This window comes from Chiloscyllium plagiosum, unplaced genomic scaffold (genome assembly GCF_037043375.1).
Source record: "Chiloscyllium plagiosum isolate Xiang-an unplaced genomic scaffold, Cpla_swu_hap1 HiC_scaffold_35, whole genome shotgun sequence".
NCBI lineage: Eukaryota > Metazoa > Chordata > Chondrichthyes > Orectolobiformes > Hemiscylliidae > Chiloscyllium > Chiloscyllium plagiosum.
This window is the reverse complement of record NW_028270173.1, coordinates 70,319,629-70,391,717: the sequence shown is the minus strand read 5'-3', so window position 1 is coordinate 70,391,717 and position 72,089 is coordinate 70,319,629.

The window sequence follows — 72,089 nt, the reverse complement described above, 5'->3', positions numbered from 1 at the left end:
CCTCATTCCCTTCCAAGCAGACTTCCCTGTCAACGGTATTAAGCACACTCTTTTCAAGCTGTTTTCAGTTCAGGAAAGTTCCCCAGCACTTTCTGTTCGTTTCTTTTCATTTCCTTATGTAATTTCCGATTTTCAGCATCTTCCTTTATTTGATTTTCCATTCAATGTTGTTATTTCGTGGGATGTTGGCATCTCTGCCAAGGGCAGCATTTGGTGACCATCACTAATTGCCCTGACTCTGAGGCCATTCAACAAACCAATATAAAGTAAAGCACATTGTCATGGGTCTGAAGTCTCACTTAACCCAGACTGGGTAATATTATTAGTTTTCTTTACCGAAGGTGATCAGTGAAACAAGAATGTTTTCAGACAAAATGTTGCCTTTTTGGTTGTTTTTGTGAAATTCACTTTTATTTCAATTCTTATCAGTTTTATTGAAGTTCTGTCATCAGTTGTGGTGGAATTGAAACAAATGACTTGAAACAATATCTTTCGTTTAATAAGCTTTGCTCCTGAACTACATCCAGCGACATTCCTACATTTATATATTGTCCTAATCAGGAAGTAACGTCTGGGACAAGAACAATTTTATGATTGAAATATTTGTAATCGGAAAAGTGGTCAGAAGAGAGCTTGAAACATTGTCTGAATTTTACCAACGTGGAGGCAATGGATTGTTTATCAACAGCACTGACGCAGAGATGAAGATTGGGTATATTAGGAGCTGGTAGTGGACAGGTTTGGGACAGAGAGAACAGAGGAGTCAAAATTGATGTGTTTGTTGATGGAGTCCAGGTTGGAATGCCATGTTTCTAGGAAATCTTGTGCTTGTCTCTGTTTGGCCTGTCCTAGGATGAATATGCAGGTCCAGTCAAAGTGGCATACCTCCTCATCAGTACGCAAGAAATTAGTGTTGGCGTCATGTATTTTGTGGCGAGTTGATGTTTATATATCCTGGTGACTAGTTTTCTGCTGGGTTTTCCGTTGTAGTGTTTGTTACAGTTCTTGCTAGGCTTATTGTTCCTGAAGCAGAACAGGCAAGGATATGAATTTATTGCGGTGCTCAAAAGAATGAATAAACTGTCAGAGTGAAAAATAATACTCCATTAGCTGGCATTATAGCATCAAAGAATTCTAATTTCAAGGTTCTCAGCAAAGGACAGAGAAGTGAAATAAGGAAAAGTGTCTTTATTTAGAGAGTTGTTACGAATTGGAATTGACTGGCTGAGAAATTTGTGAATGAAGATTCATAGGAGAGCTGGATATATATTTGGAAATTATGAAATTTACGGGCAACAAAGAGAGGGCTGGCAAATGGGAGGTGCTTGGGAGACATTTTTAGAACTGATTCATACATAATGCCAATGGCTTCCTCCTGTATTTTAAAGATTTGTACTCTATCATGTGTCAGCTGTGAATAAAAGTCAGTATCCAATTACTTCACAGTGTAAATGCTCGCAAATGTCTGATTATTTGGTGCAGCATAAGCATTTAAAATGCAAGTATTGCAAGGTCAGCTTCATTATGAAGTCTAATTATTACTCAGAACACGAATACTTTACATGTTGTATTCCAATTACTAAAACAAATATATCATTGCTTTGGCACAAAATCCTTTGGAAAGCTCTGACTTTTCACTGACACGATATTATGTTCGTTGTTTTTGTTTTCACTCTCCACATTTCATATTAAATGTCATTCATTCTAAAAATTGGAAGTTTTCAAATTATTGTTCATTGAAATTTGATAACACAAATAATTTATTTAGTTTAATATTCACCGTGCATGTTGAATTTAAGCCATTTTAAAATTTCTGGCAAATAGCTGAAGATCGTACATTTCAGTGAGAAATTAAACTGATTATAGCAAAGTATAAGAACGCTAATTCTATTTGTATGTTCAATCTTCTGCTTACTCTGAATATATAATCATTCAGAAGCTAAGCACTTTAAAAATATTGGAGTGCCAAAACCTTGCTTTGAATCCTGACATTGAATATCTAATTCTAATCACCACAAGAGTTATGTTCTTTCTTCGATAATATAAAATGTACATGCTTTATTTCTGTGTTAGAAAATCTTGACAGGTGTTTATGTTTCAGTTCGATAAATATACAATAAACATAATTGATTAAAGAGATTATAGTTCAGTTGAATGATTATCATTCACATCTTATTGTTGCCCAATTCATGAAAATTAGCAAACATCCGATTATTGTTCGGGTCAGTAAACTCAACACCTTGCAATGAGCTACACTGAAAATTGCTTCCAATTTATCTGAAATCATTTGCAGTGTTATTAGACCTCACAGCTGCCTGTCATACAGAGAGATTCAGTGGCCTGTTCCCAAATCTCTTCATAGAGCTTCTAACCTGGTCCAGGGCAGTCAGTCAAACATTACTTCAAAACAAATAATTTGGAATCCTCCTTGGGTAGGGGGAGAACCGGCCAACAGACTATCACTGGTCTCAGTGTAGGTACAAATATTGTCCATGTTAAATACTAATGGCTGACTAGCAACCAGGTTTTGAAATTCATCTTCAGTCAGAGCCTCGCCCAGAGAGAAGAGTGTTGACATGGAGAGCCAGAATCTCACCATACAAGTTACCTATGGTGATGAAACCTGACCTGCCTCCCAGACTCCATACATCTGCACCCCAGACCAGACACGGGTGAAGACGTAAATAAGTTGACAATCTATTGCAGTGCCTTGTGTCTCACAAAGAAACCTCTAAAGCCATATCCAATAAATGTCACCTTCACATTCTCCAGTATCAAAATAAAATTGTATGGACTCTATGAATGGTCAGAGACTACGATATGAATCACATAATAGAATTTATGTGAAGTAACCAGCAGCAAACGGCAATCCAAAATTCACATTAATAACTGAACTTCGCGGATGCTGTATGGTCTAAGTCATCACACATATTATACTGGATTTCAGGTGACTGTAACAATGCACACCATAACTGGAGGTTTTGGCCTTACATCCCTCCAAAGCTTCCTGATCTCACAAACATCACTCCCTCACACATTCAACAATTGATGAGAATCCACAAGCTGGGTGAAACTTGAAACATAGAACAGTGCAGCACTGTACAGGCCCTTCAGCTCTTGACGTTCTGTCGATCTTTTATCCTACTCCTAGATCAGACTAACCTACATATCTTTCATTATGCTATCATTCACGCTGACTATTTCTAATCAAACTATGATTTTTCAGAATCCTCTCCAATACTTTGGCCAATATTGATGTAAGACTGACTGGTCTGTCATTCTCAGAACAATCCCTGTTTCCTTGCCTGAACAAGGGAGTAACATTTGCCACTCTCCAATCAACCGACGCTACTCAAATATAGAGTGAAGACGCAAAGGCCATCGCCAAGAGCACAGAAATCTCTTTCATCTCTTCCTGTAGTAACCTAGGGTGTTTCCCGTTTGGCCGAGGGATTTATCTATCCTTATGATCGTACTTCAATCAGTCTGTTTTTCACCTCAACTTGTTTACTTCTTCTCCAACCAACTAATTGACTGCTTTCCATTTCAGCGCTCTGTATAGTGCTGCCTTCTTGAGCAAGTATGGTTCCCAATATCCTTTGTATTATGGAACGAAAAACATGAGAAGGCACGAATGCCTTTCTCATGAAGAGCAGATGCCAAAACTTTGACTCTGTTGTTCCTCAGATGCTGCCTGAATGGCTGTGCTTTGCCAGCGCCACACTTTTTGACACTGATCACCAGGATCTGCAGTCCTCACTTTCTCCATTACTGATGGCTGTCCCCTCTGCACACTGAGCAGGCAACTAATCAGCAGAAACCCGTTGTATTTAGAGCTGACTGTTCAGTTCTGGAAAGCTGCATTTGATGAACATTTTTACTAAAAACGTCATTACAATTCAACAAATATTCATTCAGTCCCAGAATTACAGTTTTGGTCATGAATTGGACAGCTTGATAACGAGAAGTAAATGACTGAAGAACTCCGAGGTACAGAGTATTCCAGGTGATATATTCCAGGCTGGATCTGCTTTACCTTAATGCTGCTAATATTATCAGACAGACAGATATGACAAGGAAACGAGGTGACATGTGGAAGTATGACATTTTTGCCATTACAGAGATGTGTTGAGGGAGGTCATGGCTGACAACTCAATATTCTGTGATACCAGAACTATAGTCAGGACAGGAGAGAGGGTAAAAGAGGAGGTAGTGTTCCCTTATTAATTATGGAGTCAGTTACTGGCATAACAAGGGACGATATCTTGAAAAGATCTTCTAATGAGGCTTGGTGGTTAAAGCTCAGTCTCAAAACCATGACAGAAACACTGCTTGGGATATATTGTAGACCCCCAGATAAATGAAAGTATGGGAGCAGGCATGCAACCAAGTTATTGAGATGTGAAAACAATAATAGGATCATTATATTCAGGCATTTCAATTCCAAACGTTCATGAGGACAGTGATAACTTCTTAAGAGGGGGCAGGTGCTTTGAAATTTATTCCAGAGAGCTTCTTATATCAAGATTGAGCAGATACAACAATGGGCAGTGCAGTGCTGGGCCTCACGTGGGGAACGAAGCCAATTAGGTGTTCCAGGCAGAAGTGGGAGAGCATAATAGGACCAGTGACCGTGATATCACACATTTTGACTTTGCTAACCACAAGACCCCAAAAATGTTTGAAACATAAAAGTTTTTGGATTGGGTAGACAGATTTTATGAAAAAAAAATGACAGGATCTGGGTAAAGTGAAGTTGCTTCTATGTGAAACTGTAGCAGAACAAGGTGGGGCGGGGGTTGAGGAATCATTTGATTAAAATTGAATTGATGACAGTGTCGGCCCAGCATGTTACACCGAAGATAAAATTTAGGAAAACAAGCCCAGAGAACCTCAGATGTCGACACAAATTCCGAACAGGATGAAAAAGAAAAGAGAAGCTTAAAGCAGGTACCAAGTAAGCAGGTCGATGAAGATCCTAAAAGAATATAGAAAGTGGAGGGCTAAACTTAAAAAGTCAGTGGAAGAGCAGAAGTGGGGGTGATAAAACATTAACGGGTAAGATTAGCAAGAATCCAAAGTCATTTTCTTTGGTTTATTAAGGGGAAGACAATAACGCGGGAAAGAATGGGAGTGTTAGATATTAAGGGGACAGCCTGTTCACAGAGCCAGAGAATATGTTAAATACATTCTACGAATCGGTCTACAGTTTGGAGAAGCAATTTCTCCACTCAGGGAGAGTGACCGTTTGACCTTGAGCAAATTGACACAGGAGCTGAGGAAGAATTGGAAGTTTATGCAAGATAGAGTGGGCAAGTCACGAGATTAAAGACCACCAAGTCTCACACCAGTGAGAGGGAAACAATTGTAGATAATTCGGAGGGCTGTTGAGGCTGGATCATTAAATATCTTCAAGGCTAAAACAGACAGATTTTTATGCAAATGTTTCAGGATATCGCAGGAAACTGGAATGGGAGATTAACAAACTAAGTATAACCTAATCGAAGGAAAAGCAGACTCAGTGAGAAGACAGACATATTGTTGCCCCTATGTCTAATGGTGTTCTTTTCCAATAGCCCTGTATTCACAAGAACATCACCTCTCTCGCTATGGAGTGAGGCACAGTTTGGAAAGCAATCGAGGGATTCAAGGAATTCATAAACGCGATACTAATAGACAGAAAGTACGAGAGGACTGCACCAACACGGATTGTCTGTCGGGGTGATGATTTGCATTGACACAGTCACTTTTACCAGAAGGAAGACCTCAGCAAGACACCCTCCAAGGCCAAGCAGAGACCTGCACTGGGGACGTGGTAGTCAGTGACCAGGTGTCAAGTTGTGCTGAAGGCCTAAATACTCATCACTGTCGTGCCTCCTTCCTTCCCTGACCAAAACTATATGTGGAGGGGTAGAGAGACATGCCGTTGTAGCAGAGTAAGCAGTTAGGCTTTGACACGAGAGGCTTCGGACAGCTCCAGCTCAGCAAAATGTACAGGGAAACTGAAATAAAGTCCATTTAACTTTATTGTTACAGCAGTCGAGATGGCAGTTAGAGCAGTCGCACGCTCCTCTTGTTGGATGTGGGAGCTCACGGAGATTTCCACCGTCCCTGATGACTACACTTGTGGACTGTGCACCCAGCTTCAGCTCCTGGGAGACCGTGTTAGGGAGCTGGAACTGGCTCAGTGGTTAGCACTGCTGCCTCACAGCACCAGGGACCAGATTTCATAATCCTGGCTCGGGCAACTGTCTGTGTGGATTTTGCACATCTGCCCGTGTCTGCATGCGTTTCCTCTGGGTGATGCGGTTACCTCCCACAGTTCAAAGATATGCAGGTTAGGTGAATTGATTATGCTAAATTGCCAGTAGTGTTGGGTGTAGAGGTGTGGGTCTGGGTGGGCTACACTTCGGTGGGTCGGTGCGGACTTGTTGGGCCGAAGGGCCTGTTTACACACAGTAGGTAATCGAATTGAGGATGTACTCAGGGTCATCCGAAATACTGAGAACTTCATAGATAAGTGCTTTAGTGTGGTGGCCACACCCAAGACACGCCCCTAGTTATGTTTCTTTCATGACTGTAATATTTCAGTCCAACGTTCATCGCCCTCAGTTCATTAGCCTTACCTGTCAGTCCTGTTGTATTTAAATAAACTCAATTTAATCCAACAGGCGTTCTTGCCTCCTGTCATGTTCCAGGCAGAGAGTAGCTGTGCGACCACCAGGAATGGCAAAGGGAGTAGGCATAGAGTGCAGAAATCCCCTGTGGCCATTCCTCGCGATAACAAGTAGACCATTTCGGATTGTTGGGGGCGATGTCCGTTCAAGGGAAAGCAGCAGTAGCCAGGCTGGTTGTACTACCACTGGCTATGGGGAACAGTGGGAAAGGGTAAAGGTTACAGGACTTTAAAGATAGGAGGGTCGATTGTTAGAGGGACAGATCAGAGATTCTGTTGTCGCAAATGGGAATCCAGGATGGTGCGTTACCTCACCGCTGCTAATGTCCAGGATGTCTCCAAGTGGCTGCAGAACATTCTCAAGGGGTTGGGTGAGCAGCCAGAAATCATTATGCACGTTGGCACAAATGATACCAGTACAAAGAGGGACGAGGTCCTGCAGCGTGATTACAGAGAGCTCGGAGAAACATTAAAAAAAATCCTTGACAGTGATAATCTCCTGAGATGGAGATTACCATCCGAGACATGCACTGGAGGGGACACCAATATCTTGGCGGCCAGTTTTGCTAGTGATACAAGGGCGGGTTTAAACTAGTTTGGCAGGGGGTGGTATCCTCAAGAGCAGGAAGGCAGGTGCGAGGCTGAAAGGAGATACAGTAATCAGAAATAGTGAGATTAGGCTGGAAAACGACAGAGAGAAATGCCTTTTGGATTAAATTACATCTATTTCATTGCAAGAAGGCCTACAGGTAAGGCCAATGAACTCAGGGCGTGCACGGGTAGGTGGGACTGGTATATTATAACCATTACACAAACATGGCTAAGTGATGGATAGGACTGACAGCTTATTGTGCAAGGGTGCAGGTGATTTAGGTGAGACAGAGATGGTGGAAGGAGGGGAGGGGAGTTGCATTTCTGATTAAGGGGATACCACAGCAGTAATCAGAGATAAAATAACTGATGGATCACCCAGTGAGGCGTTGTGGGTGGAGTTAAGAAATAGGAAGTGGTTGGTGAGGTACTATAGGCCCCCAAAGAGTCAACAAGAATGAGAATAACAAATATCCAGGGAGAGAGGGGAGACCTGCAGGAGCAATATGGCTATCATAATAGGGGATTTTAATTTTTCTAATACAGACTAGAACGGCCAGAGCGTTAAGGGATTTGATGAGATAGAATCTGATAAAAGCTTCAGGAAATTTTCCTTAAGCAGTATATAGAGTGTCCTACTCGGGAAGAGGCAAACCCCGAAATCTTCTTAGGAAATAGGGCAGCAAAGGTGACTGAGTTAACAGTGGGGGGCACTTTGGGACGAGTAACCATAGTTCTATTAATTTTCAAATAGTTATGGAGAGGGACAAAACTGGTCCACAGGTTCATGTCGAATTTGGGGCGTGGCTCAGGTACAGGCAGCTCGGATCAAGGGAATCCCTGGAGGTATATAAGAGATACAGGAGTTTACTGAAGAAGGAAATCAGAAGGGTGAATAGGGGGCAAGAAAGAGGAAGATTAGGATGAATCCAAAAAGGTACTTTAAATATATTAAAAGAAAAAGCAAAAACTTGACAGAAAATAGGTCCCCTCGTAGACCAATGTGGACAAGTATGTGTGGAACTATAAGAGATGGTTGAAGTCCTCAACGAATATTTCTACTGTATGTTTACCGTGGAGAAAGACATGTTGACTTGAGAACTTGAGGAAGTTAGTGGCGATATCTTAGGGACAATCCATATCATAGTAGAGGAGATTTGGACGTACCAGAATGTTTGAAAGTGGATAAATCTCATGGTCCTTACCCGATATATGCAAGAACACCTCAACGGGCTCCAGAAGAATTTGTGGGGACCCTGGCTTATAATGTTGATCATCATTAACGACAGGTAATGTCTCGGAAGACTGGAGGATAGCAAATGTTGTGCCTTATTCAAGAAGAATTGAACAAAAAAAAAAGCATTGGAACTGTAGACCAGTAGGTTTAACAACTGTGGTAGGTAGGAGAAAGTGAGGTCTGCAGATGCTGGAGATCAGAGATGGAAATGTGTTGCTGGAAAAGCGCAGCAGGTCAGGCAGCAACTGTGGTAGGTAAGTTACCTGAGAAGATTCTGTGGGATAAGATTTACATGTATTTAGAAAGACAGGCTTTGATTAGGAATAGTAAGTGTGGCTTTGTGCGAGGAAGTTTGTGTTTGACAATTATCTTCAAGTAATTGGATGATGTGACCAGGAAGATTGACTTGGGTGGGGCAGTAGACTTCAAAACATGTGGTGTTGGAAAAGCACAGCAGTTCAGGCAGTATTCGAGGGGCAGGAGAATCTATGTTTCGGACATACGCCCTTCATCAGGAACGTCCAAAACATCGATTCTCCTGTTCCTCTGATAATGCCTGACCTGCCGTGTTTTTCCATTGCCACACTTTTCGATCTCCAGCAAATGCCGTGCTCACTTTCTCCATGGGTGGTAGATTTAGTCGATATGGATTTCAGTTACAGCAGAACAGAATGAGGCTTTTCAGCCCCTGGAGCCTAATATACAATTACAGGAGGAGGCCAATAAGCCCCTAGGGCCTATAAAACTGTGACCAGATCATGCAGCACCAGTATCCAATTGCACAGCAACAGGAGCAATCTATTCAGCTACTTGAAATCATTAACACAGGAAATGGAGGAGGCCACAAAGTGACTGGACTATGGGGTATACTGGAATAAAACCAGGCTAAATAGCCCCTCAGACCCACCCTTCCATTCAGTAATTCAGGGCTGATTTGCACTCGGCCGCAATTTCTCTTTCATGCCCAATTGTTTGTAGCCCTCGACTCTCTGACGGGTCAAAAACCATTGAAACTCACTCGCACCCTCCCAAACATTTCAGTGATGTAGCTTCCCCTAACTGTCTGGTCCCAACCATCACTACTCCCCGAGAGAAGGAAACACTCCCCACGCATATACCTTGGCCTATTGACATGGATAGAAAATATGAACACAGCGTAAAGTGACTGGCCTTGACATCACGGCAGTATTTGATTGCGCAAGATGTCAAGGAGACTGAACAAAATTGAACTTGATGGGAATCAGTTCTAAACTCCCCACTGGTTGAATCATTCAGAACACAATGGGGCTGGTGGACATCAGTCCTCCCAGTCCCTGGATATCTCTGTGGCAATCCTCAGGGTAGCTTCTTCGGCACAAACATCTTCAGTTGTTTCATCAATGTCTTTCCCTCTGTCATACCATCAGAGGTGGGGATGTTCTGTGAAGATTATACAATGTTCAGAACAATGAGTCACCTCCGAAGGTACTAACGTATCAAATCTGGACAACATTCAAGCTTGTGATGGTAATGTATAGGTAACATTAATCAAAAGCACTGCTGGACACTAAACATTTCCACAGTAAAAAGAAAGAGGAACCCATTCAGCAACTCTAGCTGGGTTCACAGTAATATAAGAAAGCAATTCCGCCCACCAGATCTATTGGATAACAAGAGAAGCAATGCATTCGCTTACTCCTGCCTATTACACAAGAAGACAATTTAAAATAAAAGCAGGTGTTGGAATCCAGAATACACACGCAGGAAGCTGGAAGAACAGAATAAGCAAGATAGCATAAAGACGTTGCGAAGCGAACGCCTTGGACATAACCCTTCGTCAGGACTGTGGATGGGAGTAAGGGGGTCTATAGATAAAGTGGCGGGTGAGGTCGGAGGAGGAAGAGTGGCGAGGTGGGGATAAGTGAGCACAGATAAAGGGTATCAGAAAGTTGTTGATGGGAGGCCTGAATCCAGTTGGTAGCTGGACAAAAGGTTGCTCAGAGGAATGGAAGGGAGGGGAGAGCTTGCGAAGGGAGTCGGGAATTGGAAGGGAGGTTATTTGAAATTGGAGAATTCAATGTTGAGTCCCCTGGGTGTAGGCTTCACAGGTGACAGAAGAGATCTTGTTCCTCCAAATTATGGTTTGGTTGATTGTGGCACTGGAGGAGGCCAAGGATGGCTATGTCGGAAAGGGATTGGGAAAGAGAATTGAAATACGAAGTGATTGGGAAGTCTTCCATTCCACCTAACGACCCTACCTTTGAGCTCTCAACTGGATTCACCCCTCCCATCGCCCAACCAGGTTGCACCCACCACTTGTGTCTACATAGCCATAACTCACCATTCCCCTGTTCTACCCACCCCAACCACTCGCTTCCCTCTTTATCTGCAGCTCCCCTACCTCCCAACCCTATTCTGAAGAACGGTTATACCTGAAATGTTGACTTTCGCAGCTCATGATGCTGCCTGGATTGCTGTGTTCTTCCAGCCTCCTGTTTGTCTCCTATAACTCAGGAAGATAGAGTCTAGTCGGCACAAAGTGCTGGTAGGCAGAAACCACGGGTTGCCCACTGAAGTTCTTGAACTTCTGCCCTCGGGCCAGGAGGAAGACATTCAGTTCCTCTAGACACTGACACATGAACAGAAGAGGCCATTCAGTCCCTCCTAACTTGCACTGAAATAGGAGGATGTCATTGACGCTGCAACATGACAAACCAATGAAGCAGAGACTGAACAGACAGACTGCTCCATGTTGTTCCTCCTGGCCCTATTGCTAATGGTACACACGTATTATGTTAACGCGGTTTGCTGACCTTGAGGAGAGAAAGTGATTGGTTTGTACCAAGCCCCAAGGAGGCATCTTCCATCGCCAAGATGTTATGGACTAGGCTAGCCTACTCAAAACAGCCCAGAGCATACCTTTGCAATTTGTTTCGGTAAGTGTACAATGAAAATTACCCGGAGTAATTTAGCTAGGTTGACTACTAGATTTTAAAACAGACAAAAAGTTTATTCATAACATTACACAATGAAACACAAAGAACAGAATTAAAACATCACGACAGAATTCAACCTATTCATCTAGACTTAATTATGCTATTTCGAATATACACAACTCTCCCAATAAGCAAACTCTCAATAAAAACCAGTACATACGGAACACAGACTTGCACGTTGAAGTTGAAGGTCAGAAAGGAGAGAGAGTTTCCACACAGCTCCCAGTTGAACTTCCCAGTTCAAAACTCAACTGAAAACTGCTCGGCTCAGCTCAGCTCAGCCAGTTCAGCTAAAACAGCTCACCAGTCTCCGTTCATTATACTGGTCACTTATAAAGCATGACCACTTTGGCCTGAAGTCTCATTTATTGCCATCAAAACAAAAGGCCTCTGTAAATCCTTTTCATCTCTGTACCAAACCAGACTGATCGGAGCTTGGCCCCGTTTTATTGTCCTTCTGAAAAAAAGCAAAAGGCAGAGTCTCCTTGAGCCAAGGAACAGCTTTTAGACATAAAAAGGGACTTGATTTGTGACATGTCTACCCCCTTAAAAAAGAACCATCAATGCTAAAAGATGGCTGCATTTTAACCCTTCAAACCCAGTTAGTAGTCTCAAAACAGACAGATACACTATACTAACTGTAAACATTCAAACATGCACAAACCCATGCAAATTCAGGCCGTGGTACACCCAGCACCGAACATATAAGTATCTCATTCGAGTCTCAATAACTCATCAGCTTTCATGCTTTCACGACCTGCCACATGCACAATTGTCAGATTGAATGGCTGCAACAATAAGCTCCATCTGAAAAGTCTGGCATTTTTGTCCTTAATATTTTCCACAAATGTCAATGTGTTGTGATCAGTGTACACGATTGTCTCAGATGCATTGCTGGAAATATAAACACAGTTATAGTGTAATGTCAACACCAACTTTAAAGTCTCTTTCTCCACCGTTGAACATTTCTGTTGATGAACGTTCGACTTCCCAGAAAAAAACCCGATAGGTATTTCTATTCCCTCATCATCCTCCTGCAAGAACACCGGACCAATACCCACATCACTGGCATCGATAGCCACCTTGAAAAGCTTCGTGTAACCTAGCGTAGCTAATAATGGGGGCAGTGGTTAACACAGTCTTCAAGCTGTAAAATGCCTTTTGACAGTCTTCTGTCCACTGAGAGTTCTTGCCCTCGACAATTTGGTGAGTGGAGCAGCTGCACTGCTTAAAGTTTGGCACAAACTTTAGGTAAAATCCATTCGATCCCAGGAACCGTAGTACTGCATATTTGTTTTTGTCGACGGTGTGAAACATTCCCCAACTACTTTCATTTTCGTATCTCATGGGATCATTTGTCGATGTCCAATAACGTGACCCAGGAACGTGACTTGGGCTTTCTCAAATTCACTTTTAGCTAGATTTACTACCAAGCTTGCCTTCTGAAGTTGATCGCACAAGTCCGATAAATGCTGTACATGTTCCTTCCATGAGTGACTAAAAACCACCAGATCCTCAACGTACACCACATAGTTGGGTAATCCGGCAATGACCTTATTATCACCCTCTGAAATGTGGCTGGAACGTTTTTCATACCAAATGCCACGACTTTGAACTTGGCGTTATGAAAGCCCCGAAATTGCCTTTGCTTTCTCTGACAGAAGTGCTTGCCAGTAGCCTCTGAGCAAGTCCAACTTAGAAATGAAAGTAGCTTCTCCCATGTTTTCGACACAGTTTTCCAAACATGGAATTGGATATACATCAGTCTTTGTAATGGCGTTGACTTTGTGATAGTCCACACATAGCCGTTGAGACCCATCTGGCTTTGGCACCATGACTATATGTGAGCTCCAGTCTCTGTAACTCACTTCGATTATGCCATCTTGGAATATGCGCTCGATCTCCTTCTGCACCTGTGCCAATTTTGGAGGGTCATGCCTATAAAGATGTTGCTTAATCAGAACAGCATCTCCTGTGTCGATATCATGCACAATTATGTTCGTACTTCCCAGTTTATTTCCGCATATCTCTCCACGAGATAGTCATAACTCTTTCAAGTAAGTATGCTTTTCTTGTGGAAAGTAACTCAATAATGTATGCCAATTTTTGACAACTTTCTCATTTCCACTTTAATTTGAGGAATGTCGAATTCAGAATCCTCTGAACTTGGTTCCTCCTTCTGTGCTGTAATCATTAACACCTTGTCCTCTTGCTTTCCTTCCCTGTCAAAATATCTTTTGAGCATATTCACATGACACACTCTGTGAGATCTCTTCCTGTCTGGGGTCCGTGTCAAATTGAATGAGTTCATCTCATTCAATTTCTTCCAAATTTAATAAGGTACACTAAAACTTTCTTTTAAAGGCTCAACTGTTACTGGACGTAACACCAATACCTTATTCTCAATTGCAAAATTGCGAATTTGCGATTTCTTATACACTTCCTGTTTCATTGTATGCTGCGATATTTTTAAATGCTGTCTAACCAACTCTCCAGCCCTTTTTAATCGTTCCCTAAAATTGGACAAGTCGTCCAAATGCGTGGTCGCTGAATTTTGACTTGTAAATTTCTCCTTAATCAATTGTAATACTCCTTTTACTTCATGCCCACAAATTAATTCAAGTAGTCTGAATTCACTCGATTCATTCTGTGCGTCTCTGATCACAAATAGTTCGAAAGGAATTTCCTTATCGCAATCATCTGGATAATCCCGACCATAAACCCTCAACATGGTCTTCAGTGTTTGATGCCATCTCTCTCATGCTCCCTGCGATTCCGAATAGTTCGCAGTAGAGTTGAATTGCTTTATTCCCAAGTTATCCATCACCGCCTTGAATAGTTCCGATGTGAGGTTTGTTCCTTCATCTGTCTGGATCTTTATTGGTAATCCGTATCTAGTTTAAAAGAAGTATTCTTTCTGCAACACTTTTAGCTGTGATGCTGTATAATGGGATTGCCTCTGGACATCGAGTCGACGCATCCATTATCGTTAATAAATACTCCTTCCCACTTTTTGTTTGAGGGAGGAGTCCTACGCAATCCATCAAGACTCTTGTGAAAGGTTCCTGAAATGCTGGAATAGGTATTAAATTTGCAGGTTTCATTCCTGCCTGTGTGACATGTTTGAGACGTCTGGCAAAATTCAACTACATCTTTGTATAGTCCAGGCCAGTGAAAATATCTTTGTATTTCAGCCTGTATTGTCCTCAACCCGAAATGGTGTTAAAGTTGTAGCTCACACGCAGCACCTCCTTTCTATACCCAACAGGCAAAACAAGTTGATGAATTTCTGTCCACGTCTGATCTGCTTCAATGTGTGTTGATCCCCACATCCGCATTAAGACATCATTTGTTAAATAATAACACACAGGAATGCATTCATTCCCTTTCTTGCGAAATGCTTTTTGGGATAAATGTTCTAACTTCTCATCCTGCTGCTGCAAATCAATGAGCTTAGCAGAGCTAAAAATACTTGCATGTTTTCCTACTTGCTCCTTCTCTGTTCCACTTACCTGATCAAAAACAACTTTCGGATAACTGTATGTCAGCTTTCCTATCTGTGTATTTATCCTGCTTCAAGCTGTGCATCTGTGATCTTATGATCACGCAATCAACGAACATTTCTGGATAAACATTTTCCACGTCTTCAATTGCCCGTGTCTCCACTGGCTTTTCAACGAGAGTAGACAGCACGTCTACCAGTAAATCAGCTATATTACTTGCAAGGACAAATTGTATTCCTGGAGCTGAGAGTTTATCCAATACTCCGACCACACATTCTCGACTCTTCTCTGGACTCTCTAGAGCCTCACTTTACATAACCGAGCACTTTTTGTCTCACCATGAATTCCTCTTGCCATATATTTTCTGGCAATAGTCTCTCAAGAGTGCATATATCCTCACCCCTCAGGATTACAGACTGAAAAGATCCTACGTCCATTAATATTGGAACCTCCTTACCAATTACTCCTGGCCTATGTGAATGAACATTATCCTTTCATGTAGATTTTATAAGCAGATCTGACATCTTGTACACTCTGAGGCAGTTGTTTATCTTCCCTTGAACTTTTTGTTAATAGTCCAAAAAAACTTCTAAGCTTGGCTGATTATCCTGCATCTAGTCTTCTCCCAGCCCACCAACACTGTGATTTTGTGTGGCCCACTTTTTTACAATGAAAACACCAGAGTGTTTTAACTACTTTGTCCCCTTCATACTTTTCTTTTTTACCGTGGTAAATTATCCTTGAATTCTTCCAAATACTAACCACTCTAGGGGCATCAGCTTGATTTTCAAAGCTCTTATCCATCTATTGCCCTTTACTGTGAGGTCATTCTTTCAGGCAGCACAGAACCAAGCACATTGCTGTGGGTCTGAAATCAGTCTTAAGCCAGACCAGGTAATAACGCTAGATTTCTTTACCAAAGGACATCAGTAAAATAGATAAACTCCTGTCCATTGTTGCAGCATTCCAGTCTAATGTTCTCAGATTCTGATCAATTAATGGATCATTCCAGACTATTCTCAGATGGTTATCGCTTCTTTTCCTGTCTCTGCAGCTGCTGATCCCTGTGAGCGTTGGAGGTGGTGCATCTGCTTCTACAATGGCATAAGGTATTGCAAGAGATCCCTTACGAATAGGAGAGGGAAACCATCCAGTGACATCATTAGGATCCATGGAGACTGACATCAATCACAGTCACTGAACAAACAGATCAAGTTAACACCTTTCAGTATGTTTCCTTCAGTTCACAAAAAGAAATGGACTGGATTGAATGTTGGCATCTCTGGCTATTAGACACATCTCCAATCACAAATTGCTCTCATGAAGTTAGTTGTGAGAGAAAATAGTGGAAGTTTTCTTATCGCAGGCTAGATGATTCTGTTCCGTGTCCGTTTGCAGTACTGTAACCGCCTGAACCTCCCACAACCACGACCCTCAAAACCCACAATCTAGATTTGTTACCGTGTCGATCTCTCATCGACTGGAACAGGGACCAGCCAATATAATTACAGTGGATATATTTGCACTCCAATACACAGGAAATGTGGATTTACCTAGGCATTCCTTTAATTGATCTAATGAGGAAATTTTGTATTTTCAACACTCAATGTGCTTCAGCAGTTTTTTTTTAATGTATAAACTCACAAAGACCTTAAAACACTTTATTAGATTCAAAGCAGTAAGACTTATATTGTTTGAATTCGGTCCGAAAACAAATGTGGCATATTGTCACAAAGCTGGTCCTTTTACAAGGTTATGTCATCCTTGAATTTTCTTCTTTAGGGAGGATCTAAATGACCCAAGAATCCAATATGTCTGAATTTTGAAAGGTTCATTTGGGGTCATTTTGTTTCTACCTAACTGGTAATGCTTCAGGCAGAACGCTTTCCTGTCTTTAAACAAAAACTTGTATAATCAAGAGGACGTGGCCAGCTATCTAGCTGGGTAGATCGGTTCAGTTTGGGCGTTAGTTGAGTCAGGGTCACTGTTGAAATTGGACGTTCTCCCCCTCCTTCTGCCCTTCCAATCACATAACCTGTAAGGTTTTTTTTTAATCAGATATACTGTTTGTGATAAAGCGTTTGTCTATTGGGATTCTTGCAAGTATTTTGGAACAACATCCTAAATTCGGGGTTGCTTCTCGGTTGGATATAATAAGTTAGTTGGGTATTCTAGTTTCAGTTCATGTGCTTCATTCGATAATTTGGTGAATAAACTCTGTTTGTTTAAAACTCGGCAGTCTGACCAGCGAATTCACTCCAGGAATATCGACTATACAATAACCTTCAACAAATACCAAAGTTACGTCTGGGCTACCTGCTTAAAATGTTTTGAGGGGTCGGGCCTGGTCCATAACAGATTGGGGCCCTTGTGTGGAATTTAGACAGCGAGTGGCAGGTGTTAGTGTCTCTTTTTTCGTATGTGGATTTGGTGGGTAAACAGCTTCAGATAGCAATAGCTCTTGCAGTCACAAATGGTGTTTTGTAGATGGGAGAATCGACCGTGGGAGTTTTACAAAATGCACATAAGTCTAAGCTGCGGGAATTAGTAGACAAGCTGAAGTTGAAGGGACCTCCTAATGTGAGAAAAGATGAGATGATTGCAGCAATAGCTCAGCATTCCAATTTGCTGGAAACTCCACTGCAGTCCGTAGAAATTACTAAACTTCAATCGCAAATAAAGTAGCTTGAGTTAGAAGCAGAAATGAAGCAATTTGCATTACGACTAAAATTAAAAGAGACACAAAGAAAACGAATTGGTTTTATCCAGGAAAAAGAAAAAAACGAGTGGCTTTAGCAGGAGAGAAACAAAAAGAGCGAGAGTTTGAGCTTCAGAGATGAACACTGAGAGTGGAAAGTCAGCTGAAAACGATGGAGATGAAGGCTGAAGGTAAGCTTAGTTTTGAACAGCATGAGATTGAGCAAACCCACGGTAGTCAAAAGCCTGTGAGATACTTTTTAAATAAATTCACGCCTTGCCTAAATTTGATGAGTAGGATATGGAAATCTTTTTCATTTCATTTGAAAAAGTGGCTAACCAATTGTAGTGGCCAGTGGCCATCTGAGTTTTGCTGATCCAAACGAAACTTGTAACTAGTGACGGATCCGCAACAATATCAGAGGAAGGATCTGGGGAGTATGAGGAGGTGAAAAAAGTGCATATAAGCTTGTGCAAAAAGCCTATAGACAACGTTTCAGGAATTTTAGATTAGATTAGATTAGATTACTTACAGTGTGGAAACAGGCCCTTCGGCCCAACAAGTCCACACCGCCCTGCCGAAGCGCAACCCACCCATACCCCTACATTTACCCCTTACCTAACACTATGGGCAATTTAGCATGGCCAATTCACCTGACCTGCACATCTTTGGACTGTGGGAGGAAACCGGAGCACCCGGAGGAAACCCACGCAGACACGGGGAGAACGTGCAAACTCCCCGTGAGTGACCCTGGTCAAACCTATATTGAGTTTGAAATGGTGAAAGAAAGTAATTTTCATGAATGGATAAGAACTTTAAAAATCGTGCAAATCTATGATGCACTTAGAGAAATAATTATTTTGGAGGAATTCAAAGGTTCATTGCCTGAAGTAATGCAAACTCATGTGTAAGAGCAGAGAGTTAAAATAGCAAGTCTAGCAGCTGAAGATGCTGATGATTATGAATTGTCCCAAAAAACACATTTTGGTTTCCAGAATCAATTTCTGTTCATGAGGGATAGAGAAATCCTCACGTGGAAAATAATATGTAGATCTCAGTGAAGATCAGAAGGATAACTTACCACAGGTTAAAAATAAACTCTTGAAGGGGACAAAGAAGCTAAAAATCTCCGGTGTTTTCGTTGCACTAAATTAGGTCACAGGAAACCACTCTGTTGGTGGGCTAATGAAAAAAAAGGATGTATGAAAACAGGAAAAGAGCTGAAAATGTGTTGCTGGAAAAGCGCAGCAGGTCAGGCAGCACCCAAGGAACAGGAGAATCGACGTTTCGGGCATAAGCCCTTCTTCAGGAATCATTCCTGAAGAAGGGGTCATGCCCGAAACGTCGATTCTCCTGTTCCTTGGATGATGCCTGACCTGCTGCGTTTTTCCAGCAACACATTTTCAGCTCTGATCTCCAGCATCTGCAGTCCTCACTTTCTCCTGGAAAACAGGATAGGCCTGGGAGTTTATTGGAGTGGAAACAGCAAGCACAGTGGAGGCTAGAAAGCTGCATCAGAGAGTACAAGTTGATCTGAGGTTGGTCAAGGAGGAAGTGCCGGATCTGCTTATAAAATATACCTGCATAGGGAAAGTGTATTCACATAGGTCAGGAGTAGCAGATAAAGCGGATGCACTATTAAGAGACACAGGATCCTCACAGTCTGTGATGCTGAAAGATGCGAAGGCATGTACTCCTGAAGAACTATTTCCAGAAAAAAGTGAACTCATGTGAGACAAAAAGTGCACAATTATGTAAAACGGGGATGGAGTGTACAGTAAAGTGTGGAGAAATTGTGATGGGAGTATTGGACATACTTTCTGCTCCAGGAATACAATTTGTCCTTGCAAAGTATATAGCTGATTCACCGGGAGAAGTGCTGCCTGCTCTGGTTGAAAAGCCAGTGGAGACATAGGCAACTGAAGCATAGCAGGAACCTTATCCTGGAACCTTTCATGATTGTGGGGTAACCAAGTCACAATGTCACCAGCTGAAACAGGAGAGATCAAAAATAAAAAGACGAGGAAGCTGAAGTGGCATTGGTAGAGACTTTGTTTCATCAGATAGTTGAAACAAAACAAGAGAAAGTATATGATCATGGAAATATGTTTAGATCAGCGAAACTAATTGAGTTACAGCATAAAAATGAAAATTTAAAGCAGTTAGGTCCCATGGAAATTTAAACAATTGGATGCAAAATTGTCTTGAAGGTAACGGATTATTTTCCAGACTGGAGGCCTGTGGCCAGTGGTGTGCTGAAAGAATCAGTGTTGAGCTTGTTGCTTTTCATCATGTATATACACGACTTGGTTGTGAATATTGGAGGCATGATTAGTAAGTTTACAGATAACAGCAAAATGTGATGCAATGGACAGTAAGGAATACTATATCAGAGTAGAACAGCATACATGGAAGCGGGTATAATTACACATTGAAAATATATCTGGATAGATACATAAATAAGAATGGTTCGGAGGTATTATGGCAAAATGCTGGCAAATGGGACTAACTCAGATTAGGATGCCTGGTCAGCATGGACAATTTGGACAAAAGTGTCTGTTTCCGTGTTGTATGACTCTCTGATTCGATAAGACGGGTTAGGAAAAGTTCTAAAAGGCCTTTCGAGCGGAAATTATCTTCCCCAAAAGTTTGTGGTGCGTCTTTGTTTACATTTATTGAAAGATGCATTAGTTAAATATTTGTCCATGAAGTGAGTCATGGATAATTGTATACAGACAGGAAAGTGGGGCTGAGACCACAACCTGATCAGACACAATCTTAGTGCCTGGTGGAGAAGGCTCACAGTGTGTAATGACTCACTCCTGTTCCTCAATCTCATGTTTCCGTGTTCCATTCAGCCCCTGAAACCTGCTAGACAGGAGAAGTGGGAGGCCACTCATTGCTATCACTTCGTGCACAGAAACAGAGGAGACCATTCAGTCCTTCAATACTTTCCCACACGGTTTGGTTGATTTGAAAAATGTAATTGGAAAATCCAGGTTGGGTATGACAGAGGCCCCTCATCTCTCTTTACAGAGATTCCCCATTCTGCAAAATGTGCTCCATTTGTTGGTCACGGTATCGAACCAGGTTCACTGTGAATGCAGCTCGGACACCTCACCCAGGGATAGCTCAGAAAATCCTTTTGTCGCCATGACAATAACATTCAATAACAAAACTTCCAGGAAAATAACACCCTGTAACTTTGCAATAATAGAATGTGAGAACATAAAAACAGAAACAAGTCGTTTACTCACTACCCCCACCCCTCAATATTGCCTTGCCCTTCGGTAAGATCATTGCTGATCTTCTCTCGGTCTCTTTCATGCCTAATTCTTCTTAGCACTCAACTGTCTGACAGTTCAAAATCCATCTAAAGCCTCTTTACATATTTTCGTAGAACAGAGGATATGGGACAGTACAGGACAGTACAGGCCCTTCGGTCTTCGATTTTGTTCGATCTTTTATCCTTCTCTAAGATCAGATTCACCGATATACTTATGTGCATTATCTTTCATTAGCCTATCCAAGCATCTCTTAAATGTCCCTCAGGTATTAGATTACATTACAGTGTGGAAACAGGCCATTCGGCCCAACAAGTCCACACCGACCCGCCGAAGCGAAACCCACCCATACCCCTACATTTACCCCTTACCTAACACTACGGGCAATTTAGCATGGCCAATTCACCTGACCCTGCACATCTTTTGGACTGTGGGAGGAAACCGGAGCACCCGGAGGAAACCCACGCAGACACGGGGAGAACGTGCAAACTCCACACAGTCAGTCGCCTGAGGCGGGAATTGAACCCGGGTCTCAGGCGCTGTGAGGCAGCAGTGCTAACCACTGTGCCACCGTGCCGCCCACTAAGTCAGGTATCTGACTTGGCTAACATTGCTGGCAGTGCATTCCACGCACCCAACACTCTCTGTGTAAGGAACCGAACTCTGACATCTCCCCGAAACATTCCTCCATCACGTTAAAATTATGTACCCTCGTTATATGCATTTCTGCCTGGGGAAAATGTCTCTGGCTATTCACTCTATCTATGCCTCTCATCATATTGTACACCTCTATCCAGTAACCTTTCATCCTGCTTCACTCTAATGAGAAAAGCCCTAACGCCCTCAAACGTTCTTCATCAGACCTGGTCTCCAGTCCAGTCAGCATCCTGGAAAGTTCCCTCTCCACCCTCTCCAAAGCTTCCTCATCCTTCTTGATGAGATGACCAGAACTAAACAAGAATTTCCAAGTGTTGTCTACCCAGGACGCTACAGATCTGCAGCATCACCTCGCGGTTCTTAAACTCAATCCCCCTGCTAATCAAAGCTAACATACTGTACGCCTTCTTAACAACCCCATCGCAACTTGGGTAGCAAACTTAAGGGATCTATGGACATGGACCCCAAGATCCCTCTGTTCCACCACACTGTCAACAATCCTGATGTTAACCCTGTATTCTGCATTCACATTCGAGCTTGCAAAGAGAATCACTTCACACTTTTCCAGATTGAACTCTATCTGCCACTTCTCAGCCCAGTTCTGCATCCTGTGAATGCCCCATTGCAACCGACAACAATCCTCCACACTATGTACGACTCCACAAACGTCCGTGTAATCGTTAAACTTACTAACCCCCTCTTCCATTTCCTCATCTAAGTTATTTATAAAAATCACTACGAGCAGCGGTGCCACAACTGATCCCTGCAGGACACCACTGGTCCCTTTCAGTGATCTAGCTCCCTTAACTCTCTGTGTTAGAGAATTCCTGATACTCACTTCCCTCTGCTTGAAGAAAACATTCTCTGCTTCTCCACCATGACCTACTGAATTGAACAAAAGAGGGAACACAGGCGCTCACGTAAGAGAGACTGGCCCCGAAGTCAAGGCAGTATTAAACTGAGGATGGCATCAAGGAGCCTGAGCAAAATCGCATTAATGAGAATCGATTGTGACCTCTCCACCCCTCGGAGTTTTTCACAGCACAAGGGAAGGTGATTATTATCGGTGGGCATCAATTATCTCAGCCGTGGGGTATCTCTGCAGGAGATTCTCAGAGTATCTCGCTCAGCCCAGGCATCTGCAGTTGGTCAGCGGGGAATCCCTGCAGTGAGGAAGCAGGCCATTCAGTCCATTGAGTTCACACGGATCCGAGGTGGGATATGCACTGAAGACTACACAATGTTCAGATAAAAAATTCAACCCTCAGCTTCTGAAGCCATCTGTGCCCATGTGCGTCAAGACCTAGACAACATTCAAACGTTTGGCTGTTAAAGTTTGGGTCACATGCATTGCCAGACACTGCGCATTTGCCCCCAAAAAATGAAAAGCTCATTCAGTACCTCAATCTGGGTTCACAAGAATATGGGGAAGTCATTCCGCCCTTCAAACCTACTGGGCAAGAAGAGGTAAATTCCAATCAGTCCCTCCTCCCTATTCCATAGGAAGACAAGGAGACCGCTCACTCCCATGCATCATTGACATGGGATCAGAAAGAGACCATTTCACATCTGGAGCCATTTACAAAGCTACAGGACTTGATCATTCAACTTCTCAGGACACTAACACAGGAAGAGGAAGGTGTCAGAGATTCTTTAACATCACAAACAAATGGTGCATGGGCTGCACAGATAGACTGCTGTAACTTGTTCCACATTGCTTCATTACCCATAGTACATATGTGTTACTTTAACATGGTTTTCTGGCTGTGGGAATGAAGACAACATTTTTACCCATTCACCAAAGTGTTGTCCATTCCAGGAAGTTAGACCCATGGTCTCTATGTAGGTCAGAAACTGGTGGGAATTGAAATTAGCCCTTTTAATCCTTTAGAACTCAATGTAGGTTTGACCACGATCCCGAGTTAGATTCCTGAAACGTTGTCTATAGCCTACTGGTGCAAGCTCATATGCAGACAAAATGGTTTTTCTTTTTTACCTCCTCATACTCCCCAGATACCTCCTCTGATACGGATGTGAATACCTCACCAGCTGTACCCACAAGTTTCATCTGGATCAACAAAGCCCACATGCCTCGGGCCACTGCATTTATTTAGCCACCTTTTCAAATTAGATGAAAAAGTCATCAAGTTGAGGCAATGCCTGAACATGCTCAATCAGTTTCTCACCAGACGTCTGACTTTCAGGGGCTTGCTCATCTTCACTCTCTTCCTTACTAAGCCCACCATCATCCGTTATCTCCAGTCTTTTATACTGAATTTCCTTTTCAAGTGTCAGTTTTTCTACTCAAAAGCTCTCTCCTTCTCTCTACCCCGCTGCTCTCTCTTTTGCCATTGTTTCTTTTTTCTCTCTGTTCTGCTGCTCTCTCGTTTTTCCTCTCTTTTGCTTTTATTCGTAACTCAAACTGCGTCATTTCTGCTGCTCTTTTCTTATCTCTGGCCCCTATCTCAAGCTGCTTCATTTGCACCTGAATTCTTACCATCTCTATAGATTCTTATGGTTTATCCAGAAAGTTTAATTGACGAGCTACTGCTGTAATTATCTCTCCTTTCCTCACAGAAGCAGTTAGTTTCAATTCCAGCTTCTCTGATAATTTTTGCAACTTGGTCTTATTCACTTTTTGTATAATTTCCAAAGTCACTGCATGCACACCCAGGAAACGTTTGGCGACTGCAAGAGTCATTACTATCCTAAACTCTTGAACTTCCAATTTCAAGACTAAACTGAAAACTGCTCAGCTCAGCTAAAAGAGCTCACCACTCCCCGTTCGTTATACAGGTCACTTTTAAAGCAGGACCACTTTGGCCTGAAGTTTCATCTGTTTTCATGTAAATAAAAGGCCTCTGAAAATCCTTTTCATGTCTGTACAAAACCAGTTTGATCGGAGCCTGGCTCGTTTATTGTCCTTCTGAAAAACAGCAATGACAAAGTCTCCTTGAGACAATGAACAGCTTTTAGCAAAAAAAAAGGATTGGTTTGTGACAGAGAAGACAGGCTCGTGTTCTGTATGGAGGCCAGAAGCTGGTGGGAATGGCGAACTCTATCAAATTGTGGCTGCTGACAGATTTGTGAACAATATGACGTTCAGTGCAGAGTCACACACCAACTGCACATCGAATCAGTGGAGCTCTCACTCAACCAACATGGGGGCTCCACAGAACTCTGTAAATGATCATAGTGTCAGAGAATCCAAAAGCACGGAGACAGGCCCATTCGCCCAAACTGTTTCATGCTGACCAAAATGTCCATTCTTGCTAACCCCATTTCCCTGCGCTTGGTCCATATCCTTCTAAACCTTTCCTATCTACAAATTTATCCTAATATGAAGAAACGTATCACGGAAAACATGTTATATTTAATGCTATCAATGGTATGTTTTGGAAATAATGAGTGTTGATTCATAACACTCAAGTGTTAATGCAATCACTTTTTATTCTTCTCGTAGCGTTACAGATTAAACACTCATTTGCTTCACACTCTCCTCGTGGTACCATCACTGCAGGGATTCGTCTGGTGAAACTCCATTACATTGTCTCTCTATAGCAAGGAGATCATTCATTATACAGGAGAAAAAATACTGTCTCAAGATCACTCTACAATTGCAGGACGGTGTCTTCACTCTTATACTTTAATCATTTTTCAATGAAAGACACTATTCATTTATTGTGCTGATTACTTGCTGAGTCATAGAGCTGTACAGCATGGAAACAGACCTTCTGTCCAACCCGCCCATGCCAACCTGATATTCCAACCCAGTCTATTCCCACATGCCAGCACCTGACTGCTCCGTATGAATTCTGTTAGTGACCCATGCCCAAGGACATCCACCTCCTTTTCACCAAGAGAACTTCCCATCCACTCGCCTTCTCATAAATACAAAATGAGAAGGATGGTATGTTTTGCCAAATCATTTTGTCGCCTTATGAAACAAAGTCATACCAACAACAACATCACTATTGCCATTGGTGTTGATTGTCGATGCTGTGGAGGCGGTGGCCGAGCAGCTTTATCTCCGGAATATTAATCCAGGGAATCAGGTAATGACACACACCCCGGGTCCGAATCCCATCACGGTAAATGTTGGAATTTGAATTGAATAAAATAGCAGGAATCAAGAATCAAATGAAACAATGAAACCATTGTCGACTGCCATACCTGCACCCTCATGCCCTTCAGGGAAGGAAATGTAGCATCTTCACCTGGTCGGTCTCACATGAAACTCCAGACCCACAGCAATGTGGTTAACTTTCAGTTGCTGTTTGAAATGGCCAAGCCAGCCACTCAGTTATATCACTCACTGCAAAGCCTCAAAGAAATAAAACCGCATGGACCTCAGCACTGACTACTTACAGTCCACGGACTGCAGGGATCAGGAAGGCAGCTCACCAAATACTTCTCAAGAACAATGGAGAAAGGGAATTAAGTACTGGCCCAGCATCCCATTAATGAATAAAGGAAGATGATCACACTCACGGAAGAGAGAAAAACCGACAATAACCACTTTAAACAGGGACTTTGATGTATACCTTACATGGTCATGAATTTCAGTAATATGGGAACAGAGAAAAATAAATAAGATTAATCTCATTTTTAATTTCAATTCCAGCTGATCATCGACAATCCCTTTCTTTGCTTCCTTCGCTCTAAATCTATCTCTCTCTTTCTCCATCTATTCAACTCAGTCCTTCTCCCCTTCATAACAGATGTCGCTGTCACCAACATCAATCACCCTATTTTCCAACTGTGGTCAGTTCTGATGTATGGTCGTTAGAATCGAATTGCCAATTCTATTTTTCTTTCGACCCGAGCTGCCAAATCTGCTCAGTTTGTCTGGCACTTTCTCGTTCTTTATTGTTTCTGAATTATTGCTTCATTCTTTATTGTATTTAACCTTTAATTTTAATATTACTTGTAATGTCTGCATCGCTGATAGGGGCAGCATTATTCACCTGAGTAAATGCCCTTTACTGTGAGGTCATTCTTTCAGGCAGCACAGAACCAAGCACATTGCTGTGGGTCTGAAATCAGTCTTAAGCCAGACCAGGTAATAACGCTAGATTTCTTTACCAAAGGACATCAGTAAAATAGATAAACTCCTGTCCATTGTTGCAGCATTCCAGTCTAATGTTCTCAGATTCTGATCAATTAATGGATCATTCCAGACTATTCTCAGATGGTTATCGCTTCTTTTCCTGTCTCTGCAGCTGCTGATCCCTGTGAGCGTTGGAGGTGGTGCATCTGCTTCTACAATGGCATAAGGTATTGCAAGAGATCCCTTACGAATAGGAGAGGGAAACCATCCAGTGACATCATTAGGATCCATGGAGACTGACATCAATCACAGTCACTGAACAAACAGATCAAGTTAACACCTTTCAGTATGTTTCCTTCAGTTCACAAAAAGAAATGGACTGGATTGAATGTTGGCATCTCTGGCTATTAGACACATCTCCAATCACAAATTGCTCTCATGAAGTTAGTTGTGAGAGAAAATAGTGGAAGTTTTCTTATCGCAGGCTAGATGATTCTGTTCCGTGTCCGTTTGCAGTACTGTAACCGCCTGAACCTCCCACAACCACGACCCTCAAAACCCACAATCTAGATTTGTTACCGTGTCGATCTCTCATCGACTGGAACAGGGACCAGCCAATATAATTACAGTGGATATATTTGCACTCCAATACACAGGAAATGTGGATTTACCTAGGCATTCCTTTAATTGATCTAATGAGGAAATTTTGTATTTTCAACACTCAATGTGCTTCAGCAGTTTTTTTTTAATGTATAAACTCACAAAGACCTTAAAACACTTTATTAGATTCAAAGCAGTAAGACTTATATTGTTTGAATTCGGTCCGAAAACAAATGTGGCATATTGTCACAAAGCTGGTCCTTTTACAAGGTTATGTCATCCTTGAATTTTCTTCTTTAGGGAGGATCTAAATGACCCAAGAATCCAATATGTCTGAATTTTGAAAGGTTCATTTGGGGTCATTTTGTTTCTACCTAACTGGTAATGCTTCAGGCAGAACGCTTTCCTGTCTTTAAACAAAAACTTGTATAATCAAGAGGACGTGGCCAGCTATCTAGCTGGGTAGATCGGTTCAGTTTGGGCGTTAGTTGAGTCAGGGTCACTGTTGAAATTGGACGTTCTCCCCCTCCTTCTGCCCTTCCAATCACATAACCTGTAAGGTTTTTTTTTAATCAGATATACTGTTTGTGATAAAGCGTTTGTCTATTGGGATTCTTGCAAGTATTTTGGAACAACATCCTAAATTCGGGGTTGCTTCTCGGTTGGATATAATAAGTTAGTTGGGTATTCTAGTTTCAGTTCATGTGCTTCATTCGATAATTTGGTGAATAAACTCTGTTTGTTTAAAACTCGGCAGTCTGACCAGCGAATTCACTCCAGGAATATCGACTATACAATAACCTTCAACAAATACCAAAGTTACGTCTGGGCTACCTGCTTAAAATGTTTTGAGGGGTCGGGCCTGGTCCATAACAGATTGGGGCCCTTGTGTGGAATTTAGACAGCGAGTGGCAGGTGTTAGTGTCTCTTTTTTCGTATGTGGATTTGGTGGGTAAACAGCTTCAGATAGCAATAGCTCTTGCAGTCACAAATGGTGTTTTGTAGATGGGAGAATCGACCGTGGGAGTTTTACAAAATGCACATAAGTCTAAGCTGCGGGAATTAGTAGACAAGCTGAAGTTGAAGGGACCTCCTAATGTGAGAAAAGATGAGATGATTGCAGCAATAGCTCAGCATTCCAATTTGCTGGAAACTCCACTGCAGTCCGTAGAAATTACTAAACTTCAATCGCAAATAAAGTAGCTTGAGTTAGAAGCAGAAATGAAGCAATTTGCATTACGACTAAAATTAAAAGAGACACAAAGAAAACGAATTGGTTTTATCCAGGAAAAAGAAAAAAACGAGTGGCTTTAGCAGGAGAGAAACAAAAAGAGAGAGAGTTTGAGCTTCAGAGATGAACACTGAGAGTGGAAAGTCAGCTGAAAACGATGGAGATGAAGGCTGAAGGTAAGCTTAGTTTTGAACAGCATGAGATTGAGCAAACCCACGGTAGTCAAAAGCCTGTGAGATACTTTTTAAATAAATTCACGCCTTGCCTAAATTTGATGAGTAGGATATGGAAATCTTTTTCATTTCATTTGAAAAAGTGGCTAACCAATTGTAGTGGCCAGTGGCCATCTGAGTTTTGCTGATCCAAACGAAACTTGTAACTAGTGACGGATCCGCAACAATATCAGAGGAAGGATCTGGGGAGTATGAGGAGGTGAAAAAAGTGCATATAAGCTTGTGCAAAAAGCCTATAGACAACGTTTCAGGAATTTTAGATTAGATTAGATTAGATTACTTACAGTGTGGAAACAGGCCCTTCGGCCCAACAAGTCCACACCGCCCTGCCGAAGCGCAACCCACCCATACCCCTACATTTACCCCTTACCTAACACTATGGGCAATTTAGCATGGCCAATTCACCTGACCTGCACATCTTTGGACTGTGGGAGGAAACCGGAGCACCCGGAGGAAACCCACGCAGACACGGGGAGAACGTGCAAACTCCCCGTGAGTGACCCTGGTCAAACCTATATTGAGTTTGAAATGGTGAAAGAAAGTAATTTTCATGAATGGATAAGAACTTTAAAAATCGTGCAAATCTATGATGCACTTAGAGAAATAATTATTTTGGAGGAATTCAAAGGTTCATTGCCTGAAGTAATGCAAACTCATGTGTAAGAGCAGAGAGTTAAAATAGCAAGTCTAGCAGCTGAAGATGCTGATGATTATGAATTGTCCCAAAAAACACATTTTGGTTTCCAGAATCAATTTCTGTTCATGAGGGATAGAGAAATCCTCACGTGGAAAATAATATGTAGATCTCAGTGAAGATCAGAAGGATAACTTACCACAGGTTAAAAATAAACTCTTGAAGGGGACAAAGAAGCTAAAAATCTCCGGTGTTTTCGTTGCACTAAATTAGGTCACAGGAAACCACTCTGTTGGTGGGCTAATGAAAAAAAAGGATGTATGAAAACAGGAAAAGAGCTGAAAATGTGTTGCTGGAAAAGCGCAGCAGGTCAGGCAGCACCCAAGGAACAGGAGAATCGACGTTTCGGGCATAAGCCCTTCTTCAGGAATCATTCCTGAAGAAGGGGTCATGCCCGAAACGTCGATTCTCCTGTTCCTTGGATGATGCCTGACCTGCTGCGTTTTTCCAGCAACACATTTTCAGCTCTGATCTCCAGCATCTGCAGTCCTCACTTTCTCCTGGAAAACAGGATAGGCCTGGGAGTTTATTGGAGTGGAAACAGCAAGCACAGTGGAGGCTAGAAAGCTGCATCAGAGAGTACAAGTTGATCTGAGGTTGGTCAAGGAGGAAGTGCCGGATCTGCTTATAAAATATACCTGCATAGGGAAAGTGTATTCACATAGGTCAGGAGTAGCAGATAAAGCGGATGCACTATTAAGAGACACAGGATCCTCACAGTCTGTGATGCTGAAAGATGCGAAGGCATGTACTCCTGAAGAACTATTTCCAGAAAAAAGTGAACTCATGTGAGACAAAAAGTGCACAATTATGTAAAACGGGGATGGAGTGTACAGTAAAGTGTGGAGAAATTGTGATGGGAGTATTGGACATACTTTCTGCTCCAGGAATACAATTTGTCCTTGCAAAGTATATAGCTGATTCACCGGGAGAAGTGCTGCCTGCTCTGGTTGAAAAGCCAGTGGAGACATAGGCAACTGAAGCATAGCAGGAACCTTATCCTGGAACCTTTCATGATTGTGGGGTAACCAAGTCACAATGTCACCAGCTGAAACAGGAGAGATCAAAAATAAAAAGACGAGGAAGCTGAAGTGGCATTGGTAGAGACTTTGTTTCATCAGATAGTTGAAACAAAACAAGAGAAAGTATATGATCATGGAAATATGTTTAGATCAGCGAAACTAATTGAGTTACAGCATAAAAATGAAAATTTAAAGCAGTTAGGTCCCATGGAAATTTAAACAATTGGATGCAAAATTGTCTTGAAGGTAACGGATTATTTTCCAGACTGGAGGCCTGTGGCCAGTGGTGTGCTGAAAGAATCAGTGTTGAGCTTGTTGCTTTTCATCATGTATATACACGACTTGGTTGTGAATATTGGAGGCATGATTAGTAAGTTTACAGATAACAGCAAAATGTGATGCAATGGACAGTAAGGAATACTATATCAGAGTAGAACAGCATACATGGAAGCGGGTATAATTACACATTGAAAATATATCTGGATAGATACATAAATAAGAATGGTTCGGAGGTATTATGGCAAAATGCTGGCAAATGGGACTAACTCAGATTAGGATGCCTGGTCAGCATGGACAATTTGGACAAAAGTGTCTGTTTCCGTGTTGTATGACTCTCTGATTCGATAAGACGGGTTAGGAAAAGTTCTAAAAGGCCTTTCGAGCGGAAATTATCTTCCCCAAAAGTTTGTGGTGCGTCTTTGTTTACATTTATTGAAAGATGCATTAGTTAAATATTTGTCCATGAAGTGAGTCATGGATAATTGTATACAGACAGGAAAGTGGGGCTGAGACCACAACCTGATCAGACACAATCTTAGTGCCTGGTGGAGAAGGCTCACAGTGTGTAATGACTCACTCCTGTTCCTCAATCTCATGTTTCCGTGTTCCATTCAGCCCCTGAAACCTGCTAGACAGGAGAAGTGGGAGGCCACTCATTGCTATCACTTCGTGCACAGAAACAGAGGAGACCATTCAGTCCTTCAATACTTTCCCACACGGTTTGGTTGATTTGAAAAATGTAATTGGAAAATCCAGGTTGGGTATGACAGAGGCCCCTCATCTCTCTTTACAGAGATTCCCCATTCTGCAAAATGTGCTCCATTTGTTGGTCACGGTATCGAACCAGGTTCACTGTGAATGCAGCTCGGACACCTCACCCAGGGATAGCTCAGAAAATCCTTTTGTCGCCATGACAATAACATTCAATAACAAAACTTCCAGGAAAATAACACCCTGTAACTTTGCAATAATAGAATGTGAGAACATAAAAACAGAAACAAGTCGTTTACTCACTACCCCCACCCCTCAATATTGCCTTGCCCTTCGGTAAGATCATTGCTGATCTTCTCTCGGTCTCTTTCATGCCTAATTCTTCTTAGCACTCAACTGTCTGACAGTTCAAAATCCATCTAAAGCCTCTTTACATATTTTCGTAGAACAGAGGATATGGGACAGTACAGGACAGTACAGGCCCTTCGGTCTTCGATTTTGTTCGATCTTTTATCCTTCTCTAAGATCAGATTCACCGATATACTTATGTGCATTATCTTTCATTAGCCTATCCAAGCATCTCTTAAATGTCCCTCAGGTATTAGATTACATTACAGTGTGGAAACAGGCCATTCGGCCCAACAAGTCCACACCGACCCGCCGAAGCGAAACCCACCCATACCCCTACATTTACCCCTTACCTAACACTACGGGCAATTTAGCATGGCCAATTCACCTGACCCTGCACATCTTTTGGACTGTGGGAGGAAACCGGAGCACCCGGAGGAAACCCACGCAGACACGGGGAGAACGTGCAAACTCCACACAGTCAGTCGCCTGAGGCGGGAATTGAACCCGGGTCTCAGGCGCTGTGAGGCAGCAGTGCTAACCACTGTGCCACCGTGCCGCCCACTAAGTCAGGTATCTGACTTGGCTAACATTGCTGGCAGTGCATTCCACGCACCCAACACTCTCTGTGTAAGGAACCGAACTCTGACATCTCCCCGAAACATTCCTCCATCACGTTAAAATTATGTACCCTCGTTATATGCATTTCTGCCTGGGGAAAATGTCTCTGGCTATTCACTCTATCTATGCCTCTCATCATATTGTACACCTCTATCCAGTAACCTTTCATCCTGCTTCACTCTAATGAGAAAAGCCCTAACGCCCTCAAACGTTCTTCATCAGACCTGGTCTCCAGTCCAGTCAGCATCCTGGAAAGTTCCCTCTCCACCCTCTCCAAAGCTTCCTCATCCTTCTTGATGAGATGACCAGAACTAAACAAGAATTTCCAAGTGTTGTCTACCCAGGACGCTACAGATCTGCAGCATCACCTCGCGGTTCTTAAACTCAATCCCCCTGCTAATCAAAGCTAACATACTGTACGCCTTCTTAACAACCCCATCGCAACTTGGGTAGCAAACTTAAGGGATCTATGGACATGGACCCCAAGATCCCTCTGTTCCACCACACTGTCAACAATCCTGATGTTAACCCTGTATTCTGCATTCACATTCGAGCTTGCAAAGAGAATCACTTCACACTTTTCCAGATTGAACTCTATCTGCCACTTCTCAGCCCAGTTCTGCATCCTGTGAATGCCCCATTGCAACCGACAACAATCCTCCACACTATGTACGACTCCACAAACGTCCGTGTAATCGTTAAACTTACTAACCCCCTCTTCCATTTCCTCATCTAAGTTATTTATAAAAATCACTACGAGCAGCGGTGCCACAACTGATCCCTGCAGGACACCACTGGTCCCTTTCAGTGATCTAGCTCCCTTAACTCTCTGTGTTAGAGAATTCCTGATACTCACTTCCCTCTGCTTGAAGAAAACATTCTCTGCTTCTCCACCATGACCTACTGAATTGAACAAAAGAGGGAACACAGGCGCTCACGTAAGAGAGACTGGCCCCGAAGTCAAGGCAGTATTAAACTGAGGATGGCATCAAGGAGCCTGAGCAAAATCGCATTAATGAGAATCGATTGTGACCTCTCCACCCCTCGGAGTTTTTCACAGCACAAGGGAAGGTGATTATTATCGGTGGGCATCAATTATCTCAGCCGTGGGGTATCTCTGCAGGAGATTCTCAGAGTATCTCGCTCAGCCCAGGCATCTGCAGTTGGTCAGCGGGGAATCCCTGCAGTGAGGAAGCAGGCCATTCAGTCCATTGAGTTCACACGGATCCGAGGTGGGATATGCACTGAAGACTACACAATGTTCAGATAAAAAATTCAACCCTCAGCTTCTGAAGCCATCTGTGCCCATGTGCGTCAAGACCTAGACAACATTCAAACGTTTGGCTGTTAAAATTTGGGTCACATGCATTGCCAGACACTGCGCATTTGCCCCCAAAAAATGAAAAGCTCATTCAGTACCTCAATCTGGGTTCACAAGAATATGGGGAAGTCATTCCGCCCTTCAAACCTACTGGGCAAGAAGAGGTAAATTCCAATCAGTCCCTCCTCCCTATTCCATAGGAAGACAAGGAGACCGCTCACTCCCATGCATCATTGACATGGGATCAGAAAGAGACCATTTCACATCTGGAGCCATTTACAAAGCTACAGGACTTGATCATTCAACTTCTCAGGACACTAACACAGGAAGAGGAAGGTGTCAGAGATTCTTTAACATCACAAACAAATGGTGCATGGGCTGCACAGATAGACTGCTGTAACTTGTTCCACATTGCTTCATTACCCATAGTACATATGTGTTACTTTAACATGGTTTTCTGGCTGTGGGAATGAAGACAACATTTTTACCCATTCACCAAAGTGTTGTCCATTCCAGGAAGTTAGACCCATGGTCTCTATGTAGGTCAGAAACTGGTGGGAAATAGCTAACTGTTTCAGAATGAAGGTATTGTGGATGCTGACAATGTAACATTCAGTGCAGGGTCACACAGCAACTGTACATTAAAGTTAATTCAGAGTCTGTACTTCTCTGTTAATAGACATGGGGCTCTGCATAGACACGGAAACTACCGGGAAACAAGCATCCAATGAGAAGTATGGAATGTTCACCCTATTCAGTTGCTTGGGACATAATGAGTGTACAACTATAACCATCAAGTTTCAACTTCTTATTCTCTAATATTGTTACATATTGAACACGAGTTTCTTCACTTTCTCCCCATAGTAACATCATGCCAGGGTTTCGGTGAAATCTCTTTCGGTTGTATCGCTGACAAGATGATTATTTATTAATCAGATTCAGCCTGTACACAATATCCCAAATAGTCTCTAAACAAAATACTACCATTGGGAAAGATGCATTTACTCTGGTACTTTAATCATTTTGCATGAAGAGCCATATATCATTTACTTGCTGCTGTGTAAAAATTCTGTCAGTGATTTATGACCAATGGCATCCAGGTCTGTTGCAACAACAGCACTTCCCAAATTCTCATAATTTAATGAATATAAATGTGAATGATGATATTTGTTGTTCCTGCCTGAAACATTTTATGTTTTGCGAAGACCTATTGCCCAAACACTGATCCTTCTGATACCCCAAAGTGTTCACTCCAGATAAAACACTATCCTCTTCATTCTCTCGATTATCCAACTTTTAATAAATTCGGCGTATTCCACCTCTACCTACCCATGGACTCTAACATTCTCTACTCACCTGTATTCAACCATGTCAAACATCTGCTTAAAATGAAAATACTCCACTCCCATTGGTTCTCAATTGTCGATGTCACAACAGACAATCTCCACAAAGTCTAGTAGGTTTATCAAAGATCAAAGATCATTTCCCCTTCCTAAATCTAGGCCGAATCTACCGAATCATGTCACTATTTTTCAAGTGTCTAGTGGTCACATTCCTCACAAAAGGTTCCAATGTTTTTCTCACAATTGGTATCAGGCTAACCACTATTTAGTTATCTGTTTGTTCTCCTCGTCATATTTTAAATATTTAGGTGTACTATAGCTGCTTTCCAGTCTGCAGTATCCTTTCCAGAATCTAACCAGCTTTGAAGAATAATCAGTAATTCCTTCACTCGCTCTACTGCCAGCTCCTCAATACTCTGGGATGTAGCTCATCAGATGCAGCAACATACCGTCCTTCAATTCAATTAGATTTTCAAAGAAATTCTTTTTATTAATTTTAATTTCCTGCTGTTACTAATTTTCACGAGTCACTATGTTCCCTTGTATCTCTGGAAGGTGCTTTTTGTACCTTCATCAGGGAGATGGATCAATACATTGCTCTCAGCGGACAGGTGGCTTCTGTCAGCCAGTCAATACATCGGAGGACTGCACTTCGGTGATGATGGATATGTTATTCGCTCCTGCCTGGAAAGTTCCAGAATTAATCCAATCTAATTCATGGTCAGCATCAGCACAGTCCTGTCACTGGTGTGAAGCTACATGATATACTGAACGAGGGGACACAGCTCAGTGACCACCTCAAATTTGAAACAAACTGGTTTCATACCTTACTGGACCATCTTAGACAAATGTCCCGGGAAATCCCAGGGAGAATAGTGCACTGCCCTGCTCCTTCCAATTTATAGAGCTTCCCTTCTGTGGAGTCTCATCTCCATTTGTTCACCATGGACCTAGACACTCTGTAAATGCAGTGTACAGAGTGGGGTCACCAGACCCAGCGGCTGACAATACAAACCCAAGATAAGCATCCACAGAAACTCCACTGATTTTCCAAAGTCAAGAACAAGTCAATTCCCAACACTCATGGTGCATGTGTTCAGTTTTGAAAACTATTTCCACTCCTGAGTTTCTCTTCCTGGCTGAGAAAGCCGTTGCCTCTCTGCACAGTCCCACAGTAACAGTTTCGCTCCTCAAAGAAGCATTTGACAGTGTAACATTATCTTTCACTGTATGTCAGCAAGTATAAGGGCAGCAGCAGTATCGCCAATGGATTTGACCATGGCACTCAGAGAAGAGAGATAGAGGGAACCTAACTCACTATAAACAGGGATATACCTAAATGGACGTGATATTCAGGAATATGAGAAATGGGGAAATGTGAGAATAACTTGCCATTTTCTTTTCCTTTCAGTTCATCATCAGTAATCTATTTGCTCACTTTTCATTTATTTTCCTCTCTTTTTCTGGCCATTTCTGCATCCATTCTATTAAATCTGGCCCCCACCTCACTCTCCAACTGAACCATCCCTGATACCAATATAAATAATATTATTTCCCAGTTTGCTTTCAGTTGTGAAGCAGGGTCACGGGACTCCAACCGTTATCTGCATTGCTCCTGACAGAGGCTGCCATACCTGCTTAGATTCTCCAACAATTTCAGACGCTGGAGAATTTTATTTTCGATCTCTAGCACCCACCATTCCTTAGTTTATTTCACCTTTAATGCTGTTGTTTCACGGGATGCCAGCATCACGGGCAAAGGCAACATTTGTTGTACATCACTAATTGTCCTCGACTACGCGGCCATTTGTCAAGACAAAATGGAGTCAACAATCTTGTTGTAGGTCCGAAGTCACACTGAGTTCTGACTGGGCAATAAACTTAAATTTCTTTACCAAAGACTATCAGTCAAATAATAAAAATAAATCCTGACGGTTTCTGGTTTCCATTGGTGAAATCAGGTATCATTCCAAGTTTTGTCTTTCGAATTTAAGCTCTGATATAGGCTGTGGTAGGATTTTAAACAATGCTTTAGAATCACAGCCCGTGCCTCTGAATTACCCGTCTAATTACATTATCACTCTGATACAGAGTCCTTATTCCCTAATCCATATTCCATAGTCACTGCCAGAGTGAGTTGGAGGGGGAATCAAAATAACTACCAACAGTCAAAAGGATTTTGGGAAAAAAGAGAAAGAGAGATTGAGAGACAATTTCATGTAAGAGCACAGATTGCAGAATGCTGAAATGAAGACATTTCGACAGCATTCTGCAACATGAGCCTGTATTCCCTGGAAAGATATATACAGGCGACATTGGTTTTAGTAAAGATGATGGAGAGTTTTGGATGAGCATTTGTTCTGCAACTTTGTAATTGGGTGTGGGGTCAGCAGAGTCTTCGACTCATTAGGCTTTTTCTAACAATAATTTGTCTCAGTGACATTTTTATTGAGTGTGACGGGGGATTGTCTGTACGAGGCTGAGCTAGTTTCTTGGTGCTATCTTATCGAACTCACCTCATTAACTACCCAGTCAATCTCATAGTGTTCCTGTCACTCAATGCCAACCCGATTCTCCAAACCAACATGGCTGGAGGGACTTACCATTCCAGTGATGCCCCTGGGTATTCCATGATCACTGGCATTTGTGCCATCTTTCAAAATGTTGAACCTCCTCAGTTTGGAGCGACCCTGCACAGTTGACCCCGCGCATGGCAGATAAGGGGAATGAACACAACGATTTTTCATCTCTCTCTCTCTGTCCCTCTCTCTCTCTCTCCCCCTCTATCTCTCTCCACTTATATTATACCCAAACACAATTGGTAATTCTGGCTCACCCTGTCCCACTTTATTGTATTCAGCCAAACACTGCTTCTAAACACTTGTCCCGTTATGAAATACAATTTCGTGCAGAGAACATTTTTATCCTCAGCTGTTATCTTGACCGTTATTTGAATTGTACCACATTCCTTGTCTTGAATGTTTCTTTTGACCTTTGTCTGTGACTGTTTCTGTCTGTAACAGTTACACTTTCTCCTACTCAGTTTGCTGGACGGCTGATTTGTGACGCAGAGGGAGTCCAGCAGAGCAGATTCAATTCCCCACACTGACGGAGGTTACTATGAAGGGGACACTCTCTCAACAATGGGCAATATGGCATGGCCAATCCACTCTAAACTGCACATCTTTGTACTCTGGGAGGAAACTGGATAATTGGGAGGGAACCCACATAGATACGTGGAGAATGTTCAAACTCCACATAGAGTGTCACCTGAGTTTGGAATTGAACAGAGCTTCTTGGTGATGTGAGGCAGCACTGCTAACCACATGTCCATCATACTCCTCAGTTGGTTCTATTAATTACTTGTAGCTGACTAAAGAAATCTAAATTACTTGTTCTGATAACTGAACCAGTCTTAGACCTTTATTATTGGCCATATTACCAACCTGATTACATTTAAAATCTGCTGTGAACAGTAGAGGAGTGGGACTAGAAAGGGAAGCAGTGGCACCCTCGAACCTCAGTCAGAACCGGAGTGGGGAGAAATTCACAAAGTTAGAATCCATTCAAGTGGGAATTCCCTTTCCCAGAAGTTTGGGAGGGCTGAATCAGTACATTATTTTGAGGCTGGCTTAATCTGATTGTCCATAGACAGGTGAATCAGGGATAATGGCGCATGGAGAGAAAAGTGCAGCTGGGCCACAATGAGATGAGCCACGACCTTATTTACTGGTGGAGTAGTGTCAAAGGGCCGAATGGCCCACTGGTGTCCCTCAGCCCTATGTTCTGATGTTCCTTTCAGCCCTTTGGAACCGCTGCACAGGAGCAGATAGAGGCCACGCCGAAAGTTAGGTGTAGTTTGGGAAATGTACTTGGAAAATCCAGGCTGGGTCAGGAAGTGACCACCACCCCCCCCCCCCCCCCCCACCCCAATCACTGTTTCCAGGCTTCCCCTCTCTGTAACTTCTATTCCAGATGTGGGTCATGTTACAGACCCAGATTCGCTGTGCATACAGCCCACATACCCCACACAAGGTCAACTCAAACAAATCTTCTGCTCTCCCTGAATGCAACATTTTACATCATGACTTCCAGGAAAATAACCAGTTATTTTCCAAAAGCATAACATGAGATCGTACGAAATAGGAACAGGAGCGGGCTACTCGACCCCGCAAGCCTGCACTGTCACTCAATAAGCACATGGCTGATTTACTCCAGGGATCAACTCCACTTTCCTGCTAACCCCTTGTATCCCTCAACTCGCAGATATGTCAAAAACCAATCCAGCCCGTCTGTAAATATATCCAGTGTCCCAGCCTCCACACTCTCTGGGTTAGGGAATTCCAGCCATTCACTATCTTCTGAAAGAAGATAATTCTTTACATCTCAGTTTGAAATCAATATTCCTTATTCTGTATCGACATCCCTGAGTTCGAGACTCTGCCCTGGTGTGGAATCACATTCTCAACACCTACCTTGTCAAGCCCCCTCTGTATTTTGTCCGTTTCAGTAATGCCACCCTCATTCATTTACACCACAATGAATAATCGCCTCAGCATTTTTAAAGCATTCAATAAATCAACTCTTGCATCCCAGGAACCAGTCGAATGAACCAACATTTCTGCATCAGCATGCTGACGTTATGTTTCAGATGCAGGAACACTCCAATCCGTTGTACTGTTCCTTTTTTGGGTGTCTTCCCCATTAAATAACAGCCTGCCTTTTGGTTGTCAGTGTCATCTACAAACCTGGATGCATATTGCACTGAGCTCCCGCCGTCAGGCTATCAGTATAGGTTGTGAGCAGCTCTTGCCATAGGACTGATATTTGTGGTACTCTAGAAGATACATTTTTTTCATAAAGGTCGATGAATGCTGACTCTCCGATTTCAAAGTGGTTACCAATTGTCATTCCATGCTAATGCACTATCCGTCATACTTCTGTCTTGTGTAAGAACATTTATTTTGTGATACCTTGTGGAAAATCTCTGGAAAGCCTCATGTCTACCAGTCCCTCTTTATCAAGGCCACTTGTTACATTCTCAGGGATCTCCAGAAAAACGTTGCATGATTTTGCAGGCAAAATATAGTTCGCCTTTAACAAGACCATGCTGACTCTGTGTGAAGTTTTTCTAAATGTCCTGCATTCCCTTCCTTAATGACGGACTCTCACAGATTCGTCGCAATAATTGTTAGGCAAAATGGTTCCTTCTTTCAGTCTCGCTCCTTTCTTGAAGACAGTCGCCATATTTGAGGGTCTCCAGTTTCACTGGATCACTCCTTTAATCCAGAGAATTATGGAATAATTCACACAGAGCCACCAGCCACTTTGTGACCACTTCTTTTAAAACCAGCTATGAATTGCTGATGACCTGTTTACCTTGGTCCTATCTGTTTGAGGAATGCCTTGTTCTTTTTGTTAGAGACAGTTCAAGAATTCCCTCCTATTACCTTTTTTATATATCATTGAAATATTTGCAGCAACTTCACCTGTAAGGAACGATGTAAAATACAGGTGTAAATTATCTATCTGTTCCCTGTCGCCAATTTCCCAGTCACAACCTCCAAATGTCCTCAATATAACTTTATTTTTACCAAAGATCTCACACGCCTCTTGAACTCTTCTTACATACACGGAAAAGCTCGTGCAACTTGTTTTTATATTTCTTGCCAACTTGCTTACATCACATCTTTTCTTTCCCTTTCTTCGCTTTCTATATTCATACAGTCATATCGCACACAAACACAATCGTTGGTCCAACTGTCCATGCCAGTCAGTTTTTCCAATGTAAACTAGTCCCATCTGCTTGCATTGGCCCATACACCTCAAAACGGTTCCCATTCATTTGTTTGTGCAAATGTCTTTTAAATGTTGGAGCTGTACTTGCATCTGCCAGTCTTCCTCTGGCAGTTCATTCCATTAACACATCACCCTCTGTGTAAACGAAACTCCCCCTTCCTTCCTTTCAAATCTTCCCTCTTACACCATAAACCTATGTTCTCTTTGATTTCATTTTCTTATCCTGTGGAAAATACCTTGGCTTTTCACCCTATCCATGACTCCCATTATTTTATAAATTTCTACAATGTCACCCTCAACCTCCTCCACTCCATCTGACACTAACTTCAAGAACAAGCTATTAAACAACAAATTTGAAACAATATTAAAAGCGACTGGTAAACAGCACTCAGCCCAAACTTGATACTGATATTTGTTTTCTCCATGTGACAATACTAAGGCAGCATGAAAATCTTACTAGTGACAATAAAAAGTCAATCACCTGAATTCCTTTGTCTGACGGCGGTGATGATCTCTACAGTGAAAATGTATCTCTAGCCAGATCTGTATAATATCACGTGGTCAACATTCTCCCTCCTCGCCTCCCTATGACCTTGTGTGGCCATGTCTTCTTTATCTTCCACTCAATAGAGAGAACTGATTTCCCCCATTCACATCTTAACTTCAACTCATTTTATATCATCTTCTCGTTCACCACTGCTAAAAGCCTGTTTATCTGTTGTCACGCCTTCTTTTTCCTATCACCTACCCCCCCCCCCCCCCCCACTCCGACCCTGCCAAGGGAGTAAAATGTCCACTTTCCAATCCTTTTCAGTTCTGAATAAGTGTCACACTGGACTTGAAACGCTAACACTCTTTTATGTCTCTGCAGATGCTGCCAGACCTGCTGAGTTTCTCCAGAAATAAGTAGGCACAGAATAGATTTTCAATTTAACAAATAACTGGATACCTGGAAATAAAACTACAAGAATTACTGGAGAAACTTGGAAGGGTCACTGCTCCTGAAAAACTAACTCTGCTTTCACGCCACAAGATGCAGCCAGACCTGCGTAGCTTCTTCAGCAATTTCTATTTTTGAACAAGATCCAAAGAAGGGTGTCAAATCTGCTCAAACACCCTGTCCAGCACGGAGCGCCGTACATTGGAAAGTGAACAATAACGCAAAATGCACAAGTTCATTGGCTCTGAAACGACATAAAGATACGACAAATCTCTTAATCATGTTCAGGGAGAAAAACAGAGGAAAAAAAACATTCACTTCAAACAAAGAAGATGGTATTACAGGAAAGAAAATGATTCCGAGTAATATGTTAAAGTATAGGAGTAATTTAATATATTAGAGGCGTGACATCAAGGATGGACCCTCAGCAGAATGAGAATAGGAAACTGGAAGTGTTCGCACATTAGAAACCAGGTTAGGTCACTGAGTACGTGGCTGATGGGTGAATGGGTCTCGGTGTGAACTGGGGGAAAGTCAGTAGAATTGGTTTGCAGATATTGCAGCTCACATTGGGTTATCATGTGATGCTGTAGATCTAAGCAGCAGTCGCAGTACAATTGCATTCAATCACAATCCATAACTTATCCCCCAGGATAATCCATCAGTCTATCATTAGAAGAATACAGCGCAGTACAGGCCCTTTGGCCCTCGATGTTGCGCCGATCCAAGCCCACCTAACCTATACTAACCCACTATCCTCCATATACCTATCCAATGCCCGCTTAAATGCCCATAAAGAGGGAGAGTCCACCACTGCTGCTGGCAGGGCATTCCTTGAACTTACGACTCTCTGAGTGAAGAACCTACCCCTAACTTCAGTCCTATATCTACCCCCCCTTAATTTAAAGCTATGCCCCCTTGTAATACCCGACTCCATACGCGGGAAAAAGTTCACATTGTCAACCCTATCTAACCCCCTAATCATCTTGTACACCTCAATCAAGTCACCCCTAAACCTTCTTTTCTCGCATTTCCAGTGCGAGCAGCAGCGAAGGTAAGACCGTTTGGTTTTAAAAGTGCTTACCGGTAGCGGCCAGCTGTGTTTTTTTTCTCTTTCACTCTCTCTTCACAGAAAGAGCGGGAGCACCAGGGGGAAGTGACGACGACCAGAGGGGCAGCCGGGAAGGAAAGCGGTGAGTATTTATACTCACCCTTCGAGGCGGTCGGTCATTTCCAGTGCGAGCAGCAGCGAAGGTAAGACCGTTTGGTTTTAAAAGTGCTTACCGGTAGCGGGCAGCGGTGTTTTTTTCTCTTTCACTCTCTCTTCACAGAAAGAGCGGGAGCACCAGGGGGAAGTGACGACGACCAGAGGGGCAGCCGGGAAGGAAAGCGGTGAGTATTTATACTCACCCTTCGAGGCGGTCGGTCATTTCCAGTGCGTGCAGCAGCGAAGGTAAGACCGTTTGGTTTTAAAAGTGCTTACCGGTAGCGGGCAGCGGTGTTTTTTTTTCTCTTTCACTCTCTCTTCACAGAAAGAGCGGGAGCACCAGGGGGAAGTGACGACGACCAGAGGGGCAGCCGGGAAGGAAAGCGGTGAGTATTTATACTCACCCTTCGAGGCGGTCGGTCATTTCCAGTGCGAGCAGCAGCGAAGGTAAGACCGTTTGGTTTTAAAAGTGCTTACCGGTAACGGGCAGCGGTGTTTTTTTTTCTCTCTTTCACTCTCTCTTCACAGAAAGAGCGGGAGCACCAGGGGGAGTGACGACGACCAGAGGGGCAGCCGGGAAGGAAAGCGGTGAGTATTTATACTCACCCTTCGAGGCGGTCGGTCATTTCCAGTGCGAGCAGCAGCGAAGGTAAGACCGTTTGGTTTTAAAAGTGCTTACCAGTAGCGGGCAGCGGTGTTTTTTTTTTCTCTTTCACTCTCTCTTCACAGAAAGAGCGGGAGCACCAGGGGGAGTGACGACGACCAGAGGGGCAGCCGGGAAGGAAAGCGGTGAGTATTTATACTCACCCTTCGAGGCGGTCAGTCATTTCCAGTGCGAGCAGCAGCGAAGGTAAGACTGTTTGGTTTTAAAAGTGCTTACCGGTTCGGGCAGCGGTGTTTTTTTTTCTCTTTCACTCTCTCTTCACAGAAAGAGCGGGAGCACCAGGGGGAAGTGACGACGACCAGAGGGGCAGCCGGGAAGGAAAGCGGTGAGTATTTATACTCACCCTTCGAGGCGGTCGGTCATTTCCAGTGCGAGCAGCAGCGAAGGTAAGACCGTTTGGTTTTAAAAGTGCTTACCGGTTCGGGCAGCGGTGTTTTTTTTTTCTCTTTCACTCTCTCTTCACAGAAAGAGCGGGAGCACCAGGGGGAGTGACGACGACCAGAGGGGCAGCCGGGAAGGAAAGCGGTGAGTATTTATACTCACCCATCGAGGCGGTCGGTCATTTCCAGTGCGAGCAGCAGCGAAGGTAAGACCGTTTGGTTTTAAAAGTGCTTACCAGTAGCGGGCAGCGGTGTTTTCTTTTCTCTTTCACTCTCTCTTCACAGAGCGGGAGCACCAGGGGGAAGTGACGACGACCAGAGGGGCAGCCGGGAAGGAAAGCGGTGAGTATTTATACTCACCCTTCGAGGCGGTCAGTCATTTCCAGTGCGAGCAGCAGCGTAGGTAAGACCGTTTGGTTTTAAAAGTGCTTACCGGTAGCGGGCAGCGGTGTTTTTTTTTTCTCTTTCACTCTCTCTTCACAGAAAGAGCGGGAGCACCAGGGGGAGTGACGACGACCAGAGGGGCAGCCGGGAAGGAAAGCGGTGAGTATTTATACTCACCCTTCGAGGCGGTCGGTCATTTCCAGTGCGAGCAGCAGCGAAGGTAAGACCGTTTGGTTTTAAAAGTGCTTACCGGTTCGGGCAGCGGTGTTTTTTTTTCTCTTTCACTCTCTCTTCACAGAAAGAGCGGGAGCACCAGGGGGAAGTGACGACGACCAGAGGGGCAGCCGGGAAGGAAAGCGGTGAGTATTTATACTCACCCTTCGAGGCGGTCGGTCATTTCCAGTGCGAGCAGCAGCGAAGGTAAGACCGTTTGGTTTTAAAAGTGCTTACCGGTTTGGGCAGCGGTGTTTTTTTTTCTCTTTCACTCTCTCTTCACAGAAAGAGCGGGAGCACCAGGGGGAAGTGACGACGACCAGAGGGGCAGCCGGGAAGGAAAGCGGTGAATATTTATACTCACCCAGGTAAATACTGCGGTGAGGAAGGCATATGGCGTACTGGCTTTTATTGGTAGAGGAATTGAGTTCCGGAGTCCTGAGGTCATGATGCAGTTGTATAAGACTCTGGTACGGCCGCATCTGGAATATTGTGTGCAGTTTTGGTCGCCATACTATAGGAAGGATGTGGAGGCATTGGAACGGGTGCAGAGGAGGTTTACCAGGATGTTGCCTGGTATGGAAGGAAAATCGTATGAGGAAAGACTGAGGCACTTGGGGCTGTTTTCACTAGAGAAAAGAAGGTTTAGGGGTGACTTGATTGAGGTGTACAAGATGATTAGGGGGTTAGATAGGGTCGACAGTATGAACCTTTTCCCGCGTATTGAGTCGGGTATTACAAGGGGGCATAGCTTTAAATTAAGGGGGAGTAGATATAGGACTGATGTTAGGGGTAGGTTCTTCACTCAGCGAGTCGTTAGTTCATGGAATGCCCTGCCAGTAACAGTGGTGGACTCTCCCTCTTTATGGGCATTTAAGAGGGCACTGGATAGGTATATGGAGGATAGTGGGTTAGTGTAGTTTAGGTGGGCTTGGATCGGCGCAACATCGAGGGCCCAAGGGCCTGTACTGCGCTGTATTCTTCTATGTTCTATGTTCTATGAGGCGGTCGGTCATTTCCAGTGCGAGCAGCAGCGAAGGTAAGACCGTTTGGTTTTAAAAGTGCTTACCGGTACGGGCAGCGGTGTTTTTTTTTCTCTTTAACTCTCTTCACAGAAAGAGCGGGAGCACCAGGGGGAAGTGACGACGACCAGAGGGGCAGCCGAGACCCGGAAGCAGTTAGTGTAAGCTTACCTGGGTAGGTTTTTTCCCCCTTTAAAAGCGCGAAGGAGAGGAACCCGAGGCACTACACGGATAGTGCCTCCCACACGCCCTCCTCCTCTAACCTAATAATAACACCTGTTTTGGTAAGTAGGTAAGTGCTGAATTTTGCTTGTTGTATTCTTTAGACCCAGTTTTTTTTAAAATAAAAGTTAGCTTTAGAGGGATGGCAGTGAAGGCAGTGCAATGTTCCTCCTGCAACATGTATGAGGTGAGGGATGCCATCGACGTCCCTGCCGATTACTCTTGCAGGAAGTGCACCCATCTCCAGCTCCTCCAAGACCGTGTTAGGGAACTGGAGCTGGAGTTGGATGAACTTCGGATCATTCGGGAGGCAGAGGGGGTCATAGATCAGAGTTATAGGGAGGTAGTAACTCCAAAGATGGCAGATAGATGGGTGACAGTGAGGGGGACTGGGAGGAAGCAGCCAGTGCAGGGACCCCCTGCGGCCGTTCCCCTCAAGAACAAGTATACCGTTTTGGATACTTGTGGGGGGGTGACTTACCAGGGGTAAGTAACGGGGCTCAGGTCTCTGGCACGGAGCCTGTCCGCGTTACTCAGAAGGGAAGGGTGAAGAAGAGCAGAGCAGTAGTAATTGGGGACTCGATAGTTAGGGGCACAGATAGGCGGTTTTGTGGGAACGAGAGAGACTCACGTTTGGTATGTTGCCTCCCAGGTGCAAGGGTACGTGATGTCTCTGATCGTGTTTTCCGGGTCCTGGAGGGGGAGGGGGAGCAGCCCGAAGTCGTGGTCCATATTGGCACCAACGACATAGGTAGGAGGAGTGCCGAGGATCTTAGACAGGCTTTCAGTGAGCTAGGTTGGAAGCTCAGAGTTAGAACGAACAGAGTTGTTGTCTCTGGTTTGTTACCCGTGCCACGTGATAGAGATTCGAGGAATAGGGAAAGAGAACACTTAAATGCGTGGCTACAGGGATGGTGCAGGAGGGAGGGATTCCGGGTTTTGGATAACTGGGGTTCTTTCTGGGGACGGTGGGACCTCTATAAACAGGATGGTCTACACCTGAACCTGAGGGGCACCAGTATCCTTGGGGGGAGGTTTGCTAGTGCTCTTGGGGGGGGGGGGTTTAAACTAACTCTGCAGGGGCATGGGAACCCAGATTGTAGCTTCAGGGTGCAGGGCCTGGAGTGTAGGGAGGTTAGGAACATGGCATCAATTTCCAAGGAGGGTGTCTGTAAACAGGAAAGTGGCTTGAAGTGTGTATACTTCAATGCAAGAAGTATACGAAATAAGGTAGGTGAACTTGCAGCGTGGGTTGGTACCTGGGACTTCGATGTTGTGGCTATTACGGAGACATGGCTAGAACAGGGACAGGATTGGCTGTTGCAGGTTCCAGGATTTAAATGTTTTAGTAGGGTCAGAGGTGGGGGTAAAAGAGGGGGAGGTGTGGCATTGCTTGTCAAAGATAGTATTACAGTGGTGGAAAGGACGATGGATGAGGACTTGCCATCTGACGTAGTTTGGGCTGAGGTTAGGAATAGGAAAGGTGAGGTCACCCTGTTAGGAGTCTTTTACAGGCCTCCTAATAGTCCTAGAATCATTGAAGAAAGGATAGGAAAGGTGATTCAGGAGATGAGTGACAGTAATAGGGTGGTTGTTATGGGGGACTTTAACTTTCCTGATATTGATTGGGAAAGCTATAGCTCAAGTTCGTTAGATGGGTCAGTGTTTGTTCAATGTGTGCAGGAGAGTTTCCTGACACAATATGTAGACAGGCCAACAAGAGGTGAGGCCATACTGGATTTGGTTCTGGGTAACGAACCAGGCCAGGTGTTAGAATTAGAGGTAGGTGAGCACTTTGGGGATAGTGACCATAATTCGGTCATTTTTACTCTCGTGATGGAGAGGGATAAGTGTGTACTACAGGGCAAGAGTTATAGCTGGGGTCAGGGAAATTATGATGCGGTGAGGCATGACTTAGGATGTGTGGCTTGGAAAAGTAGACTCCAAGGCAAGAGTGTAAATGATATGTGGAGCTTGTTCAAGGAGCAACTATTGAGTGTCCTTGATAATTATGTACCTGTCAGGCAGGGAGGAAAGGGTCGTGCGAGGGAGCCGTGGTTTAATAAGGAATAGGAATCCCTTGTTAAATGGAAGAGGGTGGCCTATCTCAAGATGAGACGTGAAGGTTCAATTGGGGCGATTGAGAGTTATAGGGTAGCCAGGAAGGACCTGAAGAGAGAGCTAAGAGCAGCAAGGAGGGGACATGAAAGGTCCTTAGTCGGTAGGATTAGGGAAAACCCTAAGGCTTTCTATAGGTATGTTAGGAATAAAAGAATGACTAGGGTAGGAATAGGTCCAGTCAAGGATAGTAGTGGGAAGTTGCATGTGGAGGCGGAAGAGATTGGGGAGACACTGAATGAATACTTTTCTTCAGTATTTACTCCGGAACAGGGCATTGTCGTCGATGTGAATACTGACTCACAATTAAGTAGAATGGATGGCTTTGAGGTATGTAGAGAGGAGGTGTTGGAAATCCTGGAAAAGGTGAAAATAGATAAGTCCCCTGGGCCTGATGGCATTTATCCTAGGATTCTCTGGGAAGCAAGGGAGGAGATTGCAGAGCCATTGGCCTTGATTTTTATGTCCTCTTTGTCTACTGGAGTAGTGCCAGAAGACTGGAGGATAGCAAATGTGGTTCCCTTGTTCAAAAAGGGGAGTAGGGATAACCCTAGTAACTATAGGCCGGTGAGTCTCACTTCTGTTGTGGGCAAAGTCTTGGAGAGAATTGTAAGGGATAGGATTTATGCACATCTGGATAGGAATAATGTGATCAAGGATAGTCAGCATGGTTTTGTGAAGGGCATGTCGTGCCTCACAAACCTTATTGAATTCTTTGAAAAGGTGACGAAGGAGGTTGATGAGGGGAAAGCGGTAGATGTGTTATATATGGATTTTAGTAAGGCGTTTGATAAGGTTCCCCATGGTAGGCTACTGCAGAAAATACGGAGATATGGCATTGAGGGTGAGTTGGAGGTTTGGATTAGGAATTGGCTGGATGGAAGAAGACAGAGGGTAGTAGTTGATGGCAAAGTTTCTTCATGGAGTGCCGTCACTAGCGGTGTTCTGCAAGGATCTGTTTTGGGACCATTGCTGTTTGTCATTTTTATAAATGACCTGGAAGAGGGGTTAGAAGGTTGGGTGAGCAAGTTTGCGGACGATACGAAAGTCGGAGGAGTTGTTGACAGTGAGGAAGGAGGTGGCAGGTTACAGCAGGATATAGAGAAGCTGCAGAGCTGGGCAGAAAGGTGGCAAATGGAATTCAATGTAGCTAAGTGTGAGGTGATTCACTTTGGGAAGAATAACAAAAAGATGGGGTACTGGGCTAATGGTCAGATACTTGGTAGTGTGGATGAGCAGAGGGATCTTGGTGTCCATGTACACAGATCTCTGAAAGTTGCCACCCAGGTAAATAGTGCAGTGAGGAAGGCATATGGCGTACTGGTTTTTATTGGTAGAGGAATTGAGTTCCGGAGTCCTGAGGTCATGATGCAGTTGTATAAGACTCTGGTGCGGCCGCATCTGGAATATTGTGTGCAGTTTTGGTCGCCATACTATAGGAAGGATGTGGAGGCACTGGAACGGGTGCAGAGGAGGTTTACCAGGATGTTGCCTGGTATGGAAGGAAGATCGTATGAGGAAAGACTGAGACACTTGGGGCTGTTTTCATTAGAGAAAAGAAGGTTTAGGGGTGACTTGATTGAGGTGTACAAGATGATTAGGGGGTTAGATAGGGTTGACAGTGTGAACCTTTTCCCGCGTATGGAGTCGGGTATTACAAGGGGGCATAGCTTTAAATTAAGGGGGGGTAGATATAGGACTGAAGTTAGGGGTAGGTTCTTCACTCAGCGAGTCGTAAGTTCATGGAATGCCCTGCCAGTAGCAGTGGTGGACTCTCCCTCTTTATGGGCATTTAAGCGGGCATTGGATAGATATATGGAGGATAGTGGGTTAGTATAGGTTAGGTGGGCTTGGATCGGCGCAACATCGAGGGCCAAAGGGCCTGTACTGCGCTGTATTCTTCTATGTCCTATGTCCTATGTCCTATGTCCTATGTCCTATGTCCTATGTCCTATGTCCTATGTCCTATGTTCTATGTTCTATGTTCAACAGCCCCAAGTGTCTCAGTCTTTCCTCATACGATCTTCCTTCCACACCAGGCAACATCCTGGTAAACCTCCTCTGCACCCGTTCCAGTGCCTCCACATCCTTCCTATAGTATGGCGACCAAAACTGCACACAATATTCCAGATGCGGCCGCACCAGAGTCATATACAACTGCATCATGACCTCAGGACTCCGGAACTCAATTCCTCTACCAATAAAAGCCAGTACGCCATATGCCTTCCTCACCACACTGTTTACCTGGGTGGCAACTTTCTGAGATCTGTGTACATGGACACCAAGATCCCTCTGCTCATCCACACTACCAAGTATCCGACCATTAGCCCAGTACCCCATCTTTTTGTTATTCTTCCCAAAGTGAATCACCTCACACTTAGCTACATTGAATTCCATTTGCCACCTTTCTGCCCAGCTCTGCAGCTTCTCTATATCCTGCTGTAACCTGCCACATCCTTCCTCACTGTCAACAACTCCTCCGACTTTCGTATCATCCGCAAACTTGCTCACCCAACCTTCTAACCCCTCTTCCAGGTCATTTATAAAAATGACAAACAGCAATGGTTCCAAAACAGATCCTTGCGGAACACCGCTAGTGACGGCACTCCATGAAGAAACTTTGCCATCAACTACTACCCTCTGTCTTCTTCCATCCAGCCAATTCCTAATCCAAACCTCCAACTCACCCTCAATGCCATATCTCCGTATTTTCTGCAGTAGCCTACCATGGGGAACCTTATCAAACGCCTTACTAAAATCCATATATACCACATCTACCGCTTTCCCCTCATCAACCTCCTTCGTCACCTTTTCAAAGAATTCAATAAGGTTTGTGAGGCACGACATGCCCTTCACAAAACCATGCTGACTATCCTTGATCACATTATTCCTATCCAGATGTGCATAAATCCTATCCCTTACAATTCTCTCTAAGACTTTGCCCACAACAGAAGTGAGACTCACCGGCCTATAGTTACTAGGGTTATCCCTACTCCCCTTTTTGAACAAGGGAACCACATTTGCTATCCTCCAGTCTTCTGGCACTACTCCAGTAGACAAAGAGGACATAAAAATCAAGGCCAATGGCTCTGCAATCTCCTCCCTTGCTTCCCAGAGAATCCTAGGATAAATGCCATCAGGCCCAGGGGACTTATCTATTTTCACCTTTTCCAGGATTTCCAACACCTCTTCTCTACATACCTCAAAGCCATCCATTCTACTTAATTGTGAGTCAGTATTCACATCGACGACAATGCCCTGTTCCGGAGTAAATACTGAAGAAAAGTATTCATTCAGTGTCTCCCCAATCTCTTCCGCCTCCACATGCAACTTCCCACTACTATCCTTGACTGGACCTATTCCTACCCTAGTCATTCTTTTATTCCTAACATACCTATAGAAAGCCTTAGGGTTTTCCCTAATCCTACCGACTAAGGACCTTTCATGTCCCCTCCTTGCTGCTCTTAGCTCTCTCTTCAGGTCCTTCCTGGCTACCCTATAACTCTCAATCGCCCCAATTGAACCTTCACGTCTCATCTTGAGATAGGCCGCCCTCTTCCATTTAACAAGGGATTCCAATTCCTTATTAAACCACGGCTCCCTCGCACGACCCTTTCCTCCCTGCCTGACAGGTACATAATTATCAAGGACACTCAATAGTTGCTCCTTGAACAAGCTCCACATATCATTTACACTCTTGCCTTGGAGTCTACTTTTCCAAGCCACACATCCTAAGTCATGCCTCACCGCATCATAATTTCCCTGACCCCAGCTATAACTCTTGCCCTGTAGTACACACTTATCCCTCTCCATCACGAGAGTAAAAATGACCGAATTATGGTCACTATCCCCAAAGTGCTCACCTACCTCTAATTCTAACACCTGGCCTGGTTCGTTACCCAGAACCAAATCCAGTATGGCCTCACCTCTTGTTGGCCTGTCTACATATTGTGTCAGGAAACTCTCCTGCACACATTGAACAAACACTGACCCATCTAACGAACTTGAGCTATAGCTTTCCCAATCAATATCAGGAAAGTTAAAGTCCCCCATAACAACCACCCTATTACTGTCACTCATCTCCTGAATCACCTTCCCTATCCTTTCTTCAATGATTATAGGACTATTAGGAGGCCTGTACAAGACTCCTAACAGGGTGACCTCACCTTTCCTATTCCTAACCTCAGCCCAAACTACCTCAGATGGCAAGTCCTCATCCATCGTCCTTTCCACCACTGTAATACTATCTTTGACAAGCAATGCCACACCTCCCCCTCTTTTACCCCCACCTCTGACCCTACTAAAACATTTAAATCCTGGAACCTGCAACAGCCAATCCTGTCCCTGTTCTAGCCATGTCTCCGGAATAGCCACAACATCGAAGTCCCAGGTACCAACCCACACTGCAAGTTCACCTACCTTATTTCGTATACTTCTTGCATTGAAGTATACACACTTCAAGCCACTTTCCTGTTTACAGGCACCCTCCTTTGAAATTGATGCCATGTTCCTAACCTCCCTACACTCCAGGCCCTGCACCCTGAAGCTACAATCTGTGTTCCCATGCCCCTGCAGAGTTAGTTTAAACCCCCCCCCCCCCCCCAAGAGCACTAGCAAACCTCCCCCCAAGGATACTGGTGCCCCTCAGGTTCAGGTGTAGACCATCCTGTTTATAGAGGTCCCACCGTCCCCAGAAAGAACCCCAGTTATCCAAAACCCGGAATCCCTCCCTCCTGCACCATCCCTGTAGCCACACATTTAAGTGTTCTCTTTCCCTATTCCTCGAATCTCTATCACGTGGCACGGGTAACAAACCAGAGACAACAACTCTGTTCGTTCTAACTCTGAGCTTCCAACCTAGCTCCCTGAAAGCCTGTCTAACATCCTCGGCACTCCTCCTACCTATGTCATCAAACCGAGTGATGGTTCAGTGACGAGTCTGGGTGAACATGCCAGAGTCAGAACCATGTGTATCTAAACCTGATGACAACCCATTAAAGCTACCGCCCTTGACTGGTTACATTCCAAACAGCAGAACTACCATCTGATGGAGAGGGCGAAATCAGCCCAAGACTAAATATAAGATCGAAGCTCTGCATTCTACCCTCATTCAGTCATCAATGCCGATGGACTATTAAACAACTTACTGGAGGAGAGGATTCCACAAATATCCCCATCCTAAATAACGGAACAGCCCTGAACTTTAGTGTAAATGACAAGGATGTGGTATCTGCATCATCCTGAGCCAGAAGTGTTGAGTGGATAATCCACCTCACCCTCGTCATGACGCCCACAGAATCACAGGTGCCAGTCTTCAACCAATTTGATTTGCTGCCCGTGACATGAAGAAACAGCTGAACACAGTAGATATGACAAAGGCAATGGGCCCTGACAGCATTCCTGCAATGGGACTGAAGACTTGTGCTACACAACAAGCCGTGTCCCTGGGGAAACTGTTTCATTCCAGCTCCAACACTGACATCTCCCTGGCAATGTGGAAAATTACTCAACTATATCCATTGAGTCATAGAGTCATAGCGATGCACAGTATGGAAACAGACGCTTCTATCAAACCCGTTCATGCCGACCAGATATACCAACCCAATCTAGTCCCACCTTCCAGCACCTGACCCATATCCCTCCAAACCCTTCCTATTCATATACCCATCCAAATGCCTCTTAAATGTTGCAACTGCACCAGCCTCCACTACATCCTCTGGTTGCTCATTCCATACACCTACCATCCTCTGCTTGAAATAAGTTGCCCCTTAGGTCTCTTTTATATCTTTGCCCTCTCACCCTAAACCTATGTCCTCTAGTTCTGGACTCCGGGACCCTAGCGGAATCTATTTATCCTATCCATGCCCCTTATGAGTTTATAAACATCTATAAGGTCACCCCTCAGCCTCCGACGCTCCAGGGAAAACAGTCCCAGCCTGTTCAGCCTCTCCCTATAGCTCAAATCCTCCAACCCTGGCAACATCCTTGTAAATCTTTTCTGAACCCTTTCAAGTTTCACAAATTTCCGATAGGAAAGAGACCAGAATTGCACGTAATATTCCAACAGTGGCCTTACCAATGTCCTGTACAGTCGCATACTCAGTCCCATAACAAGGGAAAAACTACAGTCTGACCATTTACTACGCCCTCAGTCGCGATAGTCACATTGGTGGGAGTTCTTTTTGACAGAGCTGTCAAGCAGCACAGAAATAACCAGCTCAGTGTGGTTTCAGATAGGTTCCCATGTGGAGATGGTGCTGTTGTGGAAACATCACTGGATTAATAATCCAGACCAATCTAATGCCCTGGCAGCTGGTGGAAGTTAAGAAATATCAAGATGTAGCATTTGGCGTCAGTAACAGTGACTTTGAAGCCAATGTCAATTGTAAACACCAATTTGCTTCTCCAATGTACTTTCAAGAAATGAATCGCCTGTGCTTCCCTGGTCTGGCCTAAAAGTGACTCCAGATACACAGACATGTGCTAAACTCTTCAATGGTCTCGGAAACAGCCAAGCAAGACACTCTATTGTATCAAACTGCTCCGAGGTCATAAAGGATAAACCCGGACAGAACACCCAGCATCAGTCTCGGCGTTGGAAAAGGGAATTGGAAACACAGTCCTTCCACCTTGCAGAAATCTCCTTCCTAACATCTGACAACTTGTGACAACATTTACAGAGCTTTCCCACAGACTGCACAGAAACATCGGGAAAGGAGGAGGTCTTTCGACGCATTGAGCCTTCTCCATTCTAGTTCATGGAGAAAATCTCCTCAATGCAGTTTTCCCCACACAAGTTTCATATCCCTTAGTATGTATAAACATCGGGACATATAAAATGAAAAAAAAAATGAGTGTAGTCCCTTCGGCTCATTAATTTTGCTCCTCCATTCAATAATGAAAATGTGTTGCTGGAAAAGCGCAGCAGGTCAGGCAGCATCCAGGGAACAGGAGAATCGACGTTTCGGGCATAAGCCCTTCTTCAAGATCTCCAGCCCACGGATCTCAAGTATCTGCAGACCTCACTTTCTCCTCCATTCAATATACAGGCAGTTCTCCAATAATGTGTGCTTATTAAACACGATTTGGCTGCAACACGATTCATGAATTGTGCACCTTTCTTTATAAAGCGAGCTCCCGTTAACTGTGACGTGATTCCATCCTCGGCACCAGTTGAACAGCAAACCCAGCCTCCGGGTCCTCAGTTTGCAAAATGCACCCTCAATGTGTTCAGCTAAAACAGGAATGTAATCCACTCTGAACGTCTTGAAACTGAGCCTGAAACTTGGAATTGTTAGCAAGGTTTGAGAAGATTTGTAGCTGAGGTTGAGGTTATAGATGTATGAACCTTCTAGCTCAGCGAGCAAACCTCCATCCAGAACTGGGACCTGTAGTCGACATTTAGAAGGAACTTTCTTTCAAACCAGGGGAAGAATCTTGGGAAGGCAGAGTGGCTCAGCGGTTAGCACCAGGGACCTGGGTTCAATTTCCGCATTGGGTTAATTTTTGTGTGGAGTTTGCACATTCTCCCTGTGTCTGCATGGGTTTCCTCGAGGTACTCCAGTTTCCTCCCACAGTCTGAAGATGTGCTGGTCAGGTGAATTGGCAATGCTAAATTGGCCATAGTGTTAGATGTGTTAGTCAGGTGTAAATATAGGATCGGGGAATGGGTCTGGGAGGGTTACTCTTCGGAGGGTGGTGTGGACTTGTTGGGCTGAAGGGCTTGTTTCCTTAATGTCGGGAATCCACTGTAACTGGAATCCCGCAGTAGCATCATGTGGTCAGTCTGTTCGCGTGCTTTCTGGTGAAGAGCTTTGTGTAAGGTCCAGTGTTGTAGTCAGTAACTGTAGTGTGAAAGTGGTATATTTACAGCACTATTACATTACAATATATTGTTTAAAGATTTACATAGAATGTGCTGTTGTTAGTGTTAGGCTGACTAATGTTTATGATTTGATTTTTCCTGGCATTATTGGATCTTCACCCCTTACCCCCTTCTTCCCATAGCCCCCATTATTTATATTGCACTGCTTTCTATGAAAGCGTTCCACAGGAACACAGCTGCTGCGTAATCAGAGAACAACCTGTAATGATCGCTGATCCTCTATCTCCACATCATATTCCGGCTCTCTTCCCATCCCCTTCGTATCTAACAATCATTATTTATATTCAATGCCTTGTCTTCCACTGCCTGATATAAAAGAGAATTCCCCAGGTTCACCAGTCTCTGAGTGCAAACATTTATCCTCATCTCCATGCAGAGTGGCCTGCCTGTACCTAATACTGTGGGCTCTTGTTTTAGACGTCCAGGACTGGGGAATCATCATCCCTGCTTCCATACTGTCTCCCCCGTCAGTGTTTTATATATTTCACTCATTTTCCTACAGCTCATGGAATACATGTCCAGTCACCCAAACTCTGCTCCCACAACAAGCGTGTCAATCCAGAGATCAGTCTGCTCATCCTTCACTGCTCTCCCTCAATGTCAGATCTGTCCTTTATTAGGTAAGGACACTAACACAGCACACAATACTGCACAATATTCAAGATGGGATCTCACAAAGACCCTGTACAACTGCAGTAAGACACCCTTACTCCTGTACTCAAATCCCCCTGAAATGATGGTCAACGCACGACTTATATTCTTAACTGCTTTCACTGTCCATAATCAAACAATCACAGAAGCATATAATCTGTACTGTCAGAAAAGTAGTATGATCTACATTAGTCCCACTTTCTTACATGAGATCTGTAGCCATAAATGTTATGATATTTCAAGTACATTTTAATAGTTGTGAGATTACCCATCACAACTCTCCTCTCAGGAAATTTAATTCTGACTCCAATGCTCTCTGGGTGAAAAACAATCCTCATATCTTCTCTAAACCTCAACCCCTTCACTTTAAAAGTATTCTCCCTTGTTCTTGTCCCTTGACTAAAAGGAGCACCTGCTGCGTAGCCACCCTGTCCATGCCCCTTGTAATCTTATCCTTCTGAATCAAGTCCTCCTCAGCCTTCTCTGCTCCAGTGTAAACAACCCGAGCTTATCCAACCTCTCTCCATAGCTGATATGCTCCATCCCAGGGAACATCCTGGCGAATCTCCTCTGCACCCCCTTCAGTGCAATCACACCCTTCCATAATGTGACTCCCAGAACTCCACACAGTATTCCATCTGTGACCGAATCAAAATTTTGTATAACTCTTACAATCTCTGTCTCAATGATTAAAGGCTATGCCGACAGTAGCATGTGACTTCCGAACTAACCCATTATTCTGCCTAGTGACATTCAGGGATGTGTGGAGAAGCACCCTCTGACCTTCCTAGTGTGCTGCCATTCATTGAGTACTCCCCTGTCTGGTTCCTTCTTCCAAAATGAATCACCTCATATTTATCAGGGTTACATTCCATCTGCCATTGCTCTGCCCATCTGATCATTCCATCTGTATCTTCCTGCAACATAAAACCTTTCTCCTCACTGCCAACCACCCGGACAATCTTTGTGCTCTGGCAGGAGACAGAGAGTACTGGTAGAAAGCTGTTGGTGTGTTTGGAGACCAGTCTCCCCTGGCGTATCTCAGGGACCAGTGCTGTGTCCCTTATTATTTGTGGTATTTAGAAATGATGTAAGTGTGAATGTGGAGGGAGGGTGGGGTGGTGAGAGTGTGCTACAGAAGCTGGAATCTGTACTGAAACCAACACATGCTGGTCATCACAGTGATCACAGTGAGTCAGACATCATCCATGGAGAGAGATCACTGAGCCCTTCATTGCCTACATTCTGATTCCCTTCAAACAAAGGCAGACGTAACTTTACCTTCCCCCATTTGCGTATGTTCCTCCCAATACAATTTGCTTTATTGTTGTTGGGCTAACTTACTGTATGGATTCTTTAAAAATCCTCCTGATGTCCAACTATACCACATCCACTTGTTCTCCATTGTTTACATCGGCAAGGTACATCTTCAAGCAAAAGGTTTGTAAATGTTGCCTTCCCTTTCAGAAATATAGCATCATTGCCTAGATGTTTGCTATACCTTTCCAAGTGTCCAATATCGCATTCTTTATAATAAATTCCGACAGATTCCTCACTGTGAGCAATACGTTAACTGGTCTGTAGTTCACCATTCTCCCTCTTCTTCACTTTGTAAATCCTTACACTGCATTTATAACCTTCCAAATTGAATACGAAAAAATACAGTGATTCCCAATGCAATTATTATGTCCATTTTTGCTTTCTCTGAAATTCTGGTATGAAGTACATTTGGTCTGTCAGAATTATGAATGCTCAATCCAGTTATGTTTTCAAACGGTACCTGGTCACTGATATGAATGATTTTATTCTTTAGTTACACAAGTCCCATGGTCACTTGGTATTTCTGGGAGATTTTCTGGACCTTTCTCCGTGAAGACAGATATAAAGTAACTGTTTAGTTTTCCTATCATTTTTCTGTTCTCCACAATGAATTATCCTGTCCACACATTCCACCTTTGACCTTGCTTTTATTTTCCTTTTAAATATTAATAGGTTTGTGGTCAGTCCTTTTGTTTCTGTTTAGTTTGTATTGCTGTTCTCTTTATAATTTACTTGTCAGTTTATCAGTCCCCTTTTGTTGCGTCCGCAATTTCAATGAATCCACAATATATGCCCCTTCTCTAACCCACTTTCTTCGATCTAATGCAATTCTTAACTTCTTTTGTTCACCATCGTTGATTCACCTTACACTTTTTGATTTATGCCTTGGAACAATATATGTATATTACAGTGCTTCTGTAAATAACAGACATTGCCTGTCTTTCATTAAGTCACTTTAATGTACTTTTCAAATTCACCAAAGCCAAGTTTATTCTCGTATCTTAATGGCTTGCACGACTCAGGTATATGCCCGTAATATAAGAAAAAAAATCTGCTTGTATTCAGACGTCATGAAAAATTCAATATATTAAGATCACTATTCCCCAAAGCTCCTCAACAGCAAAGTCTTCGATTTGCTCTTCTGATCACACAACACCAATTGCAAAATTGCCTGATCAACATCTTGGTGCTCAACATACTACTAAACCAACCCGGTTCATCCACACTCAACATTAACATTCACTTGGGTAAACACTGGTAAGATGTAACTTGAAGTTGTCCATTATTACTGCAGTACCCACAAACCTGTATGTCTAATTTCCTGTTTTATAACATACCCAGCATTTGTATTGCAGCTTTCACTTCGATACATAACTCTCATGAATGTTTGCTTCTCCTTGCTGTTTCTAAGATCGACCTTACCAGATTCTGTGGAATCTGAGTGACGTGGGCTCTGGCGAGGTTAATGGAAGATTCAGGCGAGATGTTTGGCGAGGCATATCTCAACTTGGTTATTATCTCACCACATCTTCCCCGTTCTTCGCAGGCGTCATTGTGAGATTTTCTCCAGATCTCTCAATATGCTGGTGGAGTACAGAATGACAATGAACTTTCAGCAATGCTGTGTATTCGCCAGACAGCTGAGACTGCTCTAACCTGGGTGGGAGCCTTACAGCAGTGTGGTAAAGCGTTGCTGCTGCTGTACAGCATCGTGGTAAGATCACATCTGGAGTAGTGCACAGAGATTTAATCTCCTCACTGAGGAAAGGATGTTGGACTGAATTCAAAGATTGGTCCCTCAGCTGATTTCTGCAACGAACGTGTTAGTCATAAAATCTCTGCAGTGTGAAAGCAGGCCATTTGACCCATCGACTCCACAATGATCCTCGGAAGACCGTCCCATCTAATCCCACCACCCACCCCACCCAATCTTTATAACCTGGCATTTTCCATGACTGATGCAGTTGGCCTCCACATCCCCTGATATTCTGGGTGACTTAGCGTGGCCAATCCATCTAACATGCACATCTTGGGACTGTGGGAGGAAACTGGAGACTGAAATTGAACTAGGATCTCTGGTGCAGTGAGGCAGCAGTGCTAACGACTGAGCTACCCAGTGTGAGCAACACAGCTTGCCTGCATAGTTCAGCCCTTGAAAAGTGACATTTGAGCAGGGAGATTTCATAAGTCCCCAGACCTCTCATTGAGCGAAAGGAGATGGACATTGAGATCTTGAGCGGCTTGGTCAGGAATAGGAGCAGGACATGCAAGTCCATTGAGACTACAATGTAGGAATACCAGGAGGACATTCAGCCCAGCGAGTGAGTAAAGCAGGAACAGAATGAGTCCAATCAGCCAATCATGCCTCTTACACAGCAATTGGAGCAGATCTTTTACAGTCTTGTGACTGTTACACAGGAATTGTGAAAGGGAAAATAGAGGTTACAGAAAGGGAAGGACTTCGAATGACCAGCTTCACTGGGAAATGAAAAGAAATGAGAAAACTATTGGGATTCAAGACAAATTATTAGAATCCGTTATGAAGGAATTAATAACAGAACATTTCCAAAGTCAAGCCACAATCCAGCACAGTCAACAAAGTTTTATGAAGGATAAATCATGTTTGAATGATTTGACTAACTTTCTTTAAATAAAACGTAACAAGCAAGGTGTATAATGCGGATCCTACAGATGTATTATATCTGGACTTCCAGACATCAGTACGTAACGTGCTTCACAAAAGATTAATATGCAATTCAAGAACACATGGGGTTAGGATATGGAGCCGCTGGTTTTGGACTGGGTTAGACAATATCAAAAATTAAACGACACCAGGTGAGAGTCCAATGGGTTTATTTGTAAACACAGGCTGTCATTGCGCTGCTCCGTCATCACGTGTAAGACGGAGGAAAACCTGAAACACAGAAGTTAACAGAAAAAGATCAAAGGGTAGTACAACTTATGAGCATGAATTGTGCACACCTAAGTTGGTTCTTATATACTTAATCAGTTAGAATGGAGGTGCAAGTTTGATTGATTATTATGCAAATCGCAAAATTTATTTCAAGTCAGTTCCTGGAGATACCTTCAGGTAAATGAAGTAACACTTGCGGTCAGACAATGTATTCTAAACGCGAGACCTTGTTCGGACGCTGTTTGTGTCTTCACCTGGAGTCAGACTGGTTTTATTTACAAAGTCGGAGTTTGTAAAATATCACATTGACTGACTGTATGCAATTTGTATGTATTTGGAACAAAATAAAATGCATCTGGCAAATACAAATTGGCAAATGCAAATTCACCCGCAGATTTATATGTGCGTACATGTGTGTGCGTACGTGTGCTTATGTGCGAGAGAGGGGACGAGTCTGTGTGAAGGGGAGATACAGACACTGTGTATGTGAAAGAGAGTAATCTTTCTTGATCATATGTTTTTGGAGATAAGTCTCTTGATTAAACATAACATATAAGCAATAGCTATTAATTTAACCTGGGGCAGTGTTTGTAGAGGAATAAGACAATGTTATTTTCTGGGTCTGTAGATTGTGAACGAGCAAAAATGGCCTTTGCAGTGATATGTACTTCTTGTCAGATGTGAGAGTTTAAAGAGAGTTTAAGGTTTACTGCGGATTATATCTGTCATAAATGCTGTTGGATGCGAATCTTATCAGATCGAGTGGATCGTTTGGAGAGACAGATAGAAGCGATAAGGAATTTGCAACAGCAACAGTATGTGATGGATGACCGTTATAGGAAGGGAGGAGGTCTCAGAATCAGTCACATACATGGGATAACTCCAGGAAGGGTGAGAGAGGTTGGTACCTAGGGCAGGAGTCTTTTGTGGATTTAACTATTTCAAACAGGTATGCTGTTTTGGAAAATGTAGAGAGTGATAGATTCTCAGGGGAACGCAGCACGAACACCCAACTTTCTGGCATTGAGACTGGCTCTAATGCAACGTGGGGAATATCAGCTTCCGAGAGATCAAATGTGTTAGGGGATTCTGTATTCAGAGGTACAGACAGACGTTACTGCGGCCGGCAGAGAAAAAGCAGAATGGTGTGTTGTTTCCCTGGTGCCAGGATCAAGGATGTCTCAGAGTGGGTGCAGAATGTTCTCACGGGGGAGAGGAGCCAGCAGGAGGTCATTGTCCACATTGGAACCAATGACATTGGAAGGTAAGAGGTTGAAAATCTGAAGGGAGATTACAGAGAGTTAGGCACAAATTTAAAAGGGTGTCCTCAAGGGTAGTAATATCCCTGTGCTACGAGCTCGTGAGTGCAGGAAAAGGAGGATAGAGCAGATGAATGAATGGCTGAGGAGCTGGTGTATGGAAGAAGGATTCACTTTTTTCGAGCATTGGAATCTCTGTTGGGGTAGAAGTGACCTGTACAAGAAGGACGGATTGCACCTAAATTGGAAGGGGACGAATATACTGGCAGGGAAAATTGCTAGAACTGCTTGGGAGGATTTAAACTAATAAGGTGGGGGGCAGGAAGATAGTGAGGAAAGAGATCGATCTGAGACGGGTACAGCTGAGAACAAAAGTGCGTCAAACAATCAGAGCAGGCAGGGACGAGGTAGAACTAATACATTAAACTGCATTTATTTCAATGCAAGGGCTGACAATGTGTTGCTGGAAAAGAGCAGCAGGTCAGGCAGCATCCAAGGAGCAAGAGAATCGACGTTTCGGGCATGAGCCCTTCTTCATGATTCCTGAAGAAGGGCTCATGCCCAAAACGTCGATTCTCCTGCACCTTGGATGCTGCCTGACCTGCTGCGCTTTTCCAGCAACACATTTTCAGATCTGATCTCCAGCATCTGCAGTCCTCACTTTCTCCTAGAAGGTTTCAATGCAAGGGGCCTAACAGGGAATCCAGATGAACACAGGGCATGATTAGGAACATTGGACTGGAATATCATAGCAATTACGGAAACATGGTTCAGGGATGGACAGGACTGGCAGCTTAATGTTCCAGGATACAAATGCTACAGGAAGGATAGAAAGGGAGGCAAGAGAGGAGGGGGAGTGGTATTTTTGATAAGGGATAGCATTACAGCTGTGCTGAGGGAGGGTATTCCCGGAAGTGCATCCAGGGAAGTTATTTGGGTGGAACTGAGAAATAAGAAAGGGATGATCACTTTATTGGGATTGTATTATAGACCCCCCAATAATCAGAGGAAAATTGAGAAACAAACTTGTAAGGATTTCTCAGCTACCTGTAAGAATAATAGGGTGGTTATGGTTAAGGGGATTTTAACTTTCCAAACATAGACTGGGACTGCCATAGTGTTAAGGGTTCAGATGGAGAGGAATTTGTTAAGTGTGTACAAGACAATTTTCTGATTCAGTATGCTGATTTACCTAATGGAGAAGGTGCAAAACCTGACCTAGTCTTGGGAAATACGGCAGGGCAGGTGACTGAGGTGTCAGTGGGTGAATACTTTGGGGCCAGCGACCATAATTACATTCGTTTTAAAATAAGGCTACGACAACGGATGAATAATCACCGCACAACAATCAACAGACAGGAGGGTTCCCTCCTAGTTGGGGAACACTTCAGTGGTCCAGGACATTCAGCCTCGGACCTTCGGGTGACCATCCTCGAAGATGGACTTCGGGACAGGCAGCAGAGGAAAGTGGCTGAGCAGAGGCTGATAGCTAAGTTCGGTACCCATAGGGAGGGCCTCAACCGGGACCTTGGGTTCATGTCATATTACAAGTGATCACCATTGCACTACACACACACACAGAGATATTCCTACACACACACACACACTCACATGCAGACGGACACAGACACGCACACAGACACCCACACATACCCTTATAGACACACAGACTCCCACACATGCACCCCCTCACAGACTTAAGACACTCTGCACTCACTACACACACACACACACACACACACACACTTTCTCACACTCAGAACCCCCACCCTAGACAGACACACACACAGACAGACGAAGACCCACAAGCACACATATATATTGTGTGTGGTGAATTTTTTTGGTACTTTCAGAGTTACATTGCACTTTGCTCAAAAACCACATAGATTCATGTCGAACTCTGAGCTCAAAAGCTGCATGAATTTATGTAAAACTCTGTTATTTCACTTTTTAGATTGGAATCAATCTAAACATCAGGTCATAGACAGAGAACACCTTCAACATATTGTCCAGCTATCACCATTGTTAACAGCTAACCTGAGAATGCAGCTTTAACAAAAAGGGGGTTTGTGATTTACACATGAAAGAAGTGAAACTATCACTGTATTCTAACAGATGAAAGGCTTAACAGACAATCAATTCTTCAATGTATCATTTCAGTTACATCACACTGCAAATTTTTGCTATAAATTCTGTGTTACGATCGAGCCCTCCACAATCACCTGATGAAGGAGCGTCTCTCCGAAAGCTAGTGTGCTTCCAATTAAACCTGTTGGACTATAACCTGGTGTTGTGTGATTTTTAACTTTGTACACCCCAGTCCAACACCGGTATCTCCGAATCATGACTACTATCGACACCACTAACTGCCGGCTTAAAGTGGAGAGGATCTCCAAGAAGCTCGCACATATCGACACAGACATCAAGTTTCTACAGGAATGCAGGCAAGCGGGAAAGATCCCGAATGGATTACGGATCATGAACCCACTTAGGTCAAACTACAACACAGACTACGCAGAGAGACTTTGCCACCGCACCTCTCGTAAACTTCTCAATCATCTCGTGCACCAACTCTACAGCAGGCGCCACAACCTTGAAATTCAGATGGAATCCACACTCACAGCCTGAACACAGGATACATCAGTACAATTACGTGACATCGCCAAACAGACAAGGCAACAAAACTACACCACGTACATGCATGCCAAGAACAAAAAACTGGAGAAGCTTGGCATTCTCACCAGTAATAGCAAAGCCCGCCCTGGAACCACAGTAGACAACATTATGACTGCGGGGAAGTCTATTGTCAACTTATCGGACCACACCCTTCGACCGGAAGAGATTGAAGTCCTGAGTAGGGGTCTCAACTTCTGCCGCACCACCAAAATGGACCCATTGGTTCTGGCAGGAGACACAGAGGAGTTCATCAGACGAATGACACTCCGGGAATTCTTTCAAGGTGCTGGCAGTGATCCCAATGAGCCCACTGATGAACTAGAACAGTTATCACAGGGATCTGTAGAGGAGCGACCAAAGAAGGTATCAACATGGACCCCACCGGAGGGCCGCTGCCCTGGGGGCTTGACATGTATGCTCAAACTGTCAGGAAATATATAAATGCCAGATTCATCAGCCGTACCCATAAGGTAGAGCAAAACATCACCCGTTCCCAACGCAATGCCATCCAGGCTCTCAAAACCAATCACAACATTGTCATCAAACCAGCAGATAAAGGAGGAGCCATTGTCATTCAGAATAGAACAGATTACTGCAAGGAAGTGTACCGACAACTGAACAACCATGTACACTACAGGCAACTACCAGCTGATCCGACCAAAGAACATAGCCGAGAATTAAACACACTGATCAGAACTTTGGATCCAGTCCTTCAGAGCTCCCTACGCGCCCTTATCCCACGTACTTCTCGTGTAGGCGACTTCTACTGCCTTCCAAAGGTACACAAAACCAACACACCGGGAAGTCCCATTCTGTCGGGAAATGGGACCCTATGTGAGAATCTCTCTGGCTATGTGGAAGGCATCTTGAAACCTATTGTACAGGGGATCCCCAGCTTCTGTTGCGACACTATGGATTTCTTACAGAAACTCAGCACCCATGGACCAGTCGAACCAGGAACATTCCTCGTCACAATGGATGTTTCCGCACTCTACACCAGCATCCCCCACAATGATGGCATCGCGGAAACAGCCTCAGTACTCAACACCAACAACTGCAAGTCTCCAAACGCCATCCTACAACTCATCCGTTTTATCCTCGATCATAACGTCTTCACCTTTGACAACCAATTCTTCATCCAGACACACGGAACAGCCATGGGGATCAAATTTGCACCCCAATGTGCCAACATTTTTATGCACAGGTTCGAACAAGATTTCTTCTCTATGCAGGATCTCCAACCGACATTGTACACCAGGTACATTGATAACATTTTCTTCCTCTGGACCCATGGCGAGGAGTCACTGATAAAACTACACAGTGACATCAACAATTTTCATCCCACCATCAAACTCACCATGGACTCCTCTCGACTGTCTGTCTCATTCTTGGACACGTGCGTCTCCATCACGGACGGACACTTCAGCACCACACTCTACCGCAAACCCACAGACAACCTCACAATGCTACACTTCTCCAGCTTCCACCCAAAACATATTAAAACAGCCATTCCCTATGGACAAGCCCTACGCATACATCGGATCTGCTCAGATGAGGAGGAACGTGACGGACACCTGGAAGTACGCAAGGATGCCCTCACAAGAACGGGGTACAATGTTCAACTCATCGACCGCCAGTTCCGACGTGCCACAGCAAGGAATGGTAATTACCTCCTCAGGAGACAGACACGGGCTGCAATTGACAGGGTACCCTTCGTTGTTCAGTACTTCCCAGGGGCTGAAACATTATGCCATGTTCTTCGTGACCTGCAACACATTATCAATGAAGATGAGCACCTCACCAAGACCTTCCCCACACCTCCACTATTTGCCTTTAAACAACCCCAAACCTCAAACAGATCATTGTTCGTAGCAAACTGCCTGGCTCTCAGGACAACTCCATACAACCCTGTCACGGTGGACGCTGCAAAACGTGTCAGATTGTGGACATAGATACCACTATTACGTGTGAGAACACCTCCCACCGTGTACATGGCAGGTACTCATGTGACTCAGCCAACATTGTATATCTTATACTTTGCAGGCAGGGATGCCCAGAGGCATGGTACATTGGGGAAACTGAGCAAAAGCTACGACAACGGATTAATGGGCACCGCACAACAATCAACAGACAGGAGGGTTCCCTCACAGTTGGGGAACACTTCAGTGGTCCAGGACATTCAGCCTCGGACCTTCGGGTGACCATCCTCGAAGATGGACTTCGGGACAGGCAGCAGAGGAAAGTGGCTGAGCAGAGGCTGATAGCTAAGTTCGGTACCCATAGGGAGGGCATCAACCGGGACCTTGGGTTCATGTCACATTACAAGTGACCACCATTGCACTACACACACACAAACACACAGATATTGCACACGGACACAGATACATGCACACGCGCACACAGACACCCACACACACCCTTATAGATACACAGACTCCCATACATGCACCCCCTCACAGACTTAAGACACTCTGCACATACACACACACACACACACACTTTCTCACACTCAGAACCCCCACAGACAGACACACACACAGACAGACGAAGACCCACATGCACACATATATATTGTGTGTGGTGTATTTTTTTGGTACTTTCAGAGTTACATTGCACTTTGCTCAAAAACCACATAGATTCATGTCGAACTCTGAGCTCAAAAACTGCATGAATTTATGTAAACCCTGTTATTTCACTTTTTAGATTGGAATCAATCTAAACATCAGGTCAGAGACAGAGAACACAGGGGGCTAACACCTTCAAAATATTGTCTAGCTATCACCATTGTTAACAGCTAAGCCGAGAATGCAATTTTAAACAAAAAGTGTTTTGTGATTTCCACATGAAAGAAGTGAAACTATCACTGTATTCTAACAGATGAAAGGCTTAACAGACAATCAATTCTTCAAAGTATCATTTCAGTTATATCACACTGCAAATTCTTGCTATAAATTCTGTGTTACGATCGAGCCCTCCACAATCACCTGATGAAGGAGCGTCTCTCCGAAAGCTAGTGTGCTTCCAATTAAACCTGTTGGACTATAACCTGGTGTTGTGTGATTTTTAACTTTGTACACCCCAGTCCAACACCGGCATCTCCGAATCGTTTTAAAATAGTGATGGAAAAGGACAGACCAGATCTAAAAGTTAAATTCTAAATTGAAGAAAGGCCAATTTTGACGGTATTAGGCAAGAATTTTCGAAAGCTGATTGGAGGCAGAGGTTCGCAGGTAAAGGGACGGCTGGAAAATGGGAAGCCTTTAGAAATGAGATAACAAGAATCCAGAGAATGTATATTCCTGTCAGGGTGAAAGAGAACTGAAAATGTGTTGCTGGAAAAGCGCAGCAGGTCAGGCAGCATCCAAGGAGCAGGAGAATCGACATTTCGGGCATGAGCCCTTCTTCAGGAAATTTCGATTCTCCTGCTCCTTGGATGCTGCCAGACCTGCTGCGCTTTTCCAGCAACACATTTTCAGCTTTGATCTCCAGCAGCTGAAGTCCTCACTTTCTGTTCTAGGGTGAAAGGGAAGGCTGGTAGGTATAGGGAATGCAAGATGACTTAAGAAATTGAGGTTTGGTTAAGAAAAGGAAGGAAGCATATGTCAGGTATAGACAGGATAGACCTCTATCTCGATTAATCTTCTTAGTCGCATCTTCAAAAAAATCTCAGTCAAGTCAGTGAGACACAATATTGCTTGCACAAAGCCATGTTGACTAATCAGTCGTTACATTTCCAAATGCATGAAAATCCTCTGCCTCATAATCCCTTCCAACAACTTACCCAACACTGACATCAGGCTCACTAACTTTTCCTTATTACTCTTTTTAAATCCTTTAAGTAATGGCACCACGTTAGCCAATCTCCAGTCTTCCAACACTTTACCTGTGGCTATTAATGATAGCAAGGGGCCCAGCAATCACTTTCCTAGCTTCTCACAGAGTTCTAGCGTACATCTAATAAAAGCCAGGACATTTTCCTTCCTTTGCATATTTTAAGACCTCCAGCAGCTCCTCTGTAATACAGACATTTTCCAAGATGTCACTACTTATTTCCCAAGTTCTCTATCTTCCATATCCTCCTGCACAGTAAATACTGATACAAAATATTCGTTCAGTACCTCCTGGTGCTAAATATCAGCCTTGCTGATATTTAAGTATGTCCTATTCTTTTCAATGTTACCCTTTTGTCCTTGACGTATTTGGATTCTCCTTAACTCCATTTGCCAAAGCTATCACATGTACCCTTTTTATGCTCCCAATTTCCCTCTAAGTATACTCTTGTTGCCTTCAGAAATTTCTATTGATTCACTTTAAATCAGGAATGAAGAGGCTAATGATGACCATTCCGATTGTCAGAAAAATCCATCTGGTTCACTGACACCCTTTTCGGAAACAAACTGCCATCCTTACCTGGTCGAGCCTACATGTGGCTCCTGACCCACAGCAATGTTAACTGCCCTCTGGGACATTAGGGCTGAGTAATAGATGCTTGCTTAGCCAGCGACGCCCGCGTCCCATGAATGAATTAAGAAAATAATCCTCAATTCCTGCTGTATATACCTGAACATATCCTTCCCTTGCATCCGTGTCCAGAACCTCAATTTTTCCAATCCTCCAGCATTCCTTACACGTACCAGCCTTACCCTTTAACCCAAGAGGGACATAATGTCTCTGTACTCCTGATGTCTCATTTTGAAGGCTTCCCAGTTCTGAACTGACCCCTTCATTGCGACTATCTGTCCCAATCGACTTTGGAAAATGTTTGATTAATATCATCAAAATTGGCTTTTCAACAATTTAGAACTTTATGTTTCAGAAGTAGTTCATCCTTTTCCATGTCTATTTAAAAAATAATAGAACTATGATGACTTGCCATAAAGAGCTCCTCCATTGATACCTCAACCACCACCTCCCCACGACCATATTTCCAAAGGGTAAGGTGACGTCGAGTTCCTTCTCTGTGATAGAGAGCATTGGTCAAGCAACTGCAGCGCTGTAACTGAGATTGGGGTCAGCACAGTCTTCGACTCATTGGGTTGAATCTAACAATAATTTCTCTCAGTGTCATTTTCATTGAGTGTGACAGAGGGATTGTCTGCACGAGACTAAACTCGCTTCCTGGTGCTATCGTATCAAACTCACCTCATTAACTACCCACCCCACCCCATGATGTTCCTCTCATTCAATGCCAGCCCGATTCTCCCACCCATCATGGCTGGAGGTACACACCATCGCCCAGATGCCCCCGATACTCCGTGACCCCTGGCACTGGGGCCATTTTTAGGCCAATGGGCACATGGTTGAGCTTTCTCATGTTGGAACTGCCCTGCACAGTTTACCCTGAGGATCACAGATATGGGGCAATTACACCACAGTTTGTCGACAGGGATACGGAGGGCCTGGTGGATGGGCTCGTACAGAGAGAGACCATTCTCTTCCCAGAGGGGGCCACACCACCAGACCCACCGAGCATGGTCTGAGCTCCCCATCCAGCTCAGTGCAGTATCTGCGGTCTGAAGAAATGTCCAGCAATACAGGACAAACATCAATGACCTTCCCCGCTCTCTCAGGTTTAAGTGTCACCGTATTCTCTCTGCTCCCTCACACTCACTGTATACCTGTTATAGCACCAACCCCTGAACAAGGCTCACAGTCCACTACTCTCACTGCTGCATGCAGCACCTTCCTTCTCTCTCTCTCTCTTTCCCCTCTACTATATCTACTTCACTAATAGCACCGCATGGATACAACACTGTAGACTGATTCCCTCTGGACATGTCACCATCTCTCTCCCCCCACCTACACAGCACTAACAGCAGGGTCACCCACTCCCACACTCACTCCATCCCTCCCCGTCTCCTATTCCAACAGAAACATCTTGGAATAGGACAGAGAGTGTCCAGCCGTGTGGTGGAGTGTCAGATATCCATCTCCATGTGTGTCTGTATTAGACTCTGTGGGTATCTATACGTGGGTGCAGGTCTAACAGTCTCTGTGATGTTTAAAAAGACACAATCTCTCCCTCAGCTGGCCTCCACACTCTACTGCAGTGACAGTGGCAGATGGTGATAACCTTCGAGGATTCAATCTGGGAGGGACAGAGGGCAGCAGCTCACAGGTCCATCCGCACTGACAGCACCATCAACAGACACATTCCACACACACACACACACACACACACACACACACACACACACACACACACACACACACACACACACACACACACACACACACACACACACACACACACACACACACACACACACACACACACACACACACACACACACACACACACACACACACACACACACACACACACCATGCTAATAAATGGAGGGTGGCAAATATACTTGGGCCTGTCAGAATGGAAATGCTCACCTCTAAGTGAATCATTTTGTCAATAGATGAGATGAATTTATTTCTCATTCTGTGACTTGCAATGCTTAAAAATTAAGTGAGAAAGTATTGAAAAATCCCGAAAAAGGCCCAGTAGTGGTGGTAATGAGGCAGGAACAACATTGTTAAGTATCAGACAAAACTGCTCTGTGCTTCCAAAGATACTTTTTGAAAAATGAAACGGCCGTGCAATTTGAGAGATTCACAGTAAAGGATTTTTTTTATCTTCTCAGAGTTTAGAACTCTGCCACTGATGCAGTAGTGTGGAGAGGACAGCAGAGGGAGGTATTGTATGAATCTAATCATAAAACTCAGAGGCGAGCACTGCTGCCTCACAGCGCCAGGCACCCAGGCTCAATTCCACGCTCGGGCGACTGTCTGTGTGGAGTTTGTACATTCTCCCTGTGCCTGCGTGAGTTTCCACCGGGTGCTCCGGTTTCCACCCACAGTCCAACGATGTGGATATTAGGGGAATTGGCCATGCTAAATTGTACATAGTGCCCAGGGATGTGTCGGTTAGGGGAGTTAATCAGGCGTAAACGTAGGATAGTCGGGAAATGGGTCTGGGTGGGTTACTCTTCGAAGGGTCAGTGTGGATGCGCTGGGCCAAATGGCATGTTTCCACACCGTAGCGATTCTGTGAACTCTATGAACAACAGGGAGAGAAGAGGAGGAGGGAGACTTTGATTCCAATTTCAATCTATTTACTTCAAAAATAACGTTGCCCAGCAACGCAAACAGACGTACACACAAACTGAGATACTGACACTAACACACATAACACATGCACACAGGAATACGCGCGTAGATATGGACATTTACACACAAACACATGAACATAAGCCCACATGCAGGCACACACGTTCTTTAATACAGAGATATATACGTTTTTACTAATAATGATATCAATGCTTAGTCGGAGAAGGCAGGAGAATGGGATTCAGAAATTTTTTAGCGAT